The sequence below is a fragment of the Cyprinus carpio genome, chromosome B8 (genome assembly GCF_018340385.1).
Source record: "Cyprinus carpio isolate SPL01 chromosome B8, ASM1834038v1, whole genome shotgun sequence".
NCBI classification, from domain to species: Eukaryota; Metazoa; Chordata; class Actinopteri; order Cypriniformes; family Cyprinidae; genus Cyprinus; species Cyprinus carpio.
Genome location: NC_056604.1, coordinates 1 through 72,089, shown reverse-complemented (window position 1 = coordinate 72,089; position 72,089 = coordinate 1). Strand labels below are relative to the sequence as shown.

General features: G+C 40.0%; 1 protein-coding gene and 1 pseudogene across 1 annotated transcript; one reads left to right on the top strand and one right to left on the bottom strand.

Moving 5' to 3' along the window:
• Nucleotides 1–42,310: 42,310 nt before the first annotated feature.
• Nucleotides 42,311–45,329, bottom strand: LOC122138192 (forkhead box protein E4-like). The gene has a single exon (XM_042729142.1). It carries the CDS (start codon nt 43,800–43,802, stop codon nt 42,534–42,536), a length of 1,269 nt encoding a protein of 422 aa, XP_042585076.1. The 5' UTR covers nt 43,803–45,329; the 3' UTR covers nt 42,311–42,533.
• Nucleotides 45,330–52,541: 7,212 nt separating this feature from the next.
• On the top strand, nt 52,542–67,222 carry LOC122138295 (annotated as a pseudogene).
• The last annotated feature ends 4,867 nt before the right edge of the window (nt 67,223–72,089 follow it).

Sequence of the window (72,089 nt, the reverse complement as noted above, 5' to 3'; positions counted from 1 at the left end):
CAATGGAAAACAATATGGTGTTTTGTGTAATAAAGAAAGGAATGCTGTACTGAGAGGTCAGAGGGTCGCGTTTTAGGGAGTAAAATCGAGGGCAGATGAGGCCTTGCGGAGAGTCTAGTGGGTGAATGGAGCTGTGGCGGAGGAGAGCGGACAAGACGCAGAGATGGGTTTGGCTTGCTCTGCGTGCCGGACGAGGAACCAACCCCTAAGAGCTGTAGGCTCTTAGCAAACCGCATGAGCTAAATGACATGAATTTTATCCATCTTACGGTTGACCACTTCAATGAGAGTATGCCTATTGTACCTGAGAACACGATTTTACTGGTGCATTTGACCAACCCTCATACACACGCAGTCCACATACACATACACAGACTCTCATCATACACTTCATCTCTTTTTCATTCTTCTTTACGCACACACCACACATATATACAGAGGACAGTCCTCATAGTGTCAAGGCTGACAGGGAACACCAGGGATTGGAGGGGGTACTCTCTCGCTCTTTCCCACATACCAAGAGTTCTCAGTTTGTCCTTTATAGGGTCAAACAGGAACGATCTGATCAATGGACAGAAACAACAACCTCCAGCCCTGACAGATGCCTGGATCAACACAGACTGCTTCAGGGACCTTGCTGGGAAAAAATAGACAGCCACCTCAGCCTATTCAGAGACAGCCTTACACTCACTCATGCCCAGGGACTGCTGCTACTATATCATGCAGTCTGCATAGGGCACCATAATGTAGTCCCGAGGCAGGGGCAAAACCATATAAATTGCCAGGTATTTATTAAACATTATTATAAAAAAGGAAGATAACATGGATAGTAATACATTCAAAACATTTATAACATAATTTATATATCTATATATATATATAATATATATAATATATACTATTTATATTAGATACTAGATATATATCTTAAATTTAAGTAATTGTTTAATATTGGATATTCTTTGTATGTTGTAGCTTCGTAGTTTAAGTAGTTTTGAGACTAGTATTTTTGTCTGGATAATAAAGGCTGTATAAACCTGTTGATTTTCAATAAAAACAATATTATATTTGTATATAATAATTATATATTACTATAACATTAATATAATGTAATAGTAAAATAATGAGCACATCCTACATGAAAATAAAACTAGTCCCTTGATACCTTCAAAAACTGGGGTTTCACACAACAAACCAAGCCACATATGTGGTATGGTGGCACTACTGCAATTCCATTCTCAGTCTGTCTGTCTGTGTGTGTGTGTGTGTGTTGGGTGTGGTGTGTGTGTGTTGTGGTGTTGTGTGTGTGTGTGTATGTGTGTTCTGACAACCCATGCTTCAGCCTCTGTCTTAGCATCCAGGAAAGGGCATATTCAGGTGCTTCTGTCATCTCGCTTCGCCCATCAGTTTGTTGGTATCTTGGCTGTCTTGCCCAGTGGAAATGTCACCGTCTCTGAAGGCCTCCATCTCTATTTTGTGATTAAATGTCAATAATGAGTTTATACAACACATATGGCAGAGGATTGCTTTGCACAGGAGGGGTTTTGTAACCTTTTTTCAATGCTGCGACTTTACTTTTACAAATTAATTCGGGTATGTCTTCGAATGTTCCCCCCAGAGCATCTTTTCCCCCCTCTGTTATTTAACTAACCGGCCTCTCCTGTATTTCTTTTCTCTGTTTTATTCTTACAAGCATGAAATTCCACCCTTTTTTTTCTTCTCTTCTCTCTTGCTCTCTCCTCTCTGCTTCCAATGGTCCTGTGTCGGGCTCGTTCAGAGAGAGCTGCCCTTGTCCTCAGTGTTTGACACGCGCTTCCTGTGGTGCTGCCTATGACTAGCGGGGGACAGGTATAGGAAACAAAGCTGTCCAGAGGACGGCCCGATTCAATTAACACACTAAGGGCCGCAAAAAAAACTCAGACCGTCTGCACTCACAGGCACAGTGGCCTGCACAACCAACAACTTTGAATTTTTGAAGATATTTTTCTTGGGACACTGGATTGTTTGCAGTTATTCAGTTTTTTGGGGACATTTTTTTTTGGGGTTGCAATGGATAAAAGTAAAGTTGATAGGCTGTTTGAAATCCTCCTAACAAAAACACCAACCGCATGATGAAGAGAAAGTTCTGTAACTCATTTACTTCACCCTCATTGATTGTGGCCAATACTGAAAAAGTATATATCACATATACACCAAAAATATTAGAGCAGCACAATCTGAAACTGTTTTCAACAGTGATGATTAATAACAAGACATAATTTTGAGAACTCAAATCAGCTATATAGAAAGATATTAGAATGAATATTAGAATTATTTAGAAAAGAAATTGATTTCTGAAGAATCATAGTGTACACGACAAGGTATGGAGGGCAATAACTGCTAAATTCTGCGCACTGCATCAAAAGGAAATGAATTACATTTTAAAATATATCAAAATTTTATTTAAAATTGTAATAATATTTAGCAATTTACCATATTTTGATTAAATAATAATGCAGCTGTGGTTAGCATAGACCTTTTCAAAAAACATTTTAAAAATCTCATTGAACCAAAACTTTTTTAATACCATAAATGCACGCGTCAAAGGTCACTTTGGCTAAAAGTGTCTACCAAATAAATAAATGTAAAAGATCAAACTATGTAAAACAAAGAAATAATTTGTGATTTTCTAAGGCCCCGTAACTGTGGTTAAGAACCAATGTACACACACTACCTTAAGAGGTTTATTATTGCATTTACAAAACAGCAGCAAAGCAATATGATAATATGTCACATATATCATTCCTCTTACTCCTACACTCTCTTCACCTCATCCCTCTTGTGAAGCCAACAGCCCCCCTCCACTGGGCCAGGGAGGGTCTCTGGTTCACATAATTACTCCTCGGTGGATCCTAATAGCACATCACAGCCACTTCAGACGGCCTCCGTTCAGAAGCACCCGGGTCAGAGACGTTCGTTACCCCTGTGAACCCCCACTCTAGCACCCAGAGAGGGACCCCCAACATATCTTTACCCCCAACACCCAAGCGCTGGCCCCCTTGCAATGTATTGTCCCCTGGGGTTTAATTTGGGAGACGACTGTTCCCTATTGTGCTCACTCTCAATGGCAGTGGAGAAGCCCATTGTGGGAGTGTAATGAGGCCAGGAGTGTTCATTAGGTCCCCGCGGCTGACTCTGGGGTCTCTATTCTTGGGGGTGAAGACCACAACACAGAGCGTCCTGGACCTCCGTGGAGGGTGAAAAAACCACACGTCTGTCTGACATAACACTGACGCTTGGCCTCATGAAAGGCCTGTAACTGTGGGTTCATTTGTTATGGGCCTTTTGTAGCTCTAAGATGAATCAGAGAAAGAAAGAGGAAAAAGAGAGGCCTGGATGCCCGACCATACCTGAGGCATCTAGAGCTGCTGAGAGGAGGCGGATAATGTCCTGCAACATCGAGAGACAATCGAACCAGGATTCAGATATTTTCAAGAGTAAACTTTCAAGCATATAATATGTGTAGGTGAAATTATGTGACCTATATATATATGTATGTGTGTGTGTGTGTGTGTGTGTGAGTGTGTGGAGTGTGTTTGGTGTGGTGTGTGTGTGTGTGTGTGTGTGGTATTAATGTTTAAAAAAAAATTAAATGTTTTATTATGCTAACCAAGGCTGCACTTTTTTAATCAAAATACATTGAAAAACAGTAATAATTGTGAAATATCATTGACATTTAAAAGCTTTCTATTTGAATTTTATTATCAAAATGTAATTTAATTCCTGTGATGGCAAAGCAGAATTTTTAGCAGCCATTACTCCAGTATTCGGTGTCACATGATCCTTAGAAAATCAATCTAATATGTTGAATTGGTGGGCAGTTATCTATTATAATGGTTATTATTATCAACAGTGAAAAATTCCTCGCTGCTTAAAAGTGTTTGTGAAAATATTTTCACTATTCTTCGATGAATACAAAGTTAAGAAGAAACAGCATTTATTTGAAATAAATAATCTTTTTGTAACATTCTAAATGTATTCAAACACTGAAATGAAATAGATGTATTTCTTGAGCACCCAAATCCGTGTATTAGAATGATTTCTGAAGCATCATATGAAACTGAAAACTGGAGTTAATGGCTGCTGAAAATTATTACACTAATAATAAATCAATTACACTTTCAAATATATCAAAATATAAAGTTATTTTTCATCAAATGAATGCTGTTGAGCATAAATTTTTTCTGTATTTTTCATCAAATGAATGCTGTTGAGCATAAAAGATGTCTTTCAAAAAAACTTAGCAACCCCAAAACTTTTAACAGTGTACATACAAATATATACATAATAAATATATATCTGCGTGTAGAAAATGCAGATAAAGAAGCATGAAACAAGGGAGTCATCACTGCTATGTCTGATATGGATGAATTTGATTTCTCTTGGGGGACGGCAACAGCTGGGCATTTCCGCACCTCGTGCTGACTGCAAGCTGGCAATGTGCCTTTCCCATGGCACACCGCCAGACCCTTCAGCAGAATCAACAGTGCATCGTCCAGGACAGAGCAATTCAGTTCAGATCATCAGATTGAACTTGCTATAAAAAAATCCTGAAGTATGCTTATCAACTTTTTAGTGCAATAACAATCCCAGGTGTTTATAGGTCTCATTTTTGCATTTATCCAACACCGTGTACTGTAAAAGAAGAACCCACAGACCGAAATTGAGCTTTAAAACATTAAGCCTTGCACTGCAGGTTAGTTAAAACCTGTCCTGTAGCATGTCATATACAATGAATCATTTATCACTCTCCTGAAAACAACCCCACCATGCTAGTTTTGGTCTCAAGCTAAACAGTATATGGGTCTAACATTGGTGACCCAGAACGTAAACCGAGCCTTTTAGGTAAACTTACAAAGCTCCCTGCATCCAGACTGCACTGGACTCAAGCCCCGCCAGTCCTGTCACATGGAGCCACAGTCATTGAGCTGTCCTGACAACACACCAGCCCTCATCCGACCAGCACTCGTCACGTCACCCCCTCACATCCCTGCTATTGAAGTTCGGCTGCTCTAAGAGGACTTTCTCTCTCACACACACTCATATCCGACAGCCAGGAAAGCAAATTCAATGCCAGACGTCATGCAAATGAACATACACACAAGCAAGCCTAAAATTTCATGTTAATCTGACCATCAAAAGTAGTGTGCGTGTATGTGTGTGCTGTCTTAGTCATTAAATACACAAACAAAATTGTCTACCAGGCCACTTTCCACAAATACAGGGTACAAAAGAGTCTAAAAATTACAATAAGAATATTTTTTCTTTTTCAAGAAATGGTAGTTGAAGGAAAATGTTGATCATCTACCTCACAATGTCAAACTAAGTATTCTTTGAGCCATTTTATTTTTAAATTTTTTGCAACCCTGATATTAAAAATTGAAAACATAAAACCCTAATTCCTGTAATTTTCTAGCAATAAACCATTTAATAAAATAGATTTTTCATAAAAAAAATTAAAATGTCCGTTCCATGATTTTAATTGTCGAAGTACAGAAAGGACCTCTGAGGTAAGACAGGCCAAAAACCCAACATTTTTTGAGGGGTAATACAGACATCTGATGCATTAAAAATTTTTGTTTGCTAATTTAATTTTATGATACATAATGTTTTACCTAACGTGTAATAGCTTTCACCATAAAAATGTGAGATGTTGGCTGTAATGCTTAAGTTAAGAGAAAACAAAATGTGCCACTACCCACAACATTCCTTCTTTCGGTATCTGTTTATTTTAGAGGATGTGTGGAGTAGCTCACACTATAAACACAGGTATGTACTTTACCCACAATCATATAGCACGCAATAACGCACATACTCAACATATCCACCTCAATACAATCACACTGAAGCCTGATGACGCCACTTCTCATACACAAGCACACACAATTTTCTTAGAGGTCTAGATAGCATCTGGATCAAATGGTATATGTGACAGCGCTTCAAAAACTGCCATTTTTTTATTGGTTGTGTCTCCCTTCTATGTTCTGTCCTTTCCTGTTTAGCCTGGGCGTCTGCTGGGCAGTAAACAAAGGAGGGCTACGTAACCACTATGGCACGCTCAGAGAGATGGGATGGTTTTCATTGTGGCAGAAAACCCAAGGCGGATCAGACACTTCCACCATAAAAGTAACGTATTTAGACAAAATCTGCATTAAGCATGAACTAACCTTATAAAAATCTATTAGTTATTTGAAATCATTTTACAAAAATCCTTAAAAAAAAAATGGTATATAAAGTATATTGAAATAAATAATTAAATAATTATTTATCTGATATGTGGATTGTTAAATACTCATTTTAAGTAGTAGACACATCATTTTTGTAACTATGACAATAATGCAGGGCATGGAGAAAAAGAAAAAATAAGAATAAAGGAATGTTTAAATATAAACATTTAAAATGGCATTTTAATTCAATAACTAACAACTAAATACGTATTCTGATTATTATTGAATTAACTGAAGTGCAAAGCCATGAATCATATCACATGAAAGTGTTAGCCTTCTGGTTTTAAAGTTCTAATATGTGTGTACACAAGGTTAGTCAATGAAATTGTGTTGAAAAAGCAGCTCTTTGATATTTTGTACCTCACCCTCTTTTCTCTCCTTGTTTTGGACCAAATCAGCATTTCTAACTCCAGTTCTCTCTACCCCCCCCCCTCTGCTATTTAATTTCTCCCCTTTTAAATTCTTCAGCTCTTTCACTAATTTCTGCCACACTCTGCACAGTGAAACCCTACAGTAAAAACCCTAGACACGCCTTCTCCACTGAATCTCTCAATTGCATCCACCCCTTCCCCACTCCAACAGTTTGATCTCCTCAAAGTCGCGGCTCCTTCACTTTTACAGTGACATCTGTGATAGAAACTGTGTATCTGCCCCACACCACATGCTTGCACATCACACAGAACAAGCTGCTCGAAGATGTAAAGACACCACGTTCTGCCAAAAGCATGAACAAACTCACTCACTGTGCGACCCAAAGATCTGGCTGTGACAGAGCCTTCCTGGGATCACACGGTGGGGTGTGGGCTTTAATAGGCAGCCAGGCTGCAATAAAACTCACTGCTTTGTTTGTTTTTCAGACTTCGTACTGTAAAATCCTAAAGCGATTCTCAGCGCCACCCTCTTCCATTGAGGAGTATCTGCAGAACAAATGTTCCTCACACTGGAGCTGTTTCTGGCCACACGGTGGAGGAGGAAGTTTGGAGGAGAATAAGAGAGAGAGAGTGTATGTGCTTGTGTGGTGCTGAAACGGACTGATGTGTGAACACACACACAGTGGAAGGCAGGGCCCGAGTGCCGTGGGGTGTGTGTAAATGAGATTATCCTCTCTGCAGCCACCTCACCATCCTGACTCACGCCACATCACAGAACCAGACCCAGCCAGACCACGCTCACCCAGCCATCCCATCTGTCCCCGAGGCACAGAGGGGACTGAAAAAAGACAAACAGAGGAGAGAAAAGCCTAAGAGAGAAGCAGACGTGGTGGCCGCACGTTGCAGCATGCCGGAGTAAATTTAAAAAGAGGAAAAGGAGTAGATGGAGGAAGGGTCAATGGGGTAGAGCAAAATGGATACAAAGAAAGAAAATAATAGGAAAGTCCAGCTGTGTCCCCATTAGAGGTGGAGCACAGGAGGTGGTTGGGGTGTTGGCCAGGGGGCAGTGTTCAGGAAGTTGCTAAGAGGGACATACAGCGGGTCTGGACAAGGGTTTATTAGAAAACTGCCCTCTGTCTCTCTCTCTCTCTCTCTCTACGCCCTTGGCCTAGCAAGGGCTACAAGTAGAAAAACTATGAGAGCTGTGGAACTGAGGCCGGACCCCACCCAGAGAAACAACATATTATAATGGGCTACCAGGAGGAAGTCCCCTGCCATCCAGGCCCCCCCCCCTGCACGGCAATGGCACTGCAGAAAAAAAGAGATGAGCCTGAAAGAGAATGTGGATGAGGCAGACGGAGAAAGAGGGATAGATAAAAGAATAAAAGAGGCGACCGCTGAGGTTTGGCCACTGTGAACACAGCTCTTGCTTCCCCGCTGCCTTCGCTAATCTTGGTTTTCAACATGCTGTCGCCGGAGAGACGCAGGTTGAAAATAGTTCGCGCGCTTGCATCACAAGGAGAAATCATGCGCGCGGAATCTGAGAACTTCGAGAACGAAACGCGCGCGCCCTCGGTGAATGGACACTCCAGCCGTCATTCTGACAACTAATCGTTTATCGTCGGAAGCCCGAGGGGTTAGAAGCATGTTCAAAGCGAATAATTTCTCTGGTATGGACGGTGTATTAGCATATTCATCCCAGTCGCCTTAGGTACGTAACCAAAATTTTTAATAACGGTATCTCGCTTTTAAAAGTAACTGAACCGCGACATGCATCTGTGGAGAGAATTTGACACAGCCACCCTCAGTGTTAAACATTCCGGAGCAGGATGTGTATACCGGTAAATATAATGAGCCGTGGCTCGGACTCTATGAGATCCCTTCCTCCATTGTCTTTGATCTTCTCCATCTGAGTTGATATTGGACCGTCCAACATGCGCACCGTCGCTGTCTCTGCAAAACCACAAGAATGTTTGACTAAATAGCGCGATTCCTCGGCAGGAGTCATGGAAGAGAAAGTATAGCGAGGTGAGGGGCGGAAATTTGCTCTCTCAAGGTCAAGTTAGAGATGAGAAAGTATGGTAGATGTTTGGGCGGGGAACTCGTTAGTTACCATGGGAGATTCTGTTACCTCTATTCCAAATATAACAAACAAGGGTGGATCCGGTTGAAAGTCTACGCCTTTGACTGTGCTGGCTGAAAAACTATTTATATGAAAAAATATCTTTATATGAAAAAAAAAAAAAAAAAGATGCTTTATATGGCAGATGGAGAGAAATGGTGTCAAAATCTAAGTAGTGTGGTACGTATATTTCCGCATTCAGCAGTTGGGCCACTCTCACACACGCTTTTCATCCTGTTGTCGTGCCCAGATTGCCGCAGAACCTCCACATGCAAAAATCAGCCAACGATACCAACGCTGCGATGAATATTACTGTAGCGCTTAAAAAGTTTACAATTTTCCAAAGCATCTGGGACAAAATCTTGTTTTTACCAAGGGCATATGGAGGCACTTTTATGTGGTGTTGTTTAATATTATAGTTCACCACTATGTTATTTAGTTGCAGAAGACTAGGAACCTTTGTGATCATAAGAACTAAGAAATAAAAATGTTTACAATTCATACTAGCAACCCCTTTTATTGTATTGTTTTAATGTATAATTTTAACATAAACCTAATGGAAAAGTATTACCTAAATACATACATAGAGTAATAACTGTAATGTGTCATGTTAAACCCTAATGGGGGGGAAAGGTCAGTCTGACAAGAATAAATAAATAAAATACAAAATAAATTATTAGTTTTTAAAAAACACCCCAATCATGCAGGGACAATAGATACTGAATTGGCAAACTCTGCTAAATGCTACAGGTTCCGCTGACTTTAATACTAAAGCTATTTCCACTCATTAAGAGTGGTTATGAAGCTAAAACACGACCTTTTTTTTTCTCTTTTGTAAAAAAAAAAGAAAGTTTTTCATTACATGAGAAGAATAGCTACAAGTACATAAGTTACGTTATAGTTATTGAATAACACATTATAATTATTAAATAATCACACAATGTTATAAAAAATGAGCTGATACATGATATGATGGACTTAAAGTAGTTTTTAAAAAATCTTATTAAAAACCTAAGAGGATATTGTAGCTTTTATACTGTGAATAAAAGCAACTTTTGAAGACTGCTATGCCATTTTGCTCTAGAAGTAGACATCGAAACTGTTTTAATTATTTTATAATTAATTTTATAGGGGTTCAGTAGATTAAAAAAAGCAAAAGCATGTAAAATATTTTCATTTTTTAAATCCCAAGAAAGTGTTCAATTTCAAGGAAAGAGCAACACAGCGCTCCATTCAAAAATGACATCATTCACCTCAGTCTCGGAGTTCACTTCAAAAAGTGAAGCTTATTCATTCGCAGGTAATATTAAACCGCCAAAAGCTGTCCAACACAAAGATTTACGGAGAAGGTGTCCCTGCCAGAAAGCAAAGTGTTGGGAGGGTTTATTCCCCTCTGGCAACATTGTCACAATCACATGGCTGGTCTCTCGCTCAACCCTCATCCCGTCCGGTTTAATGCTGTAGGCTCCCTGACGGAGTTCAGGTCGGAAGATTTAATACTTAAGCTATTCAATATTAAGGTGTTTTATACATCTAGCCTCGGCCTTCTCGCTCCCTCATAAAAAAAGAATATTTGTCTTTCCAACTGTACTGTGAACCACAAAGTCCTTATATTTTATTTTCATCTGTGCTGTAAAACCTTGTTCTTGCCCTCAAGACCCACCCGGCTATGGGCAATTACCTTGGGTTCTGTAACTGTACTGTGGTGTGCGATCATGTATGTGTATGCAGTGGGCCTGAAGATGTATGAGATGAGCTGTGGGGAAGCCACACTCTGGGCAGGAGGTCAAGGCTACTTGAGATTGTGAGAGTGTGTAATATGTGCTTTAACTTCCCTCGGCCTGGCACACACATGCACGCACTCACCAGCCACATTTGGCAGCCATGTTTTTCCAGGCCTGAAAAATGTTACTGCTTCTGTGGTGGTAACGAAAAGACAAGTTGTAAATGAAGTGTGAGAGAAAGTTGGAGTGAACAAGTGTAGAATAAACACAGAGATCAATTTCAAAGAGAGAACCACACCTAGATCCATGACTTAGGTTTCATAAACTGAAGAACATCTTATACCCTGGTACCTTCAACAGTCTTCCTCTCAGTTTTATCAGTAGAAACTCCACAGCGGCACTGTCTAGACGTTTAACATCACTGTGTGCTTGAGTGCAGTGTCAAGTCAGCTAATATTATTGCTGCCTTATTTGCTAATCAAAGTGCTAAACTTATGAGGATGAGCTGAGTGATCCTGTTAGCATTGTGAAGAGGCATCTTCAGGGATGTCATTTTTCTCTTCTACTCCATGCTCGTTTAGAGGACAACAATCTGCTCATTAGGAGTGTAAGTAGTGGGCCTGAATATGGTAACTCTCCAGAGAGGCTGCTCAGAGCTGTTTGCAACTGGCAAACTACTCAAACATAAATTTTGGCAAATTCTCTGTCTATGGATGGAATACTTGTACTACATGCTGCAAAATTTGCAAAAATGTGCAGTACATACGTAAGAATACTAGGAGAAATATTGCAAACCAATAATGCAACACACTCCCTTACTATTATTATTTTTAGACATTTACATATTGAAATATCTGAAACAGGTTTGCTACTGTTTTTAAATATATACTGATTTATTTATGTGTATATATTGAATTATCATAGCCTATATTTAGATATTTATAACAAACCAGTTTCAGCTGGACACACTCTGGAGTTCTGATTACAGAATTCTGAATATAATTTGATTTACATCAATTTTCAGAGTTAGGATTAGAGAATAGTACATTAGAATCTTCTGTAATTTGCTTAAGATTGGATGTTTTCTGTTTCACTTTTCATAGCCTTCAGAATATATTCAAATAATCATTGTTTGATTTATATCTTTTTTAGTATGTGTTTCTGTGGCTAAATGAGTGTTTCATAACCATGGCATTACATCAGAATACAGAAAATTGAGCATCCATTTGACTAGTTTTAAATTAAACATTAACTCCTGTTCTCTTGTTAAAAGCTGCTAGCACGTCACTCTAGAGGTTGTAAATACCTTTCTCTCTATAGCCTCGTCCTCACCTCCGTTGTATATAACTAGCTACAGTAATGAGGTCCACCAGATGGCTCACTATGTGCATGTGATTTGTGTGTAATTGGCAATATTGTATAGTCTCCTTGACCCAAAACTTCAATGCATTATACCACACTTCAGTATACAACAACCCTAAGTATATGCCAAATTCTGCAAATGCGTACGAGATATATTCACAAAAAACATCTGTTTATCATTGAAAGAGAACTTCCACTGAAGACATTATTAAATGCATAAAAATCAGATTAACAAGACTGTCAATACTCCTCTCATAATACTCTCATTATATTTTATACATTACTAGAACGTCATCCAGAAACGTCAACTTTTTTTGGCCTATTACCCCTTCTGGGCTAAACAAGTTATATATATTCCCTTCTTTGACTCATGAATGATTTTTGTCACCTCTGTCCTTTCCCTCCCATTAATAAGTGCAAACACATACCTTACTAGCACAGCAAAGGGAAGATACCAGTGAGCCCTGGATTTTTCCTCTCGAACCTCCTCACTAAAGACAAAAGATATTATCTTATGCTCATTTTTGATTTTAGCTTTGACTTTGTGGTTGCCTGTAGGTTTTGAGAGTGAGCCGGTCCCCATGGACAATGCGAGCAGCAGCTGGACTAAGCTGGGGAACCGAGTAGATTGACTATGGCCCTGGAAAAATGGGGTATTCACTATCAGCATTAGGTTACAAAATTCAGCATTGTCACACAATACTTTTACACACTTCTTTTCTTCTGCAGCAGGAATGAGTGACTTTACCCTCTGTTCCAAACACACTTACCTTCATAGCACTCTTAAACAAATCTTTTCAGAGCCATGGCTTACTGGTGTCCCAACACAATGAGCTGGAGTCTATATATAGGGGAGTTGTTTGCCATAGATTCTATTCTTGAGTTTTCCAACTCTACTCCAACATGCCCTATCCCTCCTTTTTCCCCTCTAATTTTCCTCTCTGATCCGACCTTTCTCTCTCTGTCTACTCTTTACTTCTAAATAAAAGCGTCCAAAAAGAACCAAAAAACCTCATGAGATATTGTAGTGTTGGAAAACAACATGCATTAGCAATTTTTATACTGATCTGCTCTTACAATTCCATCTAAGACAAATGTTCTCTGTCTGTACGGGTCTGTCTTTCTCTCAATGTGCTTTTCTTCGATCTCGGTGCCTACCATTTCTCCGGTTTGTCTATTTTCCGTACACCGCGTTTGTTTTCTGCAGCATTCCCAGCGTCCATTGCCGCATTAAAGCCGGATTCCTGAGTTATAAATGGATTACATATCATTAGTTATTGAATAGATGTTGCTAAAGTCAAACGTGCTGTAGAATGGATTTGTTTTTAGAAATCAAGTACAGTAAAGTGTTCAGGCAAGAGCAAGGGCACTGGACAGGAGGCAAGCAGCAAAAGAAACAAAGAGAGAAACGCCACAGGAGCAAGTTAAAAAGAGAGCCCAGCTAAACTTTATTTTTTTACCCTGACGTGTTGGGTTTGGAGGGTCCCGGACGAGCTTAGTGGCTGGGCTGTGTTGGGGTTTCCTAACTATATGCTGCACAGCCTTCTCCCCCTGGATCGATGGGGCAGGACGCTTCCACCCCGCGCCGTCCATCCAAATAATGCCCATCGATTATTTGACCATTTCGAGTGGGCCCCAGAGTCAGGCCGAGCAACAGATTGACGCTCGTGAGCTCTGTTTAACAATACCACTCAGCAGATTTCAACACCCGCACTCCGTTCCGCCAAACACGGTGGACATATCGTAGGATTGCTATTGTCGCCAGAGGACACATTGCGTTGGGCTTAAATGGAGCCATGGAAGGGAAAAAAACACAGAATATTACATATGCTTCACACTGACATGCAGCATATTGGGCTCAAAGGGCTGCTGGGTATTTGGAGACATGTGAAAGCCCATTATTTTTTAAAATTTTCCATCAGACTACTTGTTCTCATGGGACCTCACAATGAAGAACCTAAACAGAGGACAGCCAACTTACGTTGCCTTAATGGCAAACGTGGGGTATAAAACCTGAGCAAAAAGTGATCGAAAACGGAAGTTTAAAGCAGGAGTAGGAGACATCTGCGAGGTCTGGTGATGTATGCCCATGCGTTGTTCCACACATACACACAGTTGTTCTGACCACCCAGCGGACCGACCCCATATCTAACTGCACCCGGATCACTCGGCCTGAAGCATGAGTGGCTGGAACAATACTACACTGCCCACTTCCTCTTTCGGTCACTTTCAGTCGCTTTCTCCCACTCTCTCGCCCACTCACCGTCATGTTATCTAAAGCTCGTAAAGGTGGAAGACTTTGAAATGAACCCATTGTTAGAGCATCTTTTGCCCCTACCCAGATGACAGCTTGCGTTGCATGTCCAATTTAACCCATATAGTTTAAAAGACAGCTCTATACATTTAGGGATTGCAGGACGTTGGGGAGGGGGAAGAAAGGAGTAGTTAATTTGTTACTGTCAGTTTTTTTTTATTACAGGCTATTCAGTGGTTTAACCAACGGGGGATGTTATCGTAATATAATACTGTTCAACACTTTGGAGCCAAGTAAGATTTTTTTGTTTTTAAGACGAAATTATATGCTTTATTATGTCCAATCATCATTGAATTTTACAATTGTTACATAAAAAATTTCTATTTTTTCAAAGAAACACTGTCTCGCACATAGGAGCAACATTGATAGTAATAATGAGACAATTCTTTTTAGCAACATCCTTAGACAACCGACTCTGTAATGGGTGTTTAAAAATTTAGCGTTACCTTTACAGAAAATAAACTGCATTTAAAAATATTTATAATAAAATTAAAATAAAATAAAATCGTATTTTAAAACGTGGAATACATAATATTTCGATATATTAAGGTTTTAAATAAACTCTCGCATTAAGGACTTCTTTAAAAACCTAAAAGTCGTGTAGATTTGTAATGATAGATAGCCTGATAGATAGATAGATGCTAGCTCGATAGATGATAGTAGATAGCTTAGATAGATAGATAGGTAGAATAGATAGATAGATAAATATGGAGGAAGATTAAAAAATGTGATACTATTACGTTTCTAACTGTTGTCCACGAGATGTTTGAAACCAAAATAGAAAAAGGCTTCCTAGACAAAAGCATGCATTGCTGCAATTACAGAGAAAATCTTCTCTTTAAAACCTGTAAGTACTTCAGCTTCACAGTTTCATTTATGGTTAGAGAAGAACAGTTAAGGTTTCTGTTAGGACAATGTGAGCCTGGCACAAGACAAGGGTCTGGAAGTCTTGCAAACCCCTCTGAGGGAATAAGACTTGCTGCTATTCCTGATGGTTAGGAGAACTTTCTTTCCTGCCGCTCGTGCTGTGATCGGGCGTTGTCATTAACACATACTGCTTGTCCCGAGGATTACAGTAGCAGTACACGTAAAGATTACCATCTCTTAACATGTTCGACCCACTTAAACCAAGCCAGAGAAACTAGTACTGATGGACAATTCTTTTAAATAATAGAGCATTGTCTTTTACTGTTTCTTATTCTAACAATGGACTGTACACTTGCCTTTTGCCTAGCAACTCGCCACTGTACCTCAGTGTCCTCCCGATCTTTTTTTCATTACTTTCGTTCCTCTCTCTGGTTGCAGATTGTCTTGCAGCGGTGGTAGCAAATGTCAGAGGTCCTGCGGGTTTTGGGGTCCTGAGCAAAGCCTCCTGCAGAGCTCAGTCAGAACGCTTCATTCAGCTAAGACCACTCAACTGCAGGCCTCCTCTGCAACAAATATAGTCTTCCAAGAAGAAGCACAGGGGAAAAAGAAGAGTGAAGGAAAAATATCTTTTTCTTTGCAGCTTGATGGCACAATCATGGCTTCATCTTAAAGTTAAAAAAAAAATTGAGAGTGCACTTGAGCACAAATAGGGTTGTCGTGTCAAGGTAATATTTCACACCAATATAATCAATAACAAAAAAAATTACCATTCTTGGATAAAGGAACGCCATCTATAATATAAGGACCTGTTACTAACATATTAGTAATGCCATTTATTAACATTTTGTAGTCCATGGCAATTAAGTACAGTTACCACATGCACAAAATCCGAGTAACTAAACAAAATAATTATTATTTTTTTCTCCATTATGATAAAAAGGAATGATATCTTTCATGATTCAGTAGTGCAGCATTTTCAGGCTTTGTGAGATTCACCTGGGAGATTGAGACAAAAAAAATAAGGTTATATTTTTATATAAATCCGTTTATAACCAGCATAACAACTTAAGTGAAAAGTTGAATAAAACATGAATGAACATGATTTGGCATAACCTCTTTTGCTTTGAAGTTAAAACAGTCAATTACACAAATTTGCACATTTCATTAGCAACCTAGAATAGTACAGTGCTTTATATTTCATAGTATGTAATTACTTTAAATATTCCAGATTAATGAATCCTGAAACTTTGTTTATTTCCAGATTTAATTTAGATTTTGAATTCCAAATTTTCAATAAGATTTCAGACATTTGGGTCCCACTGTTTTTATATAAGTATATATTAAAACATAATGTGTGTTTGTGTACATGTTTACAAGCAAAGCCTATAAGTTTGTGTAACTGTGTGTGCTCTAGCAAGGGCCCGGAGGTCCGGCCTCAGCACTCTTTATAAACACATCAGTTGAGTTGACAGTGCATAGTAGGGGGGACTGCAAGGCAGGGAACTGGGACACAGTCCTCCTAAAAAATTCACTTCTAATTTATTTCCCCCCAAATTGGAAATTGGCACGCTCACACCTGACTAAATCATCATGCGTCAACAGAAGACGGCCCCCCGCCGCACACAGGCGAAACCTGAGCTCAGCTTTGCTGCACGGTCTTGGGACAGCCAGGCATGAAAAAACACACGAATGCACTGCGCACCCTGTAATGGATTCTGCAGATGTGCCGGTCCAGATAGCCCTGTTCTCAATATGGCCTCTGCTGTTTAGAAATCCTTTTTCAAATTTGTAATTTTGCTTTTTTCATTCCTAACTCTCTCTCTCACACTGGTCAGGATGGCCTCAGAATGCCCTTTTACTCTTTCTTATGCTCCCTCTCATGGCTTGTAGCTACTACCCTTTCTTGTACCCTACCACCCTCCTCCCTTGCCTTTCAATTCCTCCCTTCAGCTCATCTATCACGTCTGGGCCAGTTGGCGTTTATACGCTACCGCGGGGTGTCCATGCTCAGCATGCTTCAGGAAAAGATGCCTTCCCCTTAATATCATAGTCTTTATTTAACTCATAATCAGCTTTCTGATCAGATCATTTTACCTCTGTTTTTATTCCTTCTTCGTTCCTCCAGGTTCCTGCCTTGTTCACACTCTTTCTCTCCTTTTTAATCTCTGTGGAGTCCCAGCTTGCAACGCCTAATGTGGAACGCACATGTTATTTTGCCAGATCAGATGCAGTTTACCATAAGCTTGACATAAACCAAACAAACATCATTAGTGCTCATGGGATAGGAGGTATCAAGACAGGGACGGGTCGTGTCGGATCACCACTGAGACAAAACCACCAATCCAGACCTCCACAAGATGGCTCAGCTCATTTTTAATGGGAGTTGTGCAGTCTAGGAAACCAAAATGTTGTTGGTTCAAACCATGCGAGGGATCAGAAGTATACTATTAGCATTATGCCCTACTGTAAAACACTTAGCCCAGTGGATGCTCTAATGATACTCTCCCTGCAATACGTGTCAGCCAAATTCCAAAATTAGATACAGGCTCAAATTAATTTAACTATGCTTAGCCTGTGCACTGGGGACTATGGGAACCCTGCACAGTATTGGAGACAGTAAATAAATAAGGCACCAAAATGTAAATATCTGGTATAACCAAATCAAACTAGTCTAGGGTGGATGACATGAAATTTCAGTATATATAGTGTCTTGAAGAATGAATTTTCATTTATGAAATACTACTGACATAACTCGAAATTCTCAAAAAAGTCATTGAATTATATCACATATATTAAGCTATATGTTTTTGAGTCACTAAAAAAGAATCAACTTATGACAGTGATTTGTTCAGGAATTGTACTTACTTTTCTTGAGTATGTTTGATTCACTAATAAGAATCTGCTCACTAGAGTCAATCATTGAGCAATCTGATTAAACTGTAAGTATGATGTAAGAATGATTCACTAAAATGAACCAGCTCACAAAACGTAATTCAGTCCATGTCAGCAAAAGCAAATGTGCAAATTTTTTTTTTTTTTTAAGGAATCAGTTTCTAACCTTATACTATGTATGTTATGTCTATTCAGTGATGACAAATAAAAACAAATTTTTTCCATAACCTTGCCCAACAAAGCTAATGACAGTGCATTCAAAACAGTTCCGTATGCATCCAAAATTGAAAACAAATAATGTATATATGGAAGTGTTGGCTAATGATGAACATTTAATTCACATATAATAATGCACTCCACAATATTTAAGCGTAGCTCTAAATAAACTAACAATCCTTCTGAGAACAGATCTAGTGAGTAGAGATTCCATGGCTGACTAATGTCCTGGTTTGGTAGAGAGTGAAGGACAGCAGTAGTCAAAGGTCAGACAGGGTTAGGCTGTCAATGCTATGACACAGAGCGCTTTAACTCTCTCTCTCTCTTTGCCCTCTGTCTCTCCAGGGCCATGCCAGATGTTAAAATCTATGTTAACTACTGACAGGCCTACACAGATCTTTCTCTCAGCCTGTGACTGACCCCTTACAACCTCTGTTCTCACAGGCTGTTGTACTGTAGAGTACTGTTTTCCAAAGAGATGGCAGTCAGAACAGAAGAAAAGGGATGGATGATGCTATGGTAATACTTATGTGGTAAAATGTTGTGTATCGGATCAATGTTTTCACTAAATATACTACACAATGTGTGAATGATGTTGAATGGGTGTTGATGAAATATGTGTTTGAAGGGGGAGATGACTGATTATGTAATAAAAATATATTAGACTGTTTAGGAGATTTTGCACAGTGAGGTTCCCAGATTTTCCACATGAATGTAAAAAAAGAATAAAAAGTATAGAGAAAAGAACGAAAAAAAAGAAATCTTTTCGAGAAAGTGATGAGACCATAGAAACTCATGCTTAAGTCACGGCTGGAATTTATTTTTGTGTTGTTAGTCTTTCTGAAATGAGAATGGTCATGACATCATAAGTAAATATTTAGATACCACACACATTTTGACCTGTGTGTTGTGTGTGTGTGTGTGTGTTTGGTGTTGTGTGTGTGTGTTTGTGTGTTGTGTGTGTGTGTGTGTGTGTGTGTGGCTTTTGTGACATATCAGGACACAACTTTGTTTGATCATAATGACATGGGTCATGACACAGGTATTACAAGGAAGGGTGACTTATGAGGACATAACCCACAAATGTCCCCATTTTTCAAAAATGTGTCTTATCAAAGCGTTTTTAACGCACATTTGGTGAAAGTTAAAAATGCACAAAGTTTCGACTGTAAGGGGTAGGGGTTAGGTGTAGGGAATTTGGGGTATGTAGTGGCGATAGAATATACAGTTTGTACAGTAAAAAAAATCAACCCAACAGTTACGCCTATGGGATGTCCCCACTTTTCACAAAAATAACAAAACATGTGTGTGTGTGTGTCGTGTGCAGGTGTGTGTAGTGTGTGTGTGCGGGGTTGTGGCTGAACGTGTTGCAGGTAAGCATGTGACGGGCAAGTTGTGTGTGCGCGTTTAAGAGAAAGGTGTATACTTCTGAGAGGAGAGAGAGAGAGAGAGAGGAGAGAGAGACAGAAAAGTTAATATATTAGATATATAGAAATATAGAAACATATAGCATCAAATAACAACAATAAAAGGTAATTACATTATGATATGATATGGAAAACCCATTTATAAATAATAAGACTTCAAGAAAAAAAAATGTATTAAAAAAAAAAATAGAAAGTAAAGACAGAAAAAACAGAAAGATTAAATGAAAGAAAGAAAGAAAAAAGACAAGATAGAAGATTGGCCTGAAGGACAAAGAAGAAGAAAATAGCAATTCTGATATTTTTCTTTGCGACTACATTCTATCAAAACTGTACACTTTAAACAATAATTCCTATATTAGACTGCACATCAACCCTCTAAATACATACTCTTTTTCCTGGTTATTTAGCATTCAAAAAACAAATTAATGAAATTAAAACAAAATTATAATATATAATTTCCGTGCAATTTTAGGTAATATCTGACAATGAATGACAAACTAATGAATGAATGTATTTATGAATCAGTGCTACAGTATGCACAATGTCAAAGTATAAAGTCTATCCAGAAACTATTATCATAAAAACCTGGATTATATCAAAGTAGTATATTTAGAAAGGTTTTTGAGATCTATCCATTTTATTGGACAGTCTTTAACTCCAACCAAAATCAAAAACACACCAAAAACAAGCTAAACAAAGTATTTCAAGAGATTAGATGAAAGATACAGGCAGGAGAGACGTTGATTCAGGGATTGGCGCTAAACTCTGCAGAACAGTGGACCTTCAGGCTCAGATGATGTCATAAAGAATAATATAGAATTTTTTATAGTAAGCTTGGATAATGTCTTGGATAAAAGTACTTGGACTGAAACTCATATAGTCTGGTCAACATAAGAAAACTGCTTACAGCAGTGCTAATATGGGCTCCTGTGGTAAAAATGCCGGCATGTTTTTCTAGTTTCTGACTTTTAGCGGCGGGGGGTGATGAATGCAACAGTCTGGATTTTGTCACATTTGGAGCACTGGAGTTTTTACACCCCTACAGTCCCTTATGGCTGCACTAATCTGTTAACCCACTGGGATTTTCGTTCACTCATTGGAGTCAACAGCCCAAAACATAATGCCACTTGGTATTATCACAACCACCATGCAAGAACAACAGCCATTTAGAGAGGAGTCACACTGGGGTGTGATTTGCATGGGTGACCACTGGGGCTAATAAGACAAGCAAAAAGCATTTTTACAAACAAACACATCATTGTTAAAGGCACTGTCTCCCAGGTGATTAATCACCGTAGTAATTGTGGGTGTAGTCCTCCCAACCAAGCAAGGTCAGGTTCTGTGCTGTGGGAAACATGATCTGGGCTAAATACAAACCTGACAGTGCTTGTGCTAAGTTGTGTTTGTTGTTATTACCAGCTTGTCACAGCATGACATAAGCAACATGGCCTTGAAGAACTGAACACACCACCCCAAGACAAATCCAAGCCATATAACATCACGCAACACCGTTTGTTACAACACCAGCTAAACCGATCCAAAATTATGTGACACGACACCATACCCAGGGGTACTGATCCAAGCACCTTCAAACTGAAACATAATCATACCAAAACAACATGATTGTGACATCATCATAAACATTATCCTGACGCAAAACCACATCAAAAACAACAATGTAAACACCTTTAAAATCCACTCAGAATAACCATTTTCAAACATAAGCAAACCAACAGGCAGGGCTCTTTTGCTGGGTAAGTAGAATATAGTACAGATTATTTTGGGGGGGGGGGACTACCTCAGTTCTTGGCCCAAGAAAACAAGCTCTTTCTCGTGCGTAAATATTACAAGATCTATTTTGAATTATAGAAAAAAGCAAAAAATGGTCAGTACATCTAAATCCCATGGTGAATTTATGGCTTGCAAAGTTTTTCTGAATTTAAGTATTTTCTTCCTAGTCAGTCTATCAAACCTTCAAACTTTGTGTTTTTTTTTTTTTTTTCTAAATTTGTCAGGAATTGAAATATTGGGAATTTAAAAAGGGCTCTCTCCATTTTCTGAAGTTGTCATCGCACCAGACCCTGGCCCACATTCAACCACATTCAGTGTCATCATTGCAAAATACATTAATCAGACACAGGGTTAAAAAATAAAGTGTTAAAAAATAGCATATGCACGTATGCACATAGAACATATGAACAGTTCACAGAATTATTCATTAAAATGCATTTAGAAAGTATAGAGGTAAAATAGAAAGTAGATAATTCACATTTACATCCATTTACATTATCTAAAGTGACTTACATCACATCCAATCAGATCTCACTTTTCCATGACCTTACGCTTAACCATGCTCTACTCTTTAAGAGCTACAAGAATAAAAAAAAATCTTAGTAAACAATCTAGACTTGATCTGCTTAATTAGAAATACCAGTCATTCAGCAAGGCCAACTCGCCACTTTTATTTCTTAACTCCTCCTCTCGGCTTCACCACTTTTTGTGTCCCACCACTTCTGGCTCTAGCATCACTAATGAGTACGTGTCTGAGCGGAGCATCTCCTCCAAAAAAGGCTCCAAAATCGTGGCGATTAAGATCTGGCGTAAAGCGCAACTCGCGCCTCCTACTTTTCCTCCCCTCTTTTCTCTTTTTAGCTCGCTCTCTTTCTTTTTCTTCCCTATCGGTCCTCTCTTTTCTCTAATCTCCTTTTTCCTTCAATCCCTGTGTGGCTTGTATGTAACCTCAGTAAAGCTGTCAGACAGGCGCAGGCCAGATAAAAAAAGGCCGATGGCTGGGGTTTCAGAGGTGAGAGGGGGCTGAAAATGTTTTTCCTAAGGAACTTGAGGGACCCCTGTAGAACCATGGCTGGGGCCAGGGGCAAGGGCCAAGCGGGGAAGACGATCCCCTCGAGGGATTGGTGCCGCTCTCGAACCCACAAATCACAATTGGCCAGCTCTCCTCTCTCATTTTTAGCTTTCTCTCTCTCTCTCTTTCCTCTTACTCTCCCTCTTTCTCTCACTCTTCTCCGAGATACTGCATCTGTTGTACACAAATGTACTCTCGGACAGGATCACCCGTTCATAGCACGTTACACAACACTCAATTCATAAACTCATTTGCTGTACTGGCTCTTTAAATTACTGCTGTGTCAACACAAAGACTCTTACACACCTTGTGGCATACACCTCACAACTTGAAGGTGGGTACATACGTGTATGTACAGTAGTTAACCAGCATAAGAATATAATAATATAAATAACCTAACCCTAACATACTCCTTTCACATTCACTTTGCTGAGGAAATTTAAAAAATAATTGATATTCTCCTTTGTCAATCTTTTAAAAAAAAAACTTTGACATATCTACTAATCTGTTGGTGGACAAAAATGCATGTCGCAGAACATATGCCTGTACTGGAGTGTGAGCATATGGTATAGACTTAGGGGGGGGTGATATCACTACTCACCCGAGAGTGACCTTTCTCCCTTTGGCTTTCCCTTCGGTCGCTCGAGGGCTCTTTTAATGGTCCATCAAGTCTCGTTGCCTCGTTGGCATAGTTAAGAAAGTACAACAAGAATGGCTGACAGGACAAGAAGGGAGCAAGAGAAGGTAAGGGTCCTAGGTATTGTAAGGGCAAACCAGAAAGCATTATAATCTAGAATTGGGTGAACACTAAAACGAAGTGTAAAAAAAAATAGAGGATGGAGAAGGCATGGGGGTTCTGAATACTTCCCACGGCCAAGAAAAGCATGCTGAACTGAAATAGGGGGGACAATAGAGGTTGACAGAGCACAGGAAGAAGAACAGGAGCAGCAGGGTGAGAGAGGATTGGCTCGATTTTAGTACCATACTACTCGTTCCCTGCCATCTCGGACCGGCGTTCATAACGCAGATCAAAAACAGAAGGAATCATCTAGGCTCTGAGTCCTTTTTCATCAACTACCTACGAAAGCCCTGAAAACTCCTGGTTTGCTCAAAATGAAATGTTGATTACAATGGTTCCAGCGCTCCTGGCCTGATAATTACGGCCAAGCATCAGGATGTTAAACCAAAAACAAGTGTAAAAGCTAAACGCACGGGTTCCTCAGTTAAACTGAAGGTTTAAAAAAAACAAACACAAAAAGTATTTCCCCCAGTCTTCTTTTGTCAGACAGATCCACATCTAAATGCATGCATCTATCTGAAACAAGAACAAACAATATTTCATAAAAATAAGTTTAAATTCACTTTCTAAAATCTGTGCTGCCAGACTCTCTTGCAAAATAATAACACAAAGGGGAGTCATTTCTCTACACTTTCTCTGTTTTTAACCTTTGTCTTCTTCTTCCTTGAGAATAGGCATCATGGCTTTGTGCGGTACGGACCAAGAAACTGATAAAAATTCCTAATGTAATATGGAATTTCAACAAACCGTTTTGGTTGCCAAATCTCATTTTGTCTGGACAGCAGATGTATTTAGACTTATGGTGGCGCATGGGGGTCACAGTAAAAACCACAACAACAACAACAAACAAACCACAAAAATCATGGTTGTGCATGTATACTACCGTTCCAAAAGTTTGGGGTAAAGTACTTTTTTTTTCAAAAGCAATCAAAATAATACTTATACTTTTATTCAGCAAGGATACATTAAATTATTCATAAAGTGACATTCAAACACATTTACAATGTTTGCGAAAGATTTCTGTTTCAAATAAATGCTGGTCTTTTGAACATTCTAGTCATCAAAGAATCCTGAAAAAATGTATCATGGAAACCACAAAAAATATTGAGCACTGCAACTGTTTTCAACAATGCTAATATGAAGAAATACTTCTTGAGCACCAAAATCAACATATATTAGGAATAATTTCTGAAGAATCATGAGGACACTGAAGACTGGAGTAAAGGCTGCTGAAACATTTCAGCTTTGCCATCACAGGAATAAAATACAGTAAAAGTGTTTTTGAAATTGTAATAATAATTGGTACAACAATGTTAAGGTTTTAATAATATTTCATGGACACAAAATGACATACCTACTTGGAGAAGCTCAGCACGCTAAAATCTGGCTGTGAGGAATATATCAAATCCTACTGCAGGAAAAGGACAACCAGAAGAACAGGACCACAAACTGGAGAGTAAACTGAAACATTTGTGGCTTGGCAACATGCATAAAATGGTAAACATTAACATGCTGCTTTATTCCTACTTACATCCTATTTCTAATGTGCGAATATTTGTGTGTAAATGTGCTTGTATACGTTTAATTTTACTATGCTTTGGCACTTATTTACCCATGCCAATGAAACCATTTGAAAGCTGTACTGAAAAAAAGGATGTCATGAGGAGGAGCAGCATATCTGTTTACCCCCTGCTTTTTCTCTTTCGCCCCAGCTTTCAGCTTCCTGCCACTGCTTTGCCCCATCAATCTGCCCAGGTTGCACAATGGTCTGTGACAGACCTGTGCAGGACTGCAAGAGGAAGACAAAACACTGGTGGATACACCACTTCCTTTTTCCCCCCCTCCATCATACTGCTCACACAGGAAGTCTGCCAACCCCCTGTCCTCCTCCCTCGTGCTCCTCGGGGCACATCCTCTTGGCAATATAAATACCCAGGAAAAACTTCCTGCCCCTACTCCAAACATGACCCCGAGAAAATAAAATAAAAAAGAAGGTGAGACGGAAACAAAAATAGAGGAAGGTTTATATTAGGGTAGGAAGATAGTTGGCTTCAGGATGGTTTTATATTTTTATTCGAGACCAAGTTATTGATTTTGTGCCTCAATATCAGATGTATTTCTGTATACAATCCAACAACACTACTCCGGGTTTTCAAAACGCATATGCGCAACCATAGGATATGAAGAGACCCTGTGCAAATTTATTATTTTTCACTTGAGGGCTTTTTCCTCCCGTCAGCCCTGAGATGTCCCTTTTCATTCTTCCTCTCTCTCACTCACTCAGCATCTGTTATTACATCTAAACCAGCCCACTTAAACCACCTCAATCTCTGTCACTTTCTCTGCCAGCAGCACAACATGCACATACACACAGAGGCATACTTTCTCTGAGATCTCTCACAATGGGCATTCATGAACAGAAAAAAGAGAGGAGAAATCCTTAGTTAAAATTACTGGAGGACATAATCATTAGGGGGCAGATTATAAGCAGGACCCTGTAATTACTGCCAGGGAATGCCTCTCTGTTTGAGCCTCTGCTCTGCAATCTCCAGGGCACTTTCACCTCCGCCTGCTGCTGCCTCTCAGGGAAGACGGCCATTGTTTCTGGCCAGCTTGTTATTTCTTTTTATTCCGCTAACATTTTTTTAAATAAAGGGACGCATTAGAGAGGTCTCATAATCTTTTAGCCCCCGCTTTTTCAGCTCCATCCTCCAGCTTTGGTGAACTTGGGGGCTGAAAACCACAACCCACTTCAGAACCTTTAGGCCTGTGTGGCCGCACACAACTCACACACACATATATATGCACAAGACAGAAACCCACACTTATGCCACAAAAGGACTTGTTCCTCCATAACCGATGGTGCTTTCAGGACTGAAAAATAGTCCTAGAAAAGTTTTCGTCTAAAGGCAACAAAAAGGCTAAGGGGAATATAAAAACTCCACACGTCCTACGCGCACAACACACACCACACACACACACACACGATACTCAATCCTCTCTCTTAAAAGAGTTAGGGTATGGAGATAAGCAGTATTTAGGACTAAAAACCACTAAAGTAGGGTTAAACTAAACGTTTAGAAAAACTCTCTCTAAGAGTGATAAGTCGTCTCCACCTCATCTCTCCCTTTCGTTGTGAGAAATTGAAAATGGCAGTGAGTTGCTGGGTGATGTATAAACGGTGCTCCACAGCTCCTTGTGGTGTTTGCTGATGCAGGAAAAAAGTATTTTTAGTGAGAGTACGTGGCAATTTCCATGTGATGCATGATGGCCTTCATACCTGGTCAAGCTGTTGTGAACAAACAGACACAAATAATAACCGTACAACCTCAAAAAGCATCAAGCATCTACCACACAGATATGTGCTCAAGGAAAAAGCAGGCAGGAAAAGATTGCATCGTCTGGACTATCTATTAAAATAAGATTAGCAACAATGTGTGAACTTAAATGATGTCCCGCTGTTTTCTATAACCAATGGCATGGAGGTGCACAATATTTAATAGAATGTTAATAACAAAGAAGAGGCTAAGGACTTTACATCTTTTTATGGGTTCAATCAGTTAAATCAAACAAATCATTCACAAAAAAATAAAATCATTTATAATGGTTGTATGAGTACTTTATGGACTGTGTCTCGTATGTAAAATATTTGTATTTTCTAATAATTCCCTAAAATATAATTTATATCTTATATTTCATATTTGTATTCCACTATTAAATTATCTATAATAACTACAACATTTTTTGCTTCAAACTGTGCTAATTTGCTGCTGATTACACGTCAGCAAGGGTATTTGTTAAAAGGTTTCAGGGTATGGGACAGGGATTAAACGGAATCTAAAAAATATGGTCATGCAGCAAATAAAGCATTAATAGGTGCTTTATAGAATTTAATATATTCTATGACTAATAATATTATATAATAAGAATAATAATAACAATAAGCAGCTAATATGCTAATCAATACTAATAAGCAACTAGTTAAAAATATTGCGAATGGAATGCTCCGTAAAAGTAATATTAACTAAAACTTAATATTTTAATGTCAAATTAATAAAATTGTGTAGTGTTCAAAAAAAACGAAGGAATTTGTAATTAATACTACTAAATCACAGACTTGTAAAAATATATACAATTGTTTTTTTATATTTAAAGTATTAGGGAAAACACTATTTAAGAAAACATTTCTGGTCTTTTTATAATAAACGAATATTCCCCTTTTCCACCTTTGTTTAAAAATGTATCCATCTATTTTATCTATCGATCTATCAACATTTTTTATCTAATATATTTTAATCAAACTTTTATTTTGTTTTTTTCAAATGATTGTTTTTTATTATACATTCTTTAAAATACATTGGTCACCATGTTTTTGGTTTGTTTGTGATAAAAGTATATAAAGAACTCTTTTCACTTGTTTCCCGAACATTTTCATTTGTGGATTTTCGCTTTGCTAAGGCTGGGGTGGAGAAGAGGGATGACCAACAAGGAGCAAAGGGAAAGATTTCATTCCAAAATGTCGCAAAGGTAGTTTTTCCCTTCTCATTTCCTCTCCTGCACACAGATCTTACAAATGTGAGCATAATGGGACAGTAAATCCATTTAGATGCCCACACAACAATCCCGTTCATTTAAGAAATTCAGTAATGGTGCACAGAGCATGGCAGCATCCTTGAAACAATGAATCACGTGGACAGGACACATTTTAGACAACGTCTGTCCAGCGAGTTGTTAAACACTAGTGCAACAAATCCGGATTATCTGGCAATGGATTATCTGGTATTGTTTTTAGACACACACACACACCACAAACATACGGATAGAGCACACAGACACAAACTCTCATTACCTCCACATCACCATACTTATATAGAGTGGGGTTGGGGGAAAGGTGCTGTGATAGAGCGGTGAACATTAAGGAATGTTTCGAGTCACCCTGTGAACTCAAAGCTATGTGTGCCCGATATGGCCCTGGCCAAGATGGTTGGAGGGTGGGAGGCAGGGGGGTCCGTGCAGTGCCATGGACAGGGTTCCACCAAAGTAAAAGATATACTAAGAGAGTGAAGTGCAGAGAGGCTTTCATCCTGCGCTCTCTGGCCCGCTGGCCCTGTCACTTGAGTATGTTTCTTTGGTATGTGTTTTTTGCTTCCCCAGCCATTGTGAATCTCGTGCTCTCAAATTGGCCTTATCTCAGTGGTGGTGGCCATCTGTCCAATAGTTTTTAAAGCACTAACAAACTTAAACTGTAAATTTGGTTGTTTGCGGTGCCTGCCTCTATACAGCCAATACTATAAGTTTGTAGAGGCACAGAATTTTGGTTGTGTTTTTTTAATACCCATATCTTAAAAAAGAAACGTTTATTTTCCGGCTAGAGACGCAATATAAGTTTCTTGTTTTGAAATTTTAAAGTCGCAGTGGAATTGAAATTACTGCATTTAAAAAAAAAAAAAAATCCTAAAAAGAAAGCCATCGTAAATGTTTGTCTGTGTGTTTTGAGAAGGTTGTTCCTCCGGAGCTGATTTACTCTCCCTAGGATCCGTTTTGGTGGTGAGGAGCGCGGCCGAGAGAAGCGTGGAGGGGACAACCGGAGGGGACAGCAGGAGGAGAGCGAGGCAATAGCGAGAGGGAGTGTCGAACGCGGAAGGACATGACTGGCTGTTTGATGGCCATTCCAGCTGAACAAACAAAACACCCCAAAAAACACGGTACGAAAACCTGGGAGTTGGGAATAATGTGCGGGTTTGCTACGAGGTCAGATTTCCTGAACCGTCCTCTAATTCAAATTGTTACAAAAACAGTAAGAAACATCACATCAGGCAGTTCGGAAAAGGACTCGGTCGTCCTTACAAATAACAACACACATACACAGTTAAAAAAAACACAGGAGGGCTTTATCTGTTTATCTAAAAGCGGAGAGAGGCAACGGGGGTCAAGTGGTTCTGAAACGAGTCCATTTGGGTTACTATTAAAGAATTTCAAAATAATGAATGTGGGTTGAAAGCCCAAATATTTTGATTTGTCCGTCCTCGCTTTTTGGATGCACAAGTCTCCTCCTCCCCAAGGGGTTCCCGCCACAGTGTCAAGCTAGCCAGGAGAGGCTCGCGCCCGCGCGTATGGAAAAATCCGATTATAGTGGTAGCTCTGCTGTACTAAAGACATTAGTGCTGCGCTCGCACAAAGACATAAGTGTGCGCGTTGATAGTAACGCGTGTAGAGGCTCATAGGACAGCGCTCACTTCTCTAAAGTACATATCCCCGTCATTAAAAAAGTTTGGCCCCGCGACCCGCCCCCCCCCCCCCCCCCCCCCCCCCCCCCCCCCCTCTCTGATCACATTTTCACTCTGGATAGTAAACTTCATTTTTATCGCGGTGACTTTCCCCATTCTTTCCGAAAACAGTCTTCGTTTTGACGAAGATAGGAAATGCCATACGTATCACTGACAAGCCAGAATTTCTTTATCCTCTGGTGGCTCATGGAACTAGACGTAGTCGTATCCCATTTTCTTTTACTGTGGAAAATAGAGCCGTTAAAAGCGACACGGGAATTAAGTTTTAATTTCAAAGAGGAAAAAGGTATGCATGCTTCTCCGTTGAGAAACGTGTTTGGATTAGGCCTGAAAAACCAAAAAGATCATTATTTTGTTTAGACAGACCGGTCAAAATTTCACACGGGAGGGGGGAAAATTGTCTTCTAGGAGCTGCAAGAGGGAAAGACTATAGGAATAAAGAAACGTTAGTGCCGTTATCATGAGGCGACTGTACACGTCCCCACATTTCAACTTAAGATAAATTTTTTCTCAGTCTGTCACTGATAGGTTTCTTGGGACTAGCCAAATTGAAAAATCAATACCCCTTGTTGCACACACATTTGTAATTATATGTCATTTCTCAATTGAAATTGGAAGAAAGTGGTTATACATTTGTATAGTTCTCATACTAAAAGCGAACCTTAGTTAAGTGAATTTGCCTGTGAAGAAAAGAAATTTGAGAGTGGTGAACGCCACTCATAGGAAGATCCGGTTTTGCATGCAAGCAGCAAAATGAAGGCAATAGTACGAAAAATAGGCGTAAATGAGTCAAGCAACGGACCTGATAATAAGCCATTCAAATCATTTAAATCAAATAAGTGTTGAAAATGGGGACCCTTGTTGTGGTTTGTGTGGGGAATAGCCGTGATGGTGAATTGTGAATCCTTACCGTGATACGGGATCCATGGCGTCGAGGACAGACGACCGCTGCCCCGGTGCGTCCAGTCAACCTAAGAGTTTATTTGTTGGGTCACCAAGAATTAAGGTCTTGAAGGGCCTTCCCTAACGCGAACACAGTAACCGTCACTAAAGCCAGGCCTTCGCTTACGGTTATATGTCCAAGAGAGAAGCCGACATCTTGGAAATAAAGTTGTGCAAGTTACTGTTTGCATCCCGTTTCGGCAGAACCGAGAATACAGCACAGGTTAAATGTATCAAGTTGATCATGAATTTGCCAGGTTGGGAGACCGTCCATTGATACGTAGCCAATACATCACCTTTCTGTCTGAGGCGTGGGTCAGTTTAGGTCATAATAAATAGCCTATTGTGCTATATCTGATGCGGAGAACAGATTTCAGTATAGTTTCTTCAGGTAATCCGCTCATACGCTGTGAGGCCCTTGGGTGGGTTTCTACGTCCTGCATGTGTGATGGCCAGTCCGAACAGCAGTGTGTCCTTCAGTTAGCCCCAGTGAGTTCCGAAGTCGGCGGGGGCGAACATAAAACAAGGGTGGGTCCAAAGTTACTATGTTTGTTTCCAAGAAATATTGTAAAGGCCTGTATCTTGCTGCATTATTTACATTTTTCTAAAATTGAATTAATCAAGAGGATATCCTCGTTGCGCTAGAAAAACATGGAGGGTGAGATGCTGGGCTCCTGAAGGGGAGGGCGGGCGTAAAGATTTTGGGTGATGTGAATGTGACGCGGAGGACAGGTTCTTGCGTCATTGCCATTGTTGGTGTCAGTGTACCCTCGGAACCAGAACGGCATTCCTTCAACAATGAAGGACTATAGCTCCCATGCCTCGTGTTTTTTCGGACCGGGGGGGGGGGGGGGGGGCTTTAAAATTAAAAGCTGTATGTTAAAGAGACGAAGTAGGGAGAGCAGAGAAAGAAAGGGAAATAAATGAGTAGGATAGAGAGCAGGCAATGCAAAGTTTTTTTCAAGGACACAAACAGACAAATTTGGGTTTGTGGAGTCCAGCTAATAAAGTGGTCTTAAACGGAGCTACTGTATGAGGGTTAGGAGAAGGTTAGCAGCGGCGCGCGAGTATTTCCACAACCCACCTTGGTAATAATCAAACATCGAATAGTATACCTTATGCCGGTGTTTTCCGGGTCAAAGGGTTTCATGGTATAAATTAACACAGTTACCAAAAAGGTAAAATAATAAATAAAGACGGGGGATCCGGCGTATCTTGCGCATTAAAAAAAGAAGTTTGGACGCCGATATCGTGTTTGTTAAAAACTGCGGCATTCACGTGCAGCATGAATAAACACTTGTAGCCTCTATCAGACTCAATGTACCACGATCACAATCACGAGGCGTGCACCACCGTGTAGCTCTTAAGCAAGACATGTGCGCCCCATTTCCTCTAAAGGGAATATTTAATCTTCTCGATACGTTCATTTTGACATCTCAAGAGACGCTTTAAAATAGTTTTCTAAGTTATAACTAGAGGGAACTAAAATATATGAAATACAAGCTGGGTCGGTGTAGGAGAGTAGAGCCTCACTAAAACTGAGACCACCAAGGTGGAGTGTTTGTTGCGGGCGACGAAGCCACGACAACTACAACTGGAATTTAATAGGCCTAATAGTATTTGAAGGAATAATGCGTTAAAAACCTCATTTAGTAAAGGTGTTTTTTAAATGAAAATATCATAATATGCAAAAGAAAAGACAGAAAAAACAAAACAAAATCAAAAATAGGCCTATATAAGCTAAGGGGCCACTGCCACAAATGGTTCCAAAATGTCTAACCCAAAGCAATGGCATAGTCCACTATTTTTATATTTTACACCAATTACATGAATATTTTTAAAGCGTGACGTTGTTGCTGTATAAATAAAGCCAACTATAATAGAGAACTATTTGGTATGAAGGGCCTGGTTATGGCTGGGAGGCTGCTTAAATTAGGTTAACTGAAACAGAACTCATCAGGAAAGGTTGAGAGTGGGGATCTGCAAGCAGCACCTAAGCATGACAGAAGAATAAGTAATCCTTGTCAGCGTTTTTATAATGCATTATCCGAAACAAAAATATGAAAAACGGAGCCATATGTAAATTCTTTTGTTCCGTTCATTGAATTGCCCATAAATTTAAATAATAATACGCGATACACATTTTATCATTAAAATTAATTAACTTACAACACAATTTATAATTGTATACACCATTTCATCCTGACGAGATAAAACATATTGTTAATGTATAGGCTACTGAGAGATGATGCCTCCTCGTTTTAACGCGTCCAGGTACTGAAAGCCTTAGTTTCTAAAAGGAGAAAGTTGTGAAAAGCGCCTGCTGTACAGCAGAAAAAAGCCTGCTAAGAAATCATTTATGCCCCTTCAGTTATGCCCCTTAAATAATCAAAAAAAAAAAAACATCTAGAATATAGGCCTTGTGTAAAAATTAAATGGTAATAGAAATAATCCTAAAATGAAATCTAAATCAAACCGTCCATCCCCGGTACAACAAAAACGATTAAAAAGAGAAACTTATGCGTTAACCTAACATAAAGGCATATTACATTTATTTGAATGAAATGTCGTAGAATCGGATAGCTTGGTTATGTAAAGGTGAACCGGTAAACTTACATTTTATAATCAACAGCACAGTTAACTGGGGGGGTGAAAATCTCTTGCGAGGCGGCACGCAACAAGGGTGAACCCCGTAATTTAGAATATGACCAGCCAGTGCAAAAAAAGCAGACAAAAAAGCCTATGACAACGTCGCAAAATGTAAGAGAACATATAAAACACCAGGCCTAGAAGCAAATACGCAGTTGTTTGTTAGAGGGATCGCGTTTTAAAATTTACAGCGATAGGAAGAGGATAATATAGAGATAGGTTTAAGCTTTGCCGTCCAACGCGAACTCGTAACGTTGGTGCGATGGGGTACCTGGAGTGAGAGCTTTGCGTCTAGAACGAAATGCAAGCCACACGGAAAAAATGAAAGCGAATGAACGGGCAATTATGGTATTGATTGAATTCCGTAAACCCATCTTTAAGGCGTTCATCCGGTCTGTAAACGTATTATGTGATTTCTCCATGTGAGATACAACAAACTGAAATTACTGAACGGCCAAAGAAGAAGATAAGCGCGTCGCAATTTGTAACATATCAAGGCCAATCGTCGCATTTCGCCATCACTGTTAAGTCAAGAGCGCGCATGTCGTGCTGGAACAGCTTTTTAAACTAATCAACCAACAAATTCCCTAGCTGTACAATTATGTACATAGAGACGTTTAAACACAGGACCACATGTAACACATCGCTGCGTCGGTTATGAGAACATTTGTCCTCCGTCACGCAATTTCATGTTCATGCTGACCAAGAAAGTCGTAAGGTACAGTGTTTAATCTTCGACTGTAGGCGGATAAAACAGTACAACTGATTGTGTAATGCTCTTACTCTCTCTGCTTGCTACTCTGCACCAAAATAAAGGCCTCGGGGGGGGTCCGACCAGCACCTACGACTTATATCGTCATTTCCTCCCAAGTACCTTTGCTGCTAGAAGAAGCACCTGTCCACTCTGTCGGCTCCAAGGGCACAATAAAACGATCCAAAAGTACGCAGGTCGACCCTATATTTTATGATACATACATAGAACGACAAAGTATATAGTCAGAGTCGTATAATTAGATATGAGCGACCATTTGTTTACTTTATGGTTAAGTATAGCTGAATCATCTCTATCTATGATCGTACACCAAAAGGGCTCTGTACTCAGAAAAATGCATTAGAGATCGAGGCATTTATAGTAACGTGGTTACCGGCTATTACTCAATAATTGCGTGAGCTTTCACAAATTCTCCTAGACTCCTGCAAGCCTCGTACCTCACAATTTTACAAAAAAAATAAATAAGAATTAAACAAATTAAATTTAATATGTAAGAGATGGACGCACAATTTGATAGCCTATTTAAAAAACCAATCAAAATGTATATAGACTAATGAGTTTTAATTGTAATCTGACAGAAAAACACGGGAACAATTCAGTTGTAACACGCATCAGAGTTTGGTCTGGTGTCAACAGAAGTGATTTAGCATAATACGGTTTAAGCGTCTTTAGTTTGAGGTTCGCAGTATCTGTTACACAATGAAACATGGGCCCAATGGATGTTAGCGGTCGTAGGTTAGATGAGAAAAGTATTACAGCCGTGTGTGAACATATAATCGGGCCACGGACTACGACATAGGGTATTGGCATTAGTGCCGTCAAAAAGGATTTGCGGAGAATGAAAAGAGAGAAAAAGAAGTACGGTGAGTGAGTCAACCCTTCCTTTATGCGCTAACAACCAGTTGTCAAAAAAAACAGCCCCACAGAAAGCAAATTTACCCATTTGCGCACGAACCAAGTAAATATAGGGCAGCTTATTTTATACCCATCCTTCTGAACAGTACCAGTGGTGCGCGTCGCCAACTCTGAAATGGATTCATCAGTGTCTGTTTTTCGCAATATACGGGTGAAGAAGATCCCGCTGCTTCTTTATGTGTACATGTCTCAAGACAAAACCGAGATGATGACATGAAAGCGGACACCGAGAGTACTTTTAAGCCGTCACCCCGAGAGTCTTTTAAGACGATCGCCTTTCACTTCAAAGCAAATGTGTGTGGCTTGTACAATCGCTAGGGACCACATAATGCTGGTTGCCAAAACATAAAATCCGAGCACTTAGAGAACAAACGGTCTTCAATGAACAACAAATGCACAACATAGTGGCAAAAAGCGTGAAGTATTATTGGAGGGAAGTTAGGATTCTAGAATTGAAAAAAAAATATCAATAAACCACCAAATTAGCAACGAATCCTCAAAGAAGAGGCGTAAAATCGTAGGTATACCATGTAAAACCCTCACAGTGCAATATATAGGCTGTGTCAAAGCGTTGCTGTATCCCATTGCTGGTAGCTCTTTGGTCGTTGTTTTGTCCAGAAGACTGGGTCAATTAGTCATTGGAACTCCAAGAGTGACGCCAACAGCGAAGAGGACACGGGTGGCGTGGAAGGGTTTGGTTCCTGCCAAGCGGACTAAAGTACGCTATGAAAATTGTCACACACGTATGATTTTCTAAATATTTCTTATTTTCTTTCTAAATCTATTTAGCCTAAGGCCTTAATTAAATAATATTTGGCAAAGTCACCTATTAAACTAACAAGCATTTGGGAACACATGTAAGACTATATTATTGTTGTTTGGGAAGTTTGAATAGTCAATTTAGGTCTCGTCATTGTTATAAACTGTTGAAAATGAGATTACAACTAACACCAAAAAAGACAATGTGGCGAAAATTATTGTGTTTCCAAACTGACAGTTGCGTTCAACATCCATAATTGGGGGTGGATTTTGTGACATACAAACGTTAGGACAACGGTCTGTTTAGGCTGTAATGCTATGAAAGGAACCTGTTGTTGAAGAACTAGGGGCAAAAAGAAAGTTAACGAAAACAGGGTCTTCAACAGATTCACAAACATGTATTGTCGTTTGCTATTACAACCAAAAAATGGACCTAAGGTGGGGACGGAGTGGTTTTGTCTCTTTACATATAACAACAGTACTTTTCACAGATATATTGTTGTCAAGGTTAGGGTTAGGAATGAGGACGTATTAACAAGAGTCAGAAACCGAAAGCGGTCATGGCGCTTTACCACAAGAACCACATAATCAATCGATCAACAAAAATAGAATCTGAGGAATAGAAATTCACGCAGACCACTTCTGTTGGAGACTAGGGGAAAAGTGTGGACGGTAACCTATGTAATGCTAGTTACAGCCCACTATGTTATACGGTCTGGCAATGTGCTTTCCAAAACAAGTAAAATCGCAATGAGTTTTAAGCTCCTCGGGTATTGCCATAGTGACTTTCACACAAACTCACAAACATATACAAAACAATAAAAATAAATGGTAATAACAATCCCTCCTTTAAGTCCACCAGAAAAGCAGGAAAATTCCATGTCAAATTGAGTACAAAACTCTGTGGACTTTCTGGACAAAACGAGCAAAGGTCCACTGGCCGTAACCAAAGGTGAAATCTGGAGCTTACTATTTTACCTGGGTCTTAATTTCCTCTCGTAAGGTCAAGGTTTCTCTCTGTCAAAAATATTACATATTTACATGTTCAATGAAAATCTGACTTAATTCTTCGTTATATTTTAAGTAATGTCAGAAACAATGAAACGGCGGGACATTTTATCTTGCAAATAGTGTAAATCCCTACCTGAAGCAAAATGACGAAACAAAACCATATTAAAAGTGGACTGCTGCACTTAATCTATTTGCTGCCGGGGACTCGTAGAAAGGGAGCAAGTAAGAGTGGTAAGTGACAGTTTACGTTTATGGCTCAAGACGTCTGTTGTGGTCTGGCTGAAGCCGACCAAAAAATCCGCTCTGCCGCGTTAAAACGAGTCGAAGTGAGTTTGTGTGCAGAAGCATGTGTTCTGCGTCCGCATTGGTGCCAAGAATCTGACACTGTACGACCGCGGGGATTTGCTATGGTGTGTACGGCGAAGCTTGTGGGAGCTAGCCGCCCACATTAATGATTGTTCTATTGAGGACGGAAGGGCCGACTATGGGCGCCTTAGTGTTCCGTGTTTAATAGGCTGCTCAGACCCTGTGAAGGTCGAGAGAGGATGCGGGGCTGTGTTGAGGATTATGAAAAGGTCCTTCCTCAGCTCGGTACACATGAAAACGAAAGGCAAGCAATGGAATAAATGTTGGCTGTGGAGAATATGTAAGGACGGCTTTGGGAGAGTCACAAGGTTCATTGTTTGGTAAAAGGGAACATCGCCGCTCGCCGGGTGAAGAAAAAAAAGAAGAGGTTTGGGTGTGTGGGGGGAGTATGGTAGGTTGTGGAATGGGGCGCGTAGAAATTTTTGCGCGCGCTGTAAGGACCTTGAATTGTTAACCGTACGGTCCGTAGCCGAAACCCTCTGTAGAATCCCGCAAGGCTTCGGGGGGCCGCTAAGGATAGCTCGGTTGTGTCTGGTGTACTTTTGAATCGCTTCCTTCTGCAGGCAGAAAACTACCATTGTAAAACATGTCGGCGAACTCGGTGTGTCGAGGGGTCCATTAATTGCCTTTGCGCCTTTTTACCAAGGGTTGGTCACGGGTGTAAAATTTTGTACGGAAAGCAATCCTTTAGTGACCAGTTGTGACGGATAGAGGTTTTGCCCTTCGGGGGAATGTAATATCCCGGTTAAAGGGAAACCTGTTGCTGAGGAACTCGTGCAGATCTCGTCGTTTGGAGTCAAAACATGTTTCTTGTGGGCTCTGTGCGATATAAGAGAGCCTTGTTCATCAGGTGCTATATAATGAGAATAAGGGTGAATATTCAACGCAAATGCCATTGTTCTTTCCATGGTTTACTCCCCGTGTCAACGCCATACCGGTCTGTGTTGGGTCAATCTACTTGGGTACCCTACCCGGTCAAACCGGGGACAGTCCCCGAGCTGTGTTGTGGACCGAGTGAGAGATTGGCGCCGTGCCCCGAGCATATCATGGGATAGATTATGGTCGAGCGGGTACAATTGTCCAGTGAAAACTATGATGTAGTGGTGAAGATCTGTTACCCGTCTTTTACAATATCGATCCCTCGCCAACGACATCGATGTCCAACAATCAGTCGGACCATGAGCCGCAACTGAGTGCGAGCAGGAATCAATCTCCCCAATAAGTCCTGCCTTGGGAGAGTCTTTTGTTGTTGTCCGGGGTCGGTCTAGGGGCGGGTCGTTCCGTGTCCAGATCTGTGCAAGTGTAGCAGCCCCAGACCACAAGCCATGGAATGGTCCCTCTCAGTCACTTGTGCTTTCTGGACCCACAAAACTCCAGTCCCGTCCCGAAGCCAAGAATATATTCTTTCTTCACGTCCGGGAGCCGCATAGAGAAAAGAAAATGTACCTTAAGAAGCGAAAACAACGCTCGAAAGGATCACAACGGTGAAAACTTGCATAACACAAAAATCGTCCACACCTCAGAGCGGCTTTCAAGTACTAACTGGACACTCGGTTAGACCTCGATTTCCTTTTCCATGGGAGTGAAGTCGGTCCGTATGCGATATGAACTTTTGGATCTTATGGACTAAAGCACTAATGACTATTCATTCACTAACGAAAGTTTTCCAGTTTTCATTAGCTCCGAGCATTTGTTTATCGTGTACAGTGCCCGCAGCGCTGCGCGTGAATGAGCCTCCACGTATACCCCCCGCGCGGTGCTTCCAAAAAACTCTTTATCCAGGCACCAAAAAAGCACGTGATCCGCAATGTCAGTAACCAGGAACTACGGGAAGTTTAGAGCCGATAAAAGCGGCAGAAGGTGAGACCGTCGTGTCAGCAAAGTACGTGTTATCAACTCGCCTTAACATTTGTATTTAACAGACATTCCGCGACAATGACAAATATAATAGGCTACTGATAAAATAAAATAAAAATCGGGTGTGTGGTTATATGACTGGTTACAATCCCGCATGATTTAACTTAAAAAGTTAAAAAACTGAGGATTTTTCAAAGATAATAAACTGGCAAAGCATAAAATCAAATAACATCACGCCTTACTACACTAAATGATTTATTATTTTTTTTGTTGGCTTAAAGATAATCAGGCATAATAACAATAGATATTAATAATGATCCAAATAAATAATGATTAGATAGGTACTTTAGTAATAAGTCAATGATACAGAAAATAAACAAGACAGAAAGAAAGAAAAGGCACTGGTATATCCCTGTCTGTATATATTCGCCAGATGAATATTTAATTCCATTTAGCAGAAAAATAAATAAATAAAAATCCCACCAAATACATAGTATAAAAACCGTTTTATCTAACAGGATTCAACGAATCGAAATTTCCTAAATAAATGGGACACATCAAATAATAGGTTACATAAGACTGAAAACAGAAAAAAATTAGGGTCACAAAGCAACAGTGATTAATTACAAAATTGCACAGCATGATTAGGGACAAATTATTTTAATATTATTCAGCTTTGTCAAAGTTAATCCACAGTTTAGCATATAGAGTCCACAATGTAGCTCAACTGCACGTATTTAAATATTTATCAGGACATTTTGTAAAATATCCTTGTATTCATCTGCATTGCAGAACAGCATGAATCAATATAAGTTTATTCTAGAACTCGGCAGGTGCATGGACTGTTTTAACAATATTTATTTATTTGGCATGAAATAAACCTTAAATTGTACTATATTCTTACAAAAAGAGGGTGGAAACGAAATCTCATGCGTTCGAGTTCTAAGAAGGTCACTTTTTTTAGTGCCGTTATTCACCTCTTTTTTCTCAGTCAGGATTCCAAAACACATCCGTTTATAGATACCATGTAAATATTCTCCTAACGTATATAAAAGCACAATAAACTATGCAAACTGTTTGAATTCGTCTTTGCCTATGTGTAGATGACAAATATGCGCCCACAAAACGTGCTGGGCATCGAATTTATTTTTTCATTATGCTCATTATTCATACACAAACCCCAAGACCCCAGTCTGTGCCTTCAGTTAGATTAAAATATGTTCCACAGGATAATGCCAAATTTCACGCTCAGCATGCTTTATGCGACCATATTTTCTCTTATATTCCGTTTTCCCATAAGAATTTATATTCCTTTAAGCTAAATATGCGTCTTTTCTGTTATTAAACTAAATTAAAGTGCAGATAAAAACGTTTTTTTATTTCATTAATAAAAAAAAAAAAAGTATAATATTTTAATCTACTAATTAGTAAGGTTTAGTTTGTTAGTCTTAAGTAATGCTAACTTAATAAACTTAAAAGCATTAATTGCTAAACAGTTCAAATTAAAAAAGGGTCGCTATAAAAGTTCATTAACTGCTTGTTCGAAACGGGTACGGAGCAAAATCTGTGACACTTACAGAACAGCTGCATATGGGAGCCCAAACTCAGAGGTCAAGTTAGCATTCATTCTTCTGTCTCATCAAATAAGATATTTGATTTATAAATTCAATAGTTCAAAATATTTTCTCAAACTGGTATCCTATAGCATATATATATATATATATATTATATATATATATATATATATATATATATAATATATATATTATATATAATATATATATATAGTAGCCTATATATATAACTTTTTTTCAATGTCTTATGAAATTCAGTCTCTATCTTAATATACAGCGCTAGGGTAGGCCTAATTAAACTTTAATAACACTCTTTTTTGTCCGCTCAAGAGACAAAAAAAAAAAAAAAAAAAGAAGAAAATAAATAGAAAGAAAGAAATGTCGTGCACGTCTTGGTCCCTGCACAACATAAATGTCATAGTGCAAACCACAGGCGACACTCTGAAAAAGAACCAGATAATCACCGTCGGGGATTTTGGCCTAAACTGACAAATAGGCTTCCCCTTCCTTTTTTCAATCCATCCTTTCCGGTTTTAAGTGGGCTCACCAGTTGATGTGTTGATGGCTGACACGGAATAAAAGGACTCTGTACAGCGCACTGTAACTCTGTAACATTTTTGACCAAATTACTGCCACCTAGCGGTTCTACGGTGCATCCCACACAAATGAAAAAAGAAGCGCGCTTCAACTGCGTAACCAAATCAAACAAAAAATAACCATGCAGGTCACTTTTTTAATTTTACGAAAACTAATATTGTGGCTCTTAAAACGTAGCCTATTATTCATAAATAAAATGTCGTGGTAATTAAATGGACCTTGTGCTTGTTTCTCAATAACTAATCATGCTCTTAATTAAATGAAGTCACTCTTTTTCTTATTTTACGCCGTTTTCTCAGACCAGTAGCCTATATAAGCCTATTGCATGTCAATAAAGAAATGAAGTGATTTGTTAGTCTTTTTAAGACTAGACTAAACTAACGCCAAACAACAGTTTGTCTCTCCAGTATGAAAAGAGCTTGAAATTACATACAAACATGAAAATTAATCTTGTTGAGTGGCTGAACATTCAATAAGTGAAACATTCTGAATTTAAAAAGGGAAAATAGAATACAAAAACAGATGCTCAATAAATACAATAAATAAAGTTTAAAAAGAAGTGCATTTAATGACACTGCACTTGACGTGGATCATAAGGGACGCGGTTATATTTAGCCTGTTGTGCTCCTTTGAAAACTTAGGCTATACACACACAATTGAAAACGTTTAAAACATAGTTATAGGACAGGCTAAAAAATAGAGAAAGACGGTGGCGTAAAAACGCTATTTTTAACAAAACATTTTATTCTCGGAAATAATATGATTTTGCTGATAAAACGTGATTACGTGTTTCATAGACAACCATGTGTTTGGAATAGCGTTCTCAGGATATTAAACCCAGTCATGGCCTAAACTTGGTGGTGACTGACATCTAGTGGATGTTTTGTAAAATGCTCCGAATCTTGGTTTTATTGCATTTAGTCCAATAACCAGTCGATGTCGCCCCCTCACCAGCAAAATAAGTGGACGATTACACAATTTGTGATTGAAGTTAAAATATATAGTGCATAAATATTTAAGATGATATTTTATAGGCTAAGCCTAAGTGTCAAAAATAATTCAATTAAAAATAATTCAGATTTCTTTCTCTAGTGAAGACCCACAGACTATATCAATTGACTGAACTATTTAATAAAATGTATTAAAAAAGGTGGATAATAATAGTCGATAAACAGAAACATTGTGTCGAATGTTAAATAACTTCAAATATTTAAGCATATAATGGGAAGATGCAAGTAACAAGATGATGCGTAGGCTATTATTTTGTTGCTATTATTACGTTGGATTATTGAATCAAATTGTTCTGAACGACAGTTAAAATTGAGAACAAACGAAACATTATTACACAAACACATTTATTATCTTAAAATATTTACATTGTTCAGGGGGTTGTTTGTTCTCTGATATATAGCCCAAACAATCTTTCAGACCTCATATCAATAACAGAACTGTAATTCATTTTATACAACACAAATAACTTGTTAATTCTGTCACACGGTACACAACTTTTGTAACATAGTCAAGAAGAACTCAATCTCGCGGCCATAGTTGTACAGTGATCGCGTTGTCAGTGCAGGCATTTTTACATGTATCGCTCCAGTCCTGAGGCAAAATTGGCTTGTCTCATATATGAATTATTGTAGGAGTTTATTGTTGGTCCGGAGAGACCTAAAAGTGGTTCTGTATGATCTGCGCACGACCCAGAACGCACAGGGGGCAGCGAAATCCTGTTTCCCGAGCAGTACACCTGTGAGCCTCCCGGTGAGAAGCTGGACTGCGTGACCCCGGACAGATGAGTAGGCGAAGCCGAGGAGGGGTACGTGTAGTTGGATGTCATGTTTGAAGCAAGAGGTCCAGTGTTCCTGTTCAGCATGTTGCTCGTTTGATTTATCGGTTGTGTCTGAAAGCAGGTTGGGTCAGAGGTGGATACGGAACAGCAGGAGGTCATGGCACCCAAGTCTCCAGCACCCAGGCCGAGAGACTGCGGATTGAAGTCTCCTCCACTCTGCATCACTGTCTGCTGACTAATAATGTTATCGATGCTGAACATCCTGGGCTGGCCCTGCGTGACCCCGGCCGATGCCTGATAGTGATGCAGCATCGCCGGGTGCGGGGAACCAGCCAACTGAGTCCCGTAGCCAGACGTTACACCCGGGTACAAGGTGTTGGGGTACGCCTGTCTACCCATAGGTGTGGGCGTAAAAGCGCTCGAGTTTTGCATGTACCCAGGATATGTGCTAACATCAGTACGCTTGAAGCGCTTCCTTCGGCGCAAGAAACTCCCGTTGTCAAACATGTCCTCAGCGGCGGGGTCAAGCGTCCAGTAGTTTCCTTTACCGGGCCTACCGGGCTCCCGCGGGATCTTCACAAAACAGTCGTTGAGGGTGAGGTTATGCCGTATGGAATTTTGCCACTTCTTGGAATTCTCGCGGTAAAAGGGAAAGCGTTCCATGATGAACTTATAGATGCCGCCTAGAGTGAGTTTTCTCTCAGGTGAATTGGCGATGGCCATTGCTATAAGCGCGATGTAACTGTAGGGAGGTTTACCTCGCTGCACTGGCCTTTTCCTCCGCCGGCTGCCAGTGGCGGGCAGGTGTTCTTCTGTCTGACCCAATGAAACCCCTTCCTCCCTCTCTGTATTTGGACTGCTGCCCCGAGGCTCGGCTTTGATCAGAACACCGTCCTTGGCTCGGGCTTGGTGGTTCAACGCTGGTGGAGGAAGAGGAATCGGGGAGTCCAGGCTCACGTTGGGAGACACCACCACTGGACTGGCCGCCTCGGCTGGCGAGTGCTGGGACTCTGCCGTCATGTTGCACATGCCCGTGAAGTATGAAAAACTTGCAAGATTCATAAAAGTTGTCTTTTAAACTTTTAGGATTGGCAGAATTGTAAAATTCTTTCAACTTGCCCACTAAACAGGGTATAAAACTATTGACAATAATAAAATAAGCGTGCGCTCAGCTGTAGATTAGAGAGGTGTTTGTCTAACCAGGTGAGTGAGTCGGGGGGAGATTTATAGAGCGGGCGGAGTGACGACACGGGCCGCCTCGTGACGATCGATTGGGTGACAGTTCTTCCCTCACTAACAAAGAATGCGAGGTCAGATAATGAACCTTAAATGCATTTTGGACGGATGGATTTGTATATTTTACAACCTGTTATTTAAAGACATATCTGATTAACCTGACTAAACACCAAAATTCAAGAATAAATCACACAAAAAATATATTTAAAAAAAGTTAAAAACGGGGAAAAGTTTTTAACATCTAACCTAGCTTTTTCATATTTCAGTATGAGCTGCCATTAAAAGTTTATGCTTCTGTCCTTCAATGAAAACAAAAAGGAAGCAATAGGCTACTAGTGACCTTATATGGAATATAAATTGTGAGAGATCAGATAAGGCTAAGTGGCTTACATAATAGCTTCCACTGACTTGGGGGTCAGTCAGTGCAACACTGAGCAACAGGATTAGGAAGGAAAGGCTGGAGAGGTGGAGGTTAAATGCATACTAAATATTGTTAGCTGAACAGTTTCACAAAGTATGGCTTTCTTCACATCACAAAGACCTGGAACATTATGAATGCGAATACTCAATTTGTTGATCATGTTTGTTCACTATAAAAAACACCATTAAGATATTGTTTTTTAAAAATCTCTGCATACATCCCTTTAAACTGTAACAATTTCTGCCAGTATACTCTTATCAATTGAATGTTAAGTTGTCACAAAGTGCAATAAACTTTTCTGTGCATCACTTTAATTTGAGGCTAAATGTTTTACTGTGCAAAAAAGTCACAGACCGCTCACTGCAAGTTCTATCTTTGATCTCTCTATCTCTCATAGTTTGCCCAGGGTTCACTGTGTATCCAGGACAGAAACAACACACAGAAAGGCTGTAACAGACTTCCCAAACTACCTCTCAATCCACCAATTGAAAAATAAAACAGGCCTTTAAAAACAGCAGTTGAGCTGTGAAAGCTTTACAGAATGTTAAAAAAATACTGTTGGTTTATTTGTATTCTCCAGATTGAGACTATAGAGGGTTGGATGTTAATACAGCATCACAGCACTCAACATCAACTTATCACCCAGGATTTTACTGATCGAATTACAGCAAGACAATAACAGTGTGCACATTCTCATCATCTTTAAATGAATAGTTAAACCTATCAGGGAATTACTAGGGCTTTGCATTTCAACACAAGGGATCTATAGCAAGGTCAGGAGGTAAAATGTCTCTCATGCCTAAAACTCAAATTAAGTTTTCTAAACAAACAACCCATAAACAATTTAAAACAGGTAAGTGCATGCATATTTGGGTAGGAGTGAGAAAAAAAGTGATATGAATGAGAGGGAGAACCTGACAGACAGTATTCAGCTCTGACTGATAAGAAAGAAATGGCAGGATGAATAAGACCAGAGTCATAAGCCATAATAGCATTCACCCCTGCCCAAAGCACAAAGCATGCAGCGGCCCCCAGCCCAAGCCCCTCCCTAAGCCCAGCTAGCCGAACAGAGCGGCTGGCTAACAGCTTCAGACAGGCGTGGGATCAGGGCTGTATCCAAGCAGGATCTGCCCCTAGTGCTGCCAGGTCAGGCAGACAAACAAGGGCTACAGCCAGGAAACAGCCCCTCCTCCCCCGCACCCTCATCCAGCAGCCCCAGGGCCTACCATCTCATGGAAATCCCCGTAATATTACTCTCTTATCACACACACACCAGAGATACACAATCGGCCAACTCTTGAAAAATTGCTGTAATAAATTCTACTTGGTTTGTAATACTTATGTGTCTGGATGGACATATGCACACTGTGGTATGCATTATATCATGACAAATCTCCAACAAGTGAATATACAGTAAAGATATAAGTGCCTTCCTAGGGGCATTGCTTGAGGTTGCATTGAATTAAATAGACTGTTAAGATTTAATGTCCCAGGAGCTATTAAAGTAGAATACATGTCTGTTTCCCATGGATTTTATGTAACCTTTTTAATGCAAAAATGTCCCTGTGTTATTTGGACACCTAAAGGGTAGTTCACCCAAAAAAGAACAATTCTTTCATCATCTACTCACCCACACGTCCTTCCGAACTGTTTTTTGGCAAAAAAAGAAATGCAATAAAAGACAATGAAGTTCAATCAGGTCCAATGGGGGCAAAAAACAGTTTTGAGAGACATGTTCCACAGAAGAAAAAAGCCATAGGTGTATAAATTATAACAGAATTTTATAACATTGTTATTAAATATCTTTTGCAAACAAATCAGGACTATTTCTCAGACCCAACTTCACTTTTGTGAAATGTTTTGCTTTAAAAATGTGCTCATGCTATCATTCTTTAAAACATCTTTCACTGGTTTGATATTTTGTTATTTAATGGCATTCATACATTTCATTTTTATTAATTTATTTTTGTATAGAAAAAAAATGCATAAAAGGAAATGCATGCATTTTGGTCCAATGGGAGCAAAAACAGAAGAAAAAACCATGTAGGTATGGAATCACATGATGTAAATGATAACAGAATTTTAATTTTTAGGTGAATTTTCTTTTTAAATTGCATTCCATTAAAATATTAAAACAAATTGCATTTGCATACAAGTTCTTTTCTCAGAGCTAACTTTTGTGAAATGATTGAAAAATTTGCTTGTGCTATCATTCTTAAAACCGTTCCCTTGGGTTGATATTTTGTCATTTAATGCAAGTACATTCATACATTTCTAAGTGTTCCATACATTATGAAGCCACGTATGTCTATGAATATATGTCTCACAACTCACCTAATTCTAACCCCAAATCTATGCAATTATTTTTCACGTTGGAAGAGATGTTTGAAATTTTAGCTTGGTGTCCACCTCTGCTATATCTGTCAGAAAAGAGAGAGAATGTGAAGGAAGAGAGAGAACTGCTGAGTAAACACTTGGAACTCATTCATTTGCACACTGGCTCCAGGCAGGGCTGGGGTCTGAGAGGGGGTGCATGAGAGAAAAAGAGAAAGAATGAAAGAACGAGAGGGAATGAGAGAGGGAAAAGCGAGCGGGGGAAAGAGCTGCCCCTTTTCTTACCCAAGCTCATCAAGTACGGGCCAGGGCTCCTGAAAACGACAGGATTAGTGGAGGGCTGGGGCTCGGTCAGGTCGGCTCAGCCCACATCACTCCTGTACTGCACGCTACATTGCTTCGCTAAAGCGCTCCAACATGGTTCTCACAGAAACACACACACATACACAAAGACACAATACATATACACACTTACCAGCACGCTCACACAAGCATGCACCACACATAGCTCATTGACATTCTCGGCAAAGAGCAGCATTACCATTTACTGTAATTCTTGACACATCAATGTTCACATCAACACATACACACGACTTCATTATAGTAGTGAAAATGTTTTTTGTTTTTTTTTAATCTGGAAATTATAACATTTAGTCTTCTGGCAAACCTGTTGATATCAGTAGGATGACTTCAAATGTCCTTACAAATCAGTTTTCACTTAATTTTAGATATTAGTCAAAAATGTATACAAACACTTTTAACACATCTACATGTCCCAATTTCTTTCATCTTGTAGAATTGCATTCAAGTAATATTATGAGGGTGCAACACTAAAAATTAGAACATGATTTGTTTGTAAGCCTCCAATAGCACCCTCACGTTGTTTCAAACCTGTATTAATCCAGGTGATATGTGCAAAATTTGAGGTGATATGTTCACTTTTTCATAAAAGCATGAAACCTGGTACAATTGTACAGGTTTGGGCCCTGAACATTTTCAGAAATGGAGCCATCGCAAAAACACCTCATGGTTGCCATGGTGACCATATTACTTTCAGCCATAACCAAATTATGTATTTTGTGTCATATCTCCTGAACCAAACATGATAAACACAGAAAAGGTGATGTCTACCCCTATGTTCTGATGGCCAAGGATTATAATGATACCATATACAGCAATAAACTGTTCAGGTGAAGAGTTAATGGTGAAATCAGCAATGTGAGAAGGAAATCACTTTTATTGTACTATTTTATTCAATAGTACAATAAAGGATTGTTTTAATTAATTAATTAATTATTAATTCTTTACATTTATATATCACTTTTCTGGGTACTCAAAGTGCTTTAGATGAAAGGGGAATCTCCTCAACCACCACCAATGTGCAGCATCCACCTGGATGATGCGACAGCAGCCATACTGTGCCAGAACGCCCACCACACACCAGCTTAACTAATATTTTATTCAGTAGAACAATAAAATACCATTTTCAAGAATACAATCATTAATTTCAGAGCTGTAAAAAAAATATCATTTCAAGTAAATGCATTTTTCCTTACCTCTCAGGCAGAGTCAGGTATGCGGTAATATGTTTCCAATACATTCTTGTTCTCTCTCAACAAAGCTCTAACGTCACATGCAGATGGTAACGCACTTTTGTTAAGCTGCGTCCTATCTGCACCTCTTCTGCTGCATTTCTGTCATTTTCTCTGGGTCTCTGGAATTGTCAGTCAGCTGTAAACAAATTTCATTCTGGCCATTGCTTCTCAGTCTACTCTTAGTATCTTGGGTTTGACTGAGACCTGGATTCGTCCAGAAGACTTCGCAACCCCTGCTGTTCTCTCTAACAACTTCCCTTTCTCTCACACCCCCGTCAGGTTCAAAGGGTACTGGTCTTCTCATTTCTAATAATTGGAAATACTCAACCCACTCTTCCCTATGCAATAAAAATTCATGCTATTATGGTAACAGCTCCTGTTAAACTCCATATTGTAATGATTTATCACCTTCCTGGTCAACTGGGCATCTTAACAGAGGAGCTGTATGGGCTGCTGTCCTCATTCTCTGTGGATGGCAGTTCACTTGCAGTCTTTGGTGTCTTGGAAATCCAATTGGAGGAGCCTTACACTGCAGACTTCCACTTTCACTCCTAGCTTCATTCAATCTCGAATGGCTTATTACCGCAAGCACTAACAAACCAGGCAACCAGTTTGACTTACACATGCAATTGTATCACAGACAACATTTGGTAAACCCTCTAGACATCTCTGCTCAATTTTTTATTACATTTAACCTACATATTACTACCTGTGTGCCACCAATTCTTCTACCAGTTACTTTTAGGCAAAACCATACCCTCCATTTCACCCTTCCATCTTTCCTCTGTAGTGTCATCCTCTCTACCCTCACCCACCCATTTCTCATCTCCAGATGTAAATACAGCAACCGATACTTTATGATCCACTTTAACTTCTTGTTAAGACAATATCTGTCTAGACAGGTCAGTGCATACTACCCCTTCTAACCTAAAAAAGTTGCCCTGCATATCATCAAATTTATTGAAGATGGTAGCAGTTCTTCAATAGCAATGTTAGCACGTCTTCCCTCAAACAATCTTAACCCTTGTATGAATCCTAGCATCTCCCCAAGTTCTGACACCTGACAGCAACACTAATTTAATCCCATACCTGACCTATTTGACATAAAAACTGGGACCCAAACCGCACCTGCATGAAATCTTCTACATGAGGTAGAAAAAACTAATTTATTAAAACTTTTAGATTAAATACAGAAAGCAATCAAAGAGCACTCCCTTTAATAGAATCACTACAGCTGTCAATTAGTGGCAGCGCAATTGGCTACATTCAGCCCGAGTTGAATTAGTCTTGGTTATTGGACCCACAACCCACCTGTGCTTGTCACCGTCTGGCCTGCACCCGCATCACATCCTACATATAAATATTATTCCACCCATGACCAAATATTAGCGATTAACCTAAGTGTACCCACCCGCATGCAGGACTCTGGCTTCCACCTTATGGACAACATAATATACAACTCTAGCCCCAGGGCATGATTGTAAATTAAGTTTACATGAAATACGTTTGGAATTTCATTCTGCATCTTCTGAGATTTCATTGTAATCCTTCTCATAAAGTCACTGAATTAACCATGAACTGTGTTGCCGTCTGCATGTGATGTTAGAGCGTTGTTGAGAGAGAACAAGAATGTATTGAAAACACACTACCGCCTGACTCTGCCTGAAAGGTAAGGAAATATTAACTTACCTAAGAAGATGTTTTTTGTATCTCTGAAATATATGATAGTATTCTTGAAAACAATCTTTCAATGTACAGTATTATTAAATAAAACATTATTTATCAAAGAAAGAAAAAATAATAGCCATAATATGGACTTTTGTAAATGCTGTGATACTGTGATGCCCAGATACTGTACTATTTCCTTCTCACATTGCTGATTTCACCATTAACTCTTGCTGTATATGGGATCATTGTAATCCTTGACCATCAAAACATAAGGGGAGACATCACCTTTTTTGTGTTATGTTTGGTTCAGGAATTATGACACAAAATACATCATTTGATTATGGCGGAAAGTAAAATGGTCACCATGGCAACCATGAGGTGTTTTTGCGATGGCTCCATTTCTGAAAATGGCATTAAAGTGTACCAAGTTTCATGCTTTGATGAAAATGAAAACATTATTTTCACATATAACCTGGACTATATTATATGAGTTTCTTTCTTCTGTTGAAGATGAAAGAATATATTTCGAAGAAAATTTTTTTTTTTTGTACTATGGAAGTCAATGGCTACTAGAAACTGTTTGGTTACAAACATTCCTCTAAATATCTTCTTTTAAGAACAAAAGAAAGAAACTCATAAGCCGGGTTTCCATCCAAAGTTGCAAATTTGACTTGTGCGCAAAATTGGAATATCGCACAAAACATTTGCGAACAAGCACCGTTTCCATCCAACGAGTCAAAGAGGACAAAATCGTCACTTCCTGTTAAAGTGGCACTATACATCACTAAGAAAAGTAGGAGAAGCTACTGAATATAATAATTTTCCTATATAATAAATTACTTGCACCTCAGAACGAGCAGACGAAACAATGAATGTGGTTATCACTTTCAGAGGTGGATGCTGCTGTTTGGGAACGCAGTCGTTTAACAGTCCTGGGAGGCAGTTATACAGAAATACTTTGATGATAGACTTTGCTCGGGCATTTCCGAATGACCATATAACAACATTTCAGATGCTGTGGAACAAGATCGGTCCACTGGTTAGTCAGAATTTACCTTCCCATAGCACAAAGTCACATTACTTTTTTGATGTGCTTGGAGGATTTTATTCGCAAAATGCATTTCCATTATTCACATTAACCCTTTTTCGCACAAGTCGAAAACCACCTCAAGCAAGTGTAAAAATTTTTTTGCAAATTAAGGCATTTTTTTTTTTTTTCGAAATTCAGTGTTTCCATCACTCGATTTTGATGCGATACTTCAAAATGTGCATAAAACCAGGGTGATGGAAACCTAGCTATAGTGGTCTGGAACAACATAAGGGTGAATAAACGATGTGTGAATTTTCATTTTTGAGTGAATTATCTCTTTAAGGAACATGCACTGGTTGATCTTATCAACAAACTCTTAATGACAGTGCTTAGTGATTTTGAGCCTCGGGGGTCTTCAGCCATGCACAAAGATGAGAACTCACTCTCACTAGCACAAACATGGTCACATGGTCATATACTCATCAAAAATCAGTTTCCCTCCCTTCTTTCTTCTCAATTATCATATCTGCCAGTGTCGGAAGATATTTATACTGATTTACTATCAGGGATATTTCACAAAAAAACATCATTTAATCAACCTCATGTTGTTTTAAAGCTGTATGACTTTCTTTGATATTTTGAAGAACTTTGTGGTCTAAACGACATTGGACCTTAATGACTTTCAGTATATGGATGGAAAACATTTTTCAGATTTTCAGGTTTTGGTGGGTTTGTTGATTTTCCAATCTGTTGTTCAGAGCAGGAAGTGCCCTGAGCAGGCAGGAGATTCCTGAAGCGTTAGTTGGCCCAGACTGCTGACTGACCAACTGACTAAATGTGTCTGGGTCTATTTAGAAGCAAAAGGGGGTTTTAGGAGCTCGTAAGTGTCCTGAAGCACTACAGAAATTATAAAATAAATATTTTTAAATATAAAAATAACAGTTTAATTACACTAATTACAGTAATTTTTAAATCTGAGATTGAAAATAGTGTAAAATTAAATACAACTGTTAAATAAAACTGTTGTTCATCTAAAAATAGACAGTCAGATCCACCAATAAAATTCAGTGGAAAAAAGTGAGCAAGTGATGCAAGTGAGGCCACAAGTCTCTGAGATGAGAGACAGAGACGACCACAAAGACCTTCTGTCTTACTCCAGTTTTATCTTTCAACAAACACTTGTCCTTGTCTTTACTCTGCTCATAGCCTAAAAAAAAAACCTGGTACAAAACTTTGGTTAGATTCCATGAAAATTTGACTTTCCAGTTACATTCTTTTGTTAGTACAAAGTACAGATGCTTTCATTTAATTAAACCTCATAAAATAGATGTGTGACAATATGTAACTGTAGATCAAGTGTCAGTGTCAATGTTACATTTTTTCTATTTCATCTCAGAAAATGTTCATTATCAAACAGTAGGCTGAATAGTGTGAAAGGATTGAATGTAATTAGCCTGAAAGTCTGGCAGGAGCCGTGGTCTCCAGGCATCTGCGATGTAGCTGAGCATTGAATAGTGATGAGAGATGGAGCTTCAGTACCTCCAAACTTTTATTACATAGAGAAAGACAGAGAGAAGGGAGAAGAGGAAGACAACGTATACTCACACATCTAGGCCTACATTCAGCTGACACTCATAAACAGGGCCTGCATCCACACACACACACACACACACACACACACACACACGTTACTCCTCTTTCATCTTTATGACATTTCATTAAAGCAGAAAGGTCAGATTCAAACACCTCACCTTCTGTGCTCCTCCCACAATTCATCCAGTACCACACACACACACACAAACTTTCCGTGTCACCTTAAAAGACACCAAGCAAACCAGTGAACATTCTATTCACAGCATTAAATCCTCTGATGTTTTTTAGGGATTTCACCGTTCTACTCCACAGCCCCGGTTTCCTCTAGATTACATGGATTTAAATATTTTGTTGTGCCGTTTACTAAAGGAGGATTCTCATGCTTGTTCCTCCACTGAGTCACATTACACGGTCTGAATAGGTACTAAAGTGGTCTAGACCTGCTCAGCAAAGGACAGAGAGAAGGCCTGGATTATTTACCCACCCATGTAAGGATTACAGACCATCTTAACCTGTCCATTAGCACTGGGCCATCTCAGACAGACAGGCTACCTGACAGACTCTTTCTTCCGTTCTCTTTTTTCTCTCTGAGCTCTAATCCACTCCAGCCTGATCTGATAGAACCAAAGCAGCTGAACTGAAGACTCCTGCTTCCTCCCTGTAGATTCCTGTTCATGCCCATGCTCTCTTTCTTGACTGCTTACTCTCTTGTTCTCTCCATTGCCATTTTAACCCCAAGATAGATTCAGAAATACAAAACAGCTACAAATATGCATCACACTCATACATGTGTCATATGGATGAAGGTAACAGAAATGCAGACATATTTTACATAAACCTTTTTATGCATTAAATCCAAAAACTTTAATCACCTCCACGTTACTACAAGATCCAAGCAGGTGCCAAAATTGATGCGCACTTCTCAGAAGCAATGTCTCCCCCTTCTGGATATTTTGGTAAATGCAAGATGTGCCTTTAGAGAGATGGTGGCATACTGACAGAAAATACAAGAATGCTTATAAGACAAGGAAACACAGGATAAAAGTTTTAAAACTCAGATTCACTAAATCACCATCATCTTCTTCTGACCTCACACTAACTTAACAAGATACCAGCCAATTTTCACAGTGATGTTTCCCGGACGGATAAATTTGACATGAGGTCGGCCTTGATGACGACAGTCCATCTATGCCGGTTGTCATGGTTACACGGAAAGCCATCAATTAAGAAGCGGAACATGTCTCTCGCGCTGTATAATCTCCCCTGTAGCTAATATGTAAGAGAGAAAGGAAGGTAAATATGGATCAAAGTTACAAAAGAAAATTATTATTTTCAGTTCTCGAGGGAAAATGTAGCTCTTAAAGTCCATGGTAAAGCTGCCTTTTGAATCTAAGTAGGCTATATTATTAAGTGCAAAATATTTTTATACAGCATATTATATTCAAGGCACTCACTGAGTCTGTTTTCTTTATGGTGGAATCGCTTAAGGTAGGCTATTTGTTCATGAACATTACCCAATGATTAACATGTAATCTTACTTTTGTGATTACTGTAAAGTGCGTTACACATTTACATACTATACTTAAGTAAAAATAATATTTTTAAGACGCTTATACCCTAACCTATTTATTTATTAATTTGTTTGTTCCACTTTTACAGATCAGCCTATTCGTGTCACAAGGACCTAATAAATTAGAAGGGACCTTGTTCAACACTAATTCTATATTCGTGCATAACTGTTAATATAGGATATTATTACTAAAGAATTACGAATTTTAGACTACACATTCTTCATATTCAGCAACATCAACAGGTCCAAACTCTGGGTACGAAGGTATTTTTGGTGCAAAACAACTGGGCGTCTGTGACAACGGAATTTGTAGTTGTAGAGAATATCCACACGTGTACCAGTAAATTTGAAGTCACAGACAAAAGTTGCAAACTTGTAGATTTTTTTTCTCTCTCTCCCCTTAAACACAACACAACAGTTACACCTTCTCGAATCCTTCATTGCAGGTGCACAAATCCTATTCTACGAATCAAGAAAATCAAGAAACTTGTACGCTCAACATGTTTTGCTACTATTGCTGCAGTAATTATGGTGCAAAACACATTCACACACCTGTGTCAAAAATGTGAAGTCGAATTTTGTACATCCACAAATCAGTACGTGAATTCTTGCAATGAGTGAAAGTGAAAGTGACGTGACATACAGCCAAGTATGGAGACCCATACTCGGAATTCATGCTCTGCATTTAACCCATCCAAAGTGCACACACACAGCAGTGAACACACACACAGCAGTGAACACACACCAGGAGAAGTGGGCAGCTATTTATGCTGCGGCGCCCGGGGAGCAGTTGGGGGTTCAGTGCCTTGCTCAAGGGCACCTCAGTCGAGCTATCAAGGTTTGATAAATATCTGTACATTCACTCCCCCACCTATAATTCCTGCCGGTCCGAGACTCGAACTCACAACCTCTGCATTATAAGTCTGACTCTCTAACCATTAGGCCACGACTTCCCCAGAGATTGTGCTTTTTCTAGCACAAACACAAGTGCATAATGACAATGGCGTGAATCTGAAAAAAGTTTGGCTGGTAAGTTAAGTTATAACGTCAGTTATCCAAATCAATCAGGGAATTAATCAGGGAAGCATAATAATTCTACACTGCTTTTTTATCGCAGGTTATGTCAGACGTTACATAACAGCGAGCTAGCATTAAAATAGTAAAGAAAGATGAGTTAAGAAACACCGCTGGTACATCTTTTGTATTTTATTTTCAGGTTGTAGTCTATTGGTCATGTCATCTGCAACGGAGGAGTCTTTTGTTGTGATTGCATCATAACTAACAACAACTAACAACAGGTGAGTAAGCTGCCATCAACTACTATATTAGCTGAACTTGACTGAAGTTTGTAGACAAACTTTAAGTTGGCATGAAAAAGCCTAGCTAAAAAGTTTGAAAAAGTTTGAAAACCTTGCAGTAGTTTGAAAGTTAAAATAGTTTTAAAGATTAAAGTTTGAATGTTTTCAAGGCAATACAGTCTAGTTTGTTAGCATGATTAGCACATTTACTAGCATGTTGCTAGCATGTTTAACAAGTTGCTTGCATGTTTTTAGCATTATTAGCAAGTTACTAGCATGATTAACAAGTTACTAGCATGTTGTTAACATGTTTCTATCATTATTAGCAAGTTATTAGCATGATTCTAGCATGACTAGCATGTTACTAGCATGATTAGCAAGTTACTAGCATGTTTCTATGCTAATCCAGCCGAAACCAGTTGACTCAGTAAAAAAAAAAAAAAAACGCTAAAACCCCCCCTAAGACCAGCCTGGCCTGCTAAAAAGTGGCCAAAACCACTTTGAAACCAGCTTGGGAGACCAACCAAAGCAGTTAATCAGCTTAGGCTGGTTTTAGCTGATTTTTCAATAGGGAGTTGTTAAGCTTTGCTATAGCAATAGAGACCTTAAAGACACCATAAGTCTTATTGTATAAAAGTTTTCACCCCCTCAATGAAAGTCTATGGTATTTTAGCTGGTTTTGATAGCCTGGTTTACGAAAACCATAAGCCCGATCAGTTAGAAAAGATACAGCAACCCGTGTCAGACCTTCAGACTGGTGGTTGTAGCTTTAAAAGTCTAGGAGGATATACAGTTTAAAATTTGATCTCAGAAGAAGAAGAAGTTTAAATAGGATTTCAGCCAACTTAATTAGCCACTGGCTGCTGCTCTCCATTAACCCACAGAACACGTTATATAGGAACGGACTAGTGTTATATAGGAAGTTTGGCTAACAAACATTATGAATGTTGTTTATTTTAAAGGGGATAGTTCACCCAAAAATGAAAATTTGACGTTTATCTGCTTACCCCCAGGGCATCCAAGATGTAGGTGACTTTCTTCAGTAGAACATAAACAAAGATTTTGAACTCAAACCGTTGCAGTCTATCAGTCTTATAATGTAAGTGGATGGAAATCACAAATCACGGATTCCAAAAACAAAAAAAAACAAAAAAAAAAAAAAAAATTAAACACCGCAACCCACGTGACGATACATTGATGTGTAAAGACACAAAACCATCGGTCTGTGCAAGAAACTGAACAGTATTTATATCGTTTTTTACCTCTGATTTTAGAATGGTCTGTCCTGAGCGTGTTCTTCTCAACAGCAGGCGCCTGAAGCCACTTCTTCTTCTTCTTCTTGCTTTATGGCGGATCGCTGACTTATAAGTGCATTACCGCCACCTATCTCTCAAGTGGACCATTGACACTCCTAATTGAGATTTTATATAGAGTGTTAATGGGTGGGCAGCAATATGATGGGCAGAATCATCACATGGCCAGCTGTCAATTTATTAAAAATTAGTTAACCCAAAATACATTTGATTTTACATTATATTTACATTCATGCATTTACCAGATGCTTTAATCCAAAGCAATTTGTGCTGCATTAGATACACATTTTATTAAGTTACCCAAACAGTATTTTCAAGAACTTCTTTGTTTTTATTTTTCTAGTTTGTGGTCTGGATCATGTCATCTGCAATACATTCCAGTTAGAGCCTTTTCTTGTGATTGCCATCGTAACGGTGTTAACATCAACTGGTAAGTTAGCTTAAGTAAACTAGTTAAAGGTTATCCATTCCCTGGGAATCAACCCCATAATTTCAGCAATATAACACTAAGCTCTCAAAGGCAAATGCCGAAATGTTAATTTGACCTCAAGGTTAGATTATTGTAATGCTTTATTGGGTGGATGCTTTACATGCTTAATAAACAAACTCCAGCTGGTCCAAAATGCAGCTCTTACTAGAACCAGGAAGTACATTAGCCCGGTTCTGTCAACACTGCACTGGCTCCCTATTAAACATTGTATAGATTTTAAAATCTTGCTAATTACTTATAAAGCCCTGAATGGTATAGCACCTCTTATCGTATTATAGTCCTCTACATCCACTGCGATCTCAAAACTCTGGCCATCTGAAAATACTTAAAATATCAGAATCAACTGTGGGCAGCAGATCCTTTTCCTATTTATTCTACTCTGGAATAATCTACCTAACATTGTTTGGGAGGCAGACACACTTTGTCAGTTTAAATGTAGATTAAAGACTCATCTTTTTAACTTGGCTTACACATAATACACTAACACATTTCTAATATTCAAATCCGTTAAAGGATTGTCAGGCTGCATTAATTAGGTCAACCGGAACCGGGAACACTTCCCATAACACCCAATGTACTCATTACATTGTAAGAAGAATGGCATCTACTACGCTAATATTAGTCTGTTTCGTTCTATTCCGAGGTCACTGTAGCCACCAGATCTAGTCCATATCCAGATCAGATGGTGGATCAGCACCTAGAGATGACCTTGACAGCCCTGAATCTCAGCAGAGACCAGGACAACTAGATGAGCCCCAGAGACAGATCCTCTCCGAACACCTTGTCACCTATACCAGGGGTTTTCTAACTGTGGGTCGCGACCCACTTGTGGGTCGCAGAATGGAGCAAGGTGGGTCCCACAGTCACTTGGCTGCAGCTAAATTTGCTTTTAAATGACACACACACTCACACAGTTCAGTCTAGGGCTGCACGATATAGCCTACCAATATTAATTACGAACTGCAATATCCTTAGTGTGATTTTCGAATTGCAATTAAGTCCGCGATTTAAAACATGCGTTGCGTGTTTTGAAGCACGGGCGCAGCACGAGTTGTAATTACAGTGAGGTTCTCAGAGCAACGTCATTATTAAAAGGTTCAATCGGTCCGCATTAATGAGAAAAAAACTCGCTCACTTCCATGCGCTGTATTCTGCATGAGATTGCATACACCAGAAAATTCAAATGTTACGGAAATGGTTTCAGGTATGTTCATTCATTTCTATCGTCTGTTTGAACTGCACTGTTTTCGTTCGGGAAACAGACTGTAAAAAGCATTTCACATGCAGGGCATAAACGTACGGTTAATTGTAACACTACATTATTTAAACATTTCCACATAACAAAATTTAAAATTTTTTGCAATATTTCCTTGACATATCATCTCTATATAGAGAAAACAAAAAGTTAAAAAATCTTTTGAAGATATTGCTGCCCATTTATTTAACCATTGCAAAAGCAAATTTCTGACTGAAGTAAATTTGTCATCTCGTTTTTTAGTGTTCATTTAAAATGAGACGCATCTGTGTATTATTTTTACCTATTTCACAATTATTTCAATCTCCAAACTGTTTTAGATAGTTCTGCTTTACTTCTTATGCTTTCCTAAAAAAGTGTTGGATTGTGCACCGCTCTCCCTTACACACGCACACACGGAAGGACCATGAATGCATTTTCTGCGCTGAATTACAGTTCACTGGAGTGAGCCTGTTTCACGTTTTTATGGACGGATCATATTTTAACATCTGTAAACAAAGAAATTAAAACTTAAATATTATAGTGAAATTTTACAGTTGTACACTAAAATAAATGTTTATTTTTCTTAAATCAAACTTTTAATCAAGATTAGGCTTAAAGTAATGTCAATTGTTTTTTTTTATTTATTTTTTTTATCTCAAATATTTTGGTGGGTCGTGAAATAGATTATACTTGTCTAGGTGGGTCGTGGAATGGAAAAGTTTGGGAACCACTGACCTAGACAGCCATCGGGACAAGACCTGGGGGACCAGACCAGTCCTCTGCACAATCTAACTATTTTGCAGTCTATAATTAAACTGCTGGTTTCGTCTGGCCAGAAGAGAATGGCACATTATTTCAACTCACTATTTCCCTGTTTAATACTGTATAAAGCTGCTTTGACACAATCTGCATTGTAAAATGTGCTATATAAATAACAGTGACTTGACTTGACTTTGCTCTACTGTTTGATCTACAATAATGCATTATAAGGAATGGACCTTCAATGATTTGTGATGGATCATCAACTAATTATGCAACTTCCTTGTAGGTGTGTTTAGTATATAGTGAATTTGATTAATCTCAAAGTGCATACAGCACAAAGTCTGGCAGTTGAGGCAAATTCTGTAAGCACTTATTTGAATTTTTTTTTTGTGCTTGCAGGTTCATTCCAAGAATCAACCCTGGTGGCACCAAATGCCATGCCAAACTTTGCCAAAATTACTGAAATTTAACACAAGAAAATATGGTATGAAAATATGTCACACAGATATGTGCTGCAAAAGGGAGATCACCCAAAACTTTCAATATGCAATTGTGTTTGTGCTAGCATAAGCATAAAAAAAAAAAATCACGCAGTTCTCATTACAAAAATTCACATACTCAATCAAAAGCATCCAAAAAAAAAAAAATAATAATAAAATCACTTAATAATGATAATAATATATATATATATATATATATATATTTCTCATTGCAAGAATTCACATACTGATTTGAGGATGTACAAGTGTGCAGTTCTCATTGCAAGAATTCACATACTGATTTGAGGATGTACAAAATTCGTCTGTGACTTCACATTTTTGATGCAGATGTGTGAATGTGTTTTGCACCACTGCAGCAATAGTAGTAAAACATGTGAGAGTTTCTTGATTTGTGATTCATAGAATTGGATTTGTGCATCTGAAATGAAGGATTCCAGAAGGTGTAACTGTTGTGTTGTGTTTGTGGGAGAGAGAAAAAAATCTACAAGTTTGCAACTTTTGTCTGTGACTTCAAATTTACTGATGTCATGTTTGGCTATTCTCTACAACTACAAAATCAGCCGTCACAGACGCTCAGTTGTTCTGCACCAAAATACCTTTATATCTGGGTATCAATCTTGAGTCATGCAGTCATTATGCTATTATTGTAAAGTTATTTCTGGTTTTGATTAACGGAGAACCCAAGATGATGAACGGAGTGTAGCTACGTGAGGAGGACTATAACGTTCACTGGTACTCCCACGCGCCTCTGATCGTTCATTCAGCACCACAGCAACCGAACAGCGACAGCGGTGTGCATGGGAACGGTTTATTTTAAAAGCTGTACAGCAGTCGTTTTTGTTTGTTTGGGGTTTTTTTTAGCGCACATCATTGCGGTTTTATCCACTCTCATATGGACGCCTCGCGTGTTAATATGTGGACGCCTGTTTATTGAAAGGATATACGCTATAACGGAACGTCATGTGATTTGAACGAGAGCAACGCTCCGCTGAGTAACATACTTTTTCTCGCGGTTCCTGTCGTAAATAATGAAGTACTTTGAAACTGTTTGTTGTTCCAAAAGCGCAAACATCAATCGAGAAAAACGGAATCGCGACCACCTCTTGTCGAGGCGAGCGGTCCGCCACACCTGACTGTTTTTTCTGCCTCCGGTTGTGACATGAAAACTCGGACCAGAAAAGAAACGGATGAAAGGACGAAGAGCTGCAAAAGGCCATGTGGATTTGAAAGGGAACATATCAGATTGAGGTGGAAGCCCGGAACAATCCACAAGTCCGATCGCGACTGACAATCACAGGCATGGGGACACCAAAGATCAAGAGATGGTCGGTCTTGCAACCTGTTGTTGATCCCGAGTAGACAGAGATTTGATGTTGATTGTATCTAAATAGCAAATGACTTGGGGATTGTCCAAGATTTCATCGATTCAACAATCAGCCTCTTCTCTCTATCCCTACATAACAACTCAAACACATTTAATTGTCCAAGATGGCGGCGCGTCCACACGCAGCGGCTTCTCTCTGTCCCGACAGAACGGTGTTTTCGTGTTTTTTTTGTCTTGTGAGTCGCGCAGTGTTTTTTGTACGTCGTCATCGCGTCTATCTGTCTTTAAGCGCGCATACAGTCGTGAGTTTCTGCTGGATGTCGGCAGAGCCGCATTTTTAGAGTTAAACTCCGCTCACGCGGAACTGCTGCGAGATCTCGAAACTGCTCCGGAGGCCTACATCATCACCGACCCCCCTCTACTGCATCTCGCCCACAGCGGAGGCGCCACAAGCGCGCGTGAGAGGAAGCAGAAGAGGGGTAAGCGCGGAGGTATCCTGGCTAGGCTAACGGCCTAATCCCCACACAAGCCATCCATCCCTACTTTCAACCTCAGTGTACTGGCTAACGTACAGCTCTTTTGGACAATTTGTGGGAAATGTGGACTACATTCCGTTACCTACGTTCAACTCAGAGGACTGTAAGAGAGACTGTTTTGTGGTGTTTTGTTATTCACGGCGGAAACATGCGGCTCAGCGACAGCGTTCGAAACTCTGCGCCATTTCAGCCTCGACCAGCTGACGTTGCATCGATATCGAGAACGACATGAGCTCGCGTCGCGGGAGGGAAATGGAACCCGAACACAACCCGCGGAATGGCGGAGCGGGCTTTGTGTTTACATCACATATATCAAACGACGTGTGTTTTGTTTGCGCGATGCTGTTGTGATCTGCAAACACACTGCTCAGCACCTGGTGGAGTTTTATGATTATTAAGTGCCGGGCCGTTAGCTATCTGACGAGGGAATATACTGCCATCTATAGTGCTCGTTTTTTCGGTTTACATTCCCTCCCGAACAACCATCAACAGCAAACAGCAACCCGGAACGATGCACTAAATGAACTGTACCAGCACATCAGTGAGCAGCAGAACGCACACCACCCGATGCTTTTCTCATCATAGCTGGGGGTTTCAACCATGCTGACTTAAAGAGTGTATTTCATAAAAAATACACCAAACACATTAACTTTCCAACAAGAAAGGTAAACAACCATTTAGGACTTGTTTACACCACACAGAGAGGAGCTTACAAAGCCCTCCCCCTCCCCCACCTCGGTGCCTCAGACACATCCCTGTCCATGCTAATGCCCGCATACAGAATCGTCGCTCGTTAAAGTCGCCAAACCAGTTTCAGAAACAGATTCAAGAGTGGCCAGAAGGATCGTCTGAGGCTCTTCAGGACTGCTTTTGATACAACTGACTGGAATATGTTTAAGCAGGCTGCCACTATAATAACTCCACTGGACCTCCAGGAAGTACTCGCGAGACTGTTCACTGCCTACATCACCAAGTGGTATTGAGGATGTTTGTAACAGTCACAAAAAAACCATTACTGTCCGGGCCAACCAGAAGCCGTGGATGACAGGGAAGGGGTCTACAGACTCCTGGAGACGCGGAACGCTGCCTTCAGAGCTGGAAGCCGAGGGGGGGCCTGAGAACAGCCAGGGCAAACCTATCCCGCGGCATCAGAGAAGCTAAGAGACAGTACCCCAGGAGGAATAGCCCCCCATCAATTCAGCGACCATGCAGAGACACTCGGAGCCTGTGGGCAGGGGATTACAGGACCATTACGGACTACAAGCCCCCACAGCGAACCTGTGACAGCAACATCTCTCTGCGCCTGAAACGAGCTGAAACACCTTCTTCGCTCGCTTTGAGGCACAAAACAGCTCCACGGCACAGACAGACTCCACCTCCTCCCAGTGACCAGGGTGATGATGCTCGACCCCAGAACAGCGTGAGGAGATCCTTCAGCAGGATCAATGCACGCAAAAAGCTCGGGTCCTGACAACATTCCTGGGCGCTGTGTTAGAAAGACTGTGCAGCAGAACTCACTGATGGTCTTCACAGACATTTTCAACATCTCACTTAGTCAAGCTGTTGTTCCCACATTACTTCAAAGCTAACCACCATCATTCCAGTCCCGAAGAAGCCATCTCCATCATGCTTCAATGACTACCGTCCTGTTGCACTTACTCCCATCCTCATGAAGTGCTTCGACGGCTAGTCATGCACCACATCAAGTCTGCCCTCCCCCCCCTCCCTGGACCCCATTCCAGTTTGCATATCGGTCCAACCGCTCGACCGATGATGCCCCTCTCAACGTTACGCCTCCACTCAGCACTCACACATCTAGAGGAAAAAAGACTCAAATACTGTCAGAATGGCTGTTCAGTAGACTTCAGTTCAGCATTGCCAACACCATCAGCCCGTCAACAGCTCGATTCAGCAAACTGGTCGAGCTGGGGCTCACAACTTCGCTGTGAAAATCTGGCTGTTGGACTTTCTGACTGGAAGACCTCAGGCAGTACGTGGTCCGGCAGCAACACATCCAGCACCAATCAAACTGACACATGGGGCCCCCCAAGGAGTGTGTCTGAGCCCCAATCCTCTTCACTCTGCTGGACACACGACTGGCCACCGTCACCACAACTCCAACCTAATCAGTAAGATGGCTGATGACACGACATGTGGTGTGTGGTCATAGCAACAGAGAGAGACAAACTACAGGAGCGAGGTGAGCCGCCTGGCCCGGGTTGTGCAGTGGACAACAATCTCTCTACTGAGACGTGGAGATACGAAGGAGATGTGTTGTGGAACTTCAGGAGAGCGCACACTCAAGCATGTCTCTGAGCGATCAAACGGTCGCGACCTGTGGAGGATGAGGGTGAGCCTTAGCAACCAAGATTCAGGGGTGTGCACATGCACCGAGGACTCTCCTGGACGACCACACCGCACCACTGGCAAGAAATCACAGCAGCGTCTCACTCCTCCGCAAAATGAGGAGAGCCAGAGCCCCACCCCCCCATCATGTACACCTTATAAAAGAGGCGACCATCGAGAGCATTCTGACCAGCTGCATCACATGTGTGGTATGGCGACCTGCAACGCGTCCTGCGGGAAGACTCGGGCAACGAGCCATAGTGAGAGCAGCTGAGAAGATATTGCGGTATCTCTCCCCTCCATCCAGCACATTTATGGAACCCGTCTCACTCGCAAAAAGCCCTCTGCATTGCAGGTGATCCCCATCTCACCCCCGCACCACAGCTTCTTCAGTCTGCTGCCATACAGGGAGGAGACTGCGGAGTCTCCAGGCCAGGCACCAGCGATGAAGGACAGCTTCAGCACATAGGCTGTCAGGAAGCTACTCGCTCCACCGAACTTACCCCCAGTCCCTCTTCTGCCTCAGGCATCAGACAGGGAGAGGGCCCACATGGATTAAAACAAGACAGTAGCTGGTCTGCTCATACCGCTTCACCATGAAACATCATCAGCCGTGGTTGCGAGCGAGACAGAGTTTTGTATCGCAAAAATCTTTTTTTTATCTGCGGTTCAATGTTGCAATTATGTGCTTGCACTGCCTTTTATTTAACCTGTAATCTACAAATAAATCTTATATTTTATATTGATCAGATTTTACGCAGGTTAGAACGACATCCGAGACATTCTCACACCCACCCAAGATTAATTATTTGCCGAGCCCTGTGACAGGGAGCGTGATGTCTAAAGGTATATTTATATTAGAGGGAAAACAATAAATAACCTTCTGATAGCTGATTCGACCTTCTCAAAGGCAATGGGTTCCGTCCTCCGCTGCAGTAGTGCATCGTTGTGCCCTGTCTGTGTACTAGGACCAGCCCAAACAAGTGACAGAGGACATGTGTGGTGGGGGTGTGTAGTCAAATGCCGCCGATCTGGCCTGAACGGGGGTTGTGGTTTCTACAACTCTTATGAGACGTGGGGTTTTCACTGTGACATGAAACAGGATGACCCTGATGCCCGTACTGAGGAGGGCCAGACGAACCAAACCTCACTTTCACACCTCAAATAAACAAAAATAAATCTTAGGAAACACGCGCCAGCGTCCTACTGAGGTCACCATACCTAATAACAACACCCAGCCACATTAATAATAAAAAGTAATTCGTCCTCATTGAATATCACACTGAAAGTTACATTTTAACACTGGCATCGCTGGGTGCACCCTCACAAACTATCCAAATGAATGTCATCCTTAACCCCATCAATTATCATTTGTGTCACTTGTCTTCAAATAGTGTACTAAATTCAGGCGCCCAGTGATTTATTCACCAGAGACTACACAGTCACAGTGTGCTGCTTTTTATACTATTCATGTACAGTGTTCCGGCCTGGCCAAAGGCAGTGGATTAGAACATTTTGCTGCTCTGAAACATCAGCGTTTGACCAGACAGAGTTTGTTATCGCAAAAGCAACATATGTTATAGTTTTAAAGTCTAAGTCAGTTCTCACACCACACCCCCGAGCCCTTGCCGCGGTGATGTGGGGCTATCTTGGCTTGGGGGCCTGTCTGTGCTGTAGGTGTGTTGTCAATAGAAATTTGCGTCAGTTTATATTTCACAAACACCAGCCACATTAAAGTTTTCTGCCACGTGAGTTATTTACTGTACCCTAGAATAATCCAGTGAGATTTTTTTTATACTACAGTGTGGGCAACTGTACGAAGGAATCTTGTCGACAACCGGTTTTAAAGCACAGTGCTGTGAGTGTGTTCCAATAGAGAAATATCCAGAAAGAGCTGTCATCTGATCTGATCATCATCACTGAAAGAGTCTGTCTGGGCTGAGTAGACATGAAGAAACAGAACGAAAACTGAGACAGACTTAAATCCAGAAGAACTGTGGCAATGTCTCCAAGATGCTTCAAGAAACCTACCTGCAAAAGTTTACAGTACTGTTAAAAACGTTTTAAGGCACTTGTGTACAAATGCTGTAAACATGAGGATGCTGTCAAAAATAATGTCATAAATAGATTTTCTTTAATCAAGTTAACTTCTATTAACTAAATTAATATTAACATTTGGTGTAAGCATCCTTTGTGTTTTAAAGCAGCTTTTTGTCCTAGATGCACTTGCACATAGTTTTTTCAGGTAGATTTGCAGGAAGGTTGTCTTGAAGCATCTTGGAGACGTTGCAACAAGTTCATTCTGGATGTAGTCTGTCGTCAGTTTGTTCTGTTTTCTTCATGTCACTCCATACAGACTGATGAATTGATCAGATCAGATCTCTGTGTGGAGTACTGCCTGTTGTCAGACAAAAATCTCACTGGATTATTACACATAATGGCACAAAATTACATGATTGGCAAATCATAGAGACTGAGATATTTCACCAACTGACACTCATGACAGCAAAAGATCAAATAACTGAACTTCAACTACAAATTTTTCTAGCTGGGGATGAAATACTAGTGTTCTAACATTTTGGCCACCACTGATATTCAACGCAACAAGTAGGGTGTTTGTTGAAAGTCATAAACATAATTTGCCACAGGTAAAGCTGGAGGCTGCAGAGGTACGTGAAGGACTGGTGAAGGCAATCAGCGACGCGAGATGGAATGAAGGTTTTTTACCCATGGGTACGAAAACCGACTGAAAAGGTGACCCTCTCTGGCCCCCACTCCAAAAGTTCACGCTTCACATGTTTACATATACACCGATAACTTTCTACCCCAGCGTAACATGGGCGCGTACGAGGTGAGCGAGAGCAATGTGTCCTTTGCTTACCACGAATCAAAACGTGACCAGAGCTTCACACAACTTGGCTGGTGGCTTGAATATGGCCCACACAGGAGAAGATCCTCCCTGCAGAACAGTGACCGTGGAGGATGAAAGTGGACATCGCTCTGCAGGACCCGTCATCCAAGCCGCTGGCTCGCGAGCAAGAACTCACACCGGCCGTTTGAACCGTAAGGACCAGCCCCAAGGTAGTTGACCCATAGGAGCCGATCCCTCCTACGCTTTGGGTTAACCCAATGCTAAAGACGCACAAGTGCTAATGTGGTAAGGGCGCCCAAGCGAGGACCACCATTAGTGGTGATACCCTCTAAGTTAGCAGGTTGTGGCAAAACTTGAGGGTTGTTTAATCAAACATAGTCATCTGCCTTAAATCACAACCGACAATGCTGCCTTAAAAGATATACTCGGTTCTTCAACACGCCTTGGGGGACATGTTAAAGGGACAGTTCATTAAAAAAAATGAAAATTCGATAATCTTTAACCCCCCCCCACGTCAAGAGCGACTCCAAACTTGTATGATCCTGACATTTGTTCGGATTCTGCGGAGCAAACATGAAGATATTATAAAACAAATGTTTTTGTCCATCCATGAACAAAACATGGGACCCTACTGACTTTCATTGCACTGAGAGGGGAAAAACCCATACACTGAAATGTTTTGCATTCCACAAAAGAAAAAAGTCAGACCAGGTTTGGAAAAAATTATAGTTTGGGTGAACTGTCCTTTTAATTTGATACTGACATTTTGCCTTAAATCCTCCAGACTCAAGTACAGGAGTAATAAACAAATACTTCATGCTTTACATAAAACTGATACTGGACCAAAAAAAGAAAAATCCTGTCATAATTTACTCACATTCATGTCGTTCCAGAACCTGACTATACACACCCACACACACAACACACACACACACACACACACACACACACACACACACACACACACACACACACACACACACATATATATATATGGATGATTTTTTTGTGCATCATTGATCATTGTTCTCTGATCATTGATCAATGAAATTTTCATAACATGAGATCTGTAATTTAGTTTAAATATGAATTATTACAGCACTCCTCGCTGTCATTAAAGCATTGCATGCCACAGGAAAGTGATAGCGCATCCACTACAAATATGTCAAATTAATATAATTTTGGTTTAACTTTCTGCGTAATGACTTTATGAAATTTCAGTTATTATCTCAATTAAATGGGAGTGGAATATTTTAATGTAAAGCTGAAATGAAAACACGTTTACAATCCTTGTTTACTTCATAAACTTTTCTCACTCCAAAGCGGAGCTGCATACGCACAGTCAAGAGCATCCGTACGGTGCCCTTATATTTACGGCAAAGTTGTTTTTTTATAAATACTCCAGATACGTGCGGAAAAACAGCATACGCTCAAATGGCTATAGAATGTGCATACACTGTTTTCCATGCCTGTTTTATACATCAGGCCCCTAGGGCATGAAAAGAGGACTGTGAGGCCCCTGGACTGTGAATATACCGTCTGCAGTGGAAATGAGAGAACTTCAGCTGCTTAAATTTCTATGCTCTAAACTTAATGTCTGGAGCTGTCTATTAATTCACTCTTCTGCTCATCTGGGAGCGTGGGACTCGAGGGAGGGAAGAAGGAGATTTAAACAGTGCTGCAAAACACAACTCCCCGCTGCAACTCATTAGAGAGGCGCGAAAACCATCCGGACCTTCCTACGGAGATAACAAACACACACATCCAGACACAAAAGCACACAAACGCTGCCTTCTTTGAAGTATCCTCCTCTTCACTCCTCTAAAAGAATCCTGCGCTTGCACAAATTACAGTGGAGTGATTATTTTGATTATCAAAAATGGACCCAATCCCCGTTCACTTTAAAGCATTAAAACCACTGGATTTGTATAAAAAACGAATTCATGATGCCATATGGGATATGCAGACATTAAAACGACGGCCCAATGCTGGGTCTTCAGAGGTCACCATAGAGTTTATCTGATTTTGAGGGTCACAGTGTGTCTGAAGGGAATGGGGCAGCTAGAGTTGTCCTGACTGTAAAATCTATTTGCCTTTAAACTGAATTGCCTTTTCACGCTGTGACTGCATGCATTGTTTTTACACCTTTGTGAAATACCAAGCCTGTTTCTTTTCAAATTTTGTGCTGCCCTTGTGTGTAAAAATGTGGTATAGTTAAAAAATAAAAATAAAAAGTATACACCTGATTTATTATTACTCACGCTTCCGACCCACACGAAGACCCCAATGTACGAGACATAATATAAGCTTCAACGATAGTGCCAAAGTAGTGCTAAAACAGCACTTCGCTTGCATATAGACTAATGGAGTAGCACCCTCAAGTATTCCTTTTGTTTCCTGGAGACGAGCGGTGGAGCCTGTAAAATAACTCGGCGTTGCATAGTCTTAAGTATCATTATCATTTGCATGATGTGATAATATCAAGACAGTTTACATTCGTTTCACAAAAGATCCACTTATTCCCCAGAGAATATTTGACTAACAGATTAGCAAACTGAGTCGCGGAATTAAACGGCATCGCAGTAATTTTTTTTTTAGACCTTTGCAGTTAAAATATGACACACCCCCAACCTCCCCCACCCAGTGAAGTAGCCACGACCCCTCAGTAAACATCCATTGCAGAGTTCTGCGAGATTTCAAGTTTTATTGTGGCAAATACTGCAGGCCACTGTGTGCGACTCAAAAGCAGCCACATTGCCCCTGAAGATGAACGGATATTAAATGACCAAGAAAAGCCAAAACAATGTTTACTGAGTCCTTTGAAAACAGCAGACTGTGCAGTGTTTTTTTTCAAATTCCATCCACACATTAATGTGTATTAGCGCCAATTAATATTTTTCACGGAAAAAATGAGTTTCACTGACACCCAGAAGACCCGGAGCATTTCTCCCAGTGTGCTCAGCTCGGCACAATGCCTGGGCAGCAGTGGCCCAGCCCACCTATGTTATATCCAACCTATGTATACACGACGCAGACTATTTCCTGCTCTCTATACGCCCTCCTCTCCCCTTACTTCGATTCTCTGCCCTTCCACTCATTTAGCATCCTTTTGTTTCCACTCCCTCTTTCACCTCGCAGCGCGATCCCCTTTTCATGCCCTGTAACTGTGGGTTGGGTGCCGGTGGCGTGCTCATCATATCCATAGAGAAAACGTCGCCATTTTGACCAAATACTGTGCCAAGGAAGCAAACACACACGGACAGAAAAGAAGAACAAGGGGGTTTTCCAGTTCTTTAAATTAACTACCTTTTTTTTTTTTTTTTTCCCTACTTTAAATCATTTAATTTAAACGCCTTTAGTTGGGATCACAAGACATAAAAAAAAATGTCCTTTTTACCTGGTTAGGGCGTCAAGAAGACCTCAAGCCCCGAAATATGAAATGAATGTTGAGAGGATAATTGAGGAGTGTTGTAGCACAGCCTTTCAGTATGTTGTCAGCATACTTGGTGGACAGCAGCTATCACGAGCCCTCCAGAGGCCGGTGGGAAACTAAAAACAAACCCCTCAATTTACATTGCCATGCACATTAATGTGTGGCAGGGGACAGAGCTCTTGTGTTGCTTCCTGTTAGACTGTTGATGATGAGAGCAATATGCCCCTCGAGAGTGTTTGACTGTGACTCACATGTAAACTTGTTTTTGCACTCAGGCTCGAGTCTTGTACTAAAAAGCGTTCAAGCTTCACCTGGAGAGCCGCCCACAATCCAGGTCGTGTGTTGTAGCCCTGACACAGTTCCGTGCTCTGTGAGCTCTGTCTACCATCATAGGCCAACAATCCCGAAGATTCCAAAAAACCAAGCCAAATATGCCTGCACACAGAAAGTGTGTGCAGAGGGACCGCCACAAACATCTATAGAGTCAAATTATAGTTGTATCACCTTCTGTTGGCCTCATTGCACCACTGCAACAGAGGTGGCATTTTTATGGCTCACTCATTATGATTAACAGAAGTTCACATTAGGAGGTGAAAATCACTCTAACCGGGCGCTCACTTCAAGCAACATTGCCATTTATAAATAAACCCTTACACTGAGAGTTCCACATGGCAAGAATGAACAACAAACACGCCATAAGATATTAGCCTTACAAGTTCCTGACTGTGCCGGTTTTGTGAAAGGCTTTTTGCTTGCTACAAAAGATATACAACCTAGCTGTTTGAAGAAGTTTGGAAGAATACAGATTATAAAGATGGTTAACAGACTTATAGTGTACAAAACAGGTTATGTTAGTAGTCCTTCCTCTGCACTGAATGGGTGCCGGCCAAATGAGAGTCCCAAACAGCTGATAAAATCATCACAATAATTCCACAAGTAATCCTCCCCACTCCAATTAAGGTCTTGTGAAATGAAAAGATGCGTGTTATGTTATAAATAAATTCCTCCAAGGCATTTAAATTCAAACTGTCACTTGAGGTTGTGAAAAAGTCCATATTTTCAATATAATGCTTTCTCTATTGAAAAAATCCATCCCCTTTTGTCTTCTCAACATCACAATCCATCACACATGTTTGTTTAATGGCAGTTTATGACAGGATTTCACTTGATCTTGCCTATTTCTCTCCTGATTAGATGATGAGCTCGAGTTTTTTTTCGTAGATGGATAGCACAACAGTTTAAGAGAGTTTTTTTTTTGTTGATCACAACAGACATACTGGACTTTGTACTTATCCTTGTGAGTTTTTAATCAGCTGTATTGAGAATTCTCATTTTGATGGCATCCATTCACTACAGAGGATTCATTAGTTGACCAAGCGCTGTCATGCTACAATTTGTCCAAATCTCTTTTGTTTTGATTAAAGAAAACAAACTCATCTATATCTTGGACGGCCAATGGGGGTATACATTTAAATTTTTGGATGAACCCTCTTTTAATTCAAGTCATGCCCGGATGTTTAAGTAAACTAATATACACGAGCCATTTTCTTTATAAACACTTACCCAAGCCGGATGTTTCGGACCCAACACTGCTGCTTGGTCTCTTTAAGGATTTTCTCAAAGTAGACACCAGCAACCCACTAGAGCAAAGGAGCTACCAACACAGCCACCAGCCCTACAAACTGTGAAGCCTGAAGTCAGCTGCTTGTTCTGTGGGTCTGATGGGGAGTCTGCCGGCCACTGTCCAAAACAAACAGGCATAAATTACATGAATACATCAAAGACTATAAC

Bases quoted from the DNA above. Each gene is read 5' to 3' on its own strand.
- LOC122138192 (XM_042729142.1), bottom strand. From the start codon at position 43,802: ATGAATCTTGCAAGTTTTTCATACTTCACGGGCATGTGCAACATGACG.